At 31.9% G+C, this 69,941-nt stretch overlaps 1 long non-coding RNA gene across 1 annotated transcript; it reads right to left on the bottom strand.

The window, feature by feature from the left end:
• Nucleotides 1-28,721: 28,721 nt before the first annotated feature.
• On the bottom strand, nt 28,722-59,691 carry LOC123664028. Its single transcript, XR_006744741.1, has 2 exons — nt 59,609-59,691; nt 28,722-28,821 (listed from the first exon to the last, which is right to left on the bottom strand). It is a non-coding gene; the product is annotated as an uncharacterized LOC123664028 (long non-coding RNA).
• Nucleotides 59,692-69,941: the final 10,250 nt, after the last annotated feature.

A 69,941-nucleotide genomic window follows, 5' to 3' on the forward strand; every position in this document is an offset into this window, starting at 1 on the left:
TCGTACGAAACCCCCAAATAAATCCCCATTTCGCGATAACACAAAAGGGGAGTTCCCTTCGGAAGTCCTAATCAAATAGTTACTATTGTAAATATATATCTACTAAGATAGCCCCTACACTTTACCACCCTCCTGTCATCATGACCCTTTGAGATGGACTAATAAGAATTTTATAAGTACAGAAAAAGAAAGAAATTTGTAGGTACACTAAATAAGACGTTACTTCGTCTAAAAGTAATCTATAGATACACAGGTACATTCAAATGTATGTACATTTTTTTAGTATGTTTTATCGAACACCGAAATGAAATAATTAGTAATAGCAGGTGCAAAGGCAAAAAATTGTATCTTTCAAAACTCAATAAAAACATGTTGTAAATGTAAAATATTCACAGTTGTCCTAATAAATGGCTATATTTGGACAGCTATGAATATTTTACAGTGAAAATAATGATTCTCAAAAGAAGAAATAAAAGTCAAAGTAAATATGGCGTCCAATGTGACGGATACGGTCCAACGAATAGAATACATACATCAATAAAAAATGATAAGCGACAATTACGGAGTCAAAACAACTATGGCTGTAAAACTCACGGGAACAACACTGCCGCTATTTTAAAATTTATTTAACAAGAATCAATTTCAAAATTCGAACAATAACAACAACGTTGCCAATATATTGCAAGTACGATCACGTAGATCCATAACGGTAGACGAGTAAACTCCGTGAAACCACGTCGTCACTTCTGAGATTGCTCCATCTAGTCGACACGTTCGAAATTTAAAATGCGCCGCATCCAAGAAATGCAGTTTTGAAATTTTTCAATTTTATAAGGTAACTCTAACGATTCAATCTTCACGGTCAATTACTAAGTGATTCAAAAGTGTATTGATTAATACTTATTGTTTGGTAATGATCACAATTATTGTAATAATTCTTATATTAGCTTTTGTTAGAAACTACTAGAACTCACGGTTTCAGTAAGTAATTTCTGAACCCGTAGGAATGTCAGGGTTAAAATTATGTATGGTAGTCTAAATTTCCATTTTTATCTAATCTTTTTGCGTTATAGAGTAACAAATATCCATCAGTCCTCACAAGCTTTCTTATTATATATAATAATAAGAAAGCTTGTGAGGACTGATTTATAATAAGTAGAATTGGTTATAAAAAAGGGTTGAAATCATTTATTTTCATCGTCATTAAAATTCAAATGACCCCCCTTAAACTCGACAGTACATCTCCGAGGCTCTATTCGTTATATGCCTGACGTTTTCCATTAATTTAACGCTGAATTTATTTAAAATACAACCATTCGATTTATCTACAGCCATCTCTATATTTTCGTATGCAGTGAAAAATAAATATAAACGTTGATAATGGAATGGATAAGCAATAAGTTCGGGGGCAGATACAGGGTAGTGCCCCTGCGGTGAGCTGGCCCCTCATTAATCAGCCCCCTCGTGTCAGGGTTGACGTATTATGTAATTTTTATCATGCATTACATGAAACACGCAATCTGCCCCGTGGAGCAACGTTGTGGGGCATCAACCATGACCTTATCCAAGGGTTTTGTCTTCTAGCTTAATTAAGTACATTTGAGACATAGCAACAGTTAAATAATAATTTTTTGTATATATTTAATTTTTTCGTAATTTAATAAGAATAATTATAGCGAAAAGTACATTTTGAAATTATATCGTAAAACGGATAGAAATTGTTGTAGAGACTTTCCATTATCCTGCGGCAGCGTAGTTATTTAAGATATCGATTTTCATAATACTGCAGTCATACGTCATCATATGCATTAGAACCGAAAGATTTGAACGGCGTTCAAAAGTAGACTTCGTATTATAGAAAAAAAAATATTTTGTTATTTTATGTATTGAGGGTACCCTTCGAAACTATTGCCCTTACTCATTCCTTTTATAATTTGATTAGTAAGTTAATATATGAGAAAAATTATAACTAACATTAATAAAATTATAACAACTAAACTGTGTCAGTTAGTAAAATATCGAAACTCAAAGCGTTTATCATCATAAACATCATCAAAGATCACTGCTGGACATACGCCACCATAATGGACTTCCGATTTTTTGTAGGTCTTCGCCGTGAAAATCGCGCGACTTCCAACTCTTCTCGATTTCTAATTACAACAGCATTGTCTACATTTTACTGGTTTTTATACAAATAAATATATATTTTTATTTAATATACCAGAGACACATCTAGCATAATAATGTTAACAATGCTTTACCTATTTTCGAGAATGTTATAACGTTGTATGCTGTCTACTTCGCCAGGATAGCGTGAAAATGATTATTGAGAACAATATCCCTGTCTACGTAAGAATATTGTGTATTTAAATATTATTCGCAATCATTTTATATTTATATTTATATTAAAAACTAGGAGAGGCCTATGTCCAGCAGTGGACTGTTGAAGGCTGATGGATGGATGGAATAGTAACAAAATTAGTTTGACTTTTAACAACTTTAATATCAGCAGTTAAATTATTGAAACATTAATGTATGTAAAAAGTTTCATATTATCGTAAGTTTCCGAGATTAGCGGTTTCAAACAAACACACAACATCCATACTTCTATATAACAGGTATATCAATAATAGCTATTAGTCATGTACATAAATCATTATTAAAAATAATTTCATTAATTAATTAGTCACTCAAAGTTTAATGCAACTATTACTACAACTACAGTAGTAACGTTTTTCAAATGATTTTAAATTACTGAAAATCGTTGACGCCACTTTTCCCCACTATTTAAAGCCTCAAAGGTGTTACTTCAAGTTTGAAGTGCACATGTCAAGTCTAAAAGGTTTAAAGTACCAGGTTACCAGAATTTCATAAGAGTCCTTTGAATTAAACGTTTCTAGTCTTTAGTGTGAAGTGTACGTGAGTGTCGAAATAATGAAGTTTTACATAGTTTTTTATCGTCGTAAATCGGTAATAAGGTATTCAAATGATTCCTTTTGTGTCGGTTTTTAACTGACTTCCAAAAAAGAAGGAGGTTCTCAATTCGATTGTATTTTTTTTATGTATGTTACTTCAGAACTTTTGACTGGGTGGACCGATTTCGATGACAAAAATTTTAATCGAAAGGTGGTGCTTGTCACTTGGTCCCATTTAAACTCATTTGAGATCTAACACCTACTTTTCGAGTTATATCAATAATGCGTTTTTGCTTGACTATTTTTTCGTCGACCTACGTTGTATTATACCGCATAATTTTTACTGGAAGCATCAATTTTGATGATCTTTAATTTAATCGAAAGCTGATGTTTATCATGTGATCGCATTTAAATTTCATCGAGATCTGATAACAACTTTTTGAGTAATCTTTGACAACGCATATTTACTTGACTATTTTTTTGTCTACCTACGTTGTATTACTTATCTGTGTAATTGAAGTCGATTTTTTTTTCTCGTTTGCGAGCAAACACAATTATTGGATACAAGGTCGTCCTCGATAACTATTAAAATAATATTCCTATCAAGAAATAAATAAGAATAAATATACATTATACAACAAAACTAATAAGTAAATGTATATGAACATAGTTTTTGTTGATACAATAATACGTTTTTGTTTTTTATTATGGTTTGTGATATTTTGTTATTTTCACGCATCATATTTATACGAATAAAAGACATATTATTTCATTTATATAATAATAAATATGTATTATCAAATGTCTGTAAACTCGCGTTTATGTTTAGTTTCATAAATTTAATGAAATATATTTATAGTAGTCCATAAAGTCTATTTAAGCTCACGATTCAAAGCCAGGCGTGCGTATCGTATAGTAAATACGAGTATGTATATACTTTGTAATATACAATGTATGAATTTGAAAACAAAGTTACTAAATAACTTAAATTTTACAGGACTTGGTTATTAAGAACCTTGTTATAGGCCGGACATACTACCTACTACGGCTTTAGGAGACAGTTGTGAAGCTCAAATTAACAATTCTTCGTTTATTATACGCTTCAGCCTGTAATATCTCACTACTGGGCATAGGCCTCTTTCCCCATGTAGGAGAAGGATCAGAACTTAATCCACTACGCTGCTCCAATACGGGTTGGCGGATATATTCCCTACTATGATCACACTCGAGTAACGATCACTATCAGGTGTACATGATAACAACTGGGAACGACGGCTTAACGTGCTCTCCGAGGCACAGTGGGGAAACCCACAAGGACTGCACAAACACCCAGACCACGGAAAACACCTGTATGGCCAATACAAATGTTTGTCATGTACGGGGATCGAACCCGCAACCGCCAGCGCAACAGGTACAATCCATGGCTGTGACCGTTGCGCCAACGCGACGTCATTATATGTATAATCAATTTGCCAATAACCTTTACATAACTTTTATGATTTGCATTATAAATATGTACCTACAACATAATACCGCTTCTATGTATATTATAGAGAAAAGAAAGTAATGAAAAACATTAATGAATGAATAAATAATAATTCACCATACGATATAAAAGAAATTACTGAATTTTTTCTGACAAGGGACTAATAAGGAAGACAGACCAGTGACAATTACCAGACGCAACCTTCTACGTCATACTAGCAATAAACACAGCATCGAATGTCATGTAATTTCTGCAAGTCACATCATACCCGCACATTACATTGTCGTATTAATTTTTGGTTATCTCCCTTTCTATTACCCTACGATGACAAATAACAAATGTATAACGTCATATTACGCACTTCTTGAATACCACATTCAGGGCCTCCGCATATTGTTATAACATAGCAGTTTTTTCGTTCCACGTATAGAAATATCAGTAAATAATACGACAATAATGTATAAGTTTTAAGGTACTGGAATAAATTTTTTTATGTGTGTAAAATGGGAGTGTAAACGAATTAGTAAATGCTTCGACAGCCCCCGGAGCTTTGTCTTAGAAGTGTGTCCCTGTTTAGCTAGTTTTTTTTTCTTTTATTTTTTTTTGTTTTTTTTTTTCTAATAGTAACAAAGAAGAGATTAACGCTAGATATTTAAACCCGAATTACTATTGTCTTAAAAAGAACACACACCTATATGGATCTATTGACGACTGACGGTAGTTCAATACCAACGGTAGGTAACACCTAAGTTAGTCACGAAATGTCTTAGGATGCCATAGCATATTTATCGTCAGTACCGGATCCCTGCCGTGCCTCATCGCTGAACGCAGGCCCTAAATCACATTTGTCTCAAATATAAATAGGCTATTAACAATTCGAGCGTATCACATCCCCTTCGATATTATATAAAGCGTGACTCCTAATGGCGAAAGTGACGTCACAACCATATGTCAAAAGTCCACGATAGAGTATAAGGGAATGCTCTTTATAGACTTCAGGCATACCCCTGTTATTGGCAATTCGATCCAAATAATTCACGGGAGAGTAGTTTTGTAATGACATATTTGTGTTATTGACAATTGAAAAAATAAAGCCATCATTTACTACCGCGTGTAGTTTTTTATATTTTTATTTATATAGGTGTATAAAATGCATAAGTATATAAGAAGCACATTCATATAAGTAAGAAATAACAATACTACCGGTGACAGACTGTAGAAATGTCAATTAAGTCATCGATGAATGAGCGATGAAGTTTATTTAGTAAGAACACTTAAACAAAGTTTACGTTCAAACCTTCCACATTAGTTGAAGTAGACACATCATTGCATTACCATTCATTTGAATACTTTACCAACATAATAAAATTTACTTTACGGTATTTGAAAAATAAACTCTTTTTACACAGAAATTTTTGAAAGAAACTTCAGTATAAGGAGAACTTTTATATAAAGCTCAGCATAATGTATTAATTTTTCTCGAGTGTCTAAGCAATGTGCAGTAGGGCGTTAAACGCTGCAGGCGATTTTCAAAATGGCTTGAATACAAATAAATAAATTCAATTTATATGAACGTATGCGTCCTCTGTAAGTTGTCAGTACCGTGCTAATGGCAATCGAGACAAATGCAATTTTGAGAACGAATGCGCCCTAGGCTACATGGCCAGGACAGGGGCGAATTTGGCAAAATTTATATGCATTTCTATTATAAAACTAGCCTTGAGGCATAATAGCAGATAGTATTTATGGTATATTTACTTTTAATGTAGAAAGATTAAAAAATAAACAAGTAATCGACGAACTGTCAAACGATATTTAAAATATAGGATGATTTATTAATGAAATCAACTGATCTAGTTGTTCAAAACAGATGGGCTTGCTAACAGACAGCATTAAGATCAGAGAAATATTAATAACGCCAAAAAATAAAATCTTTACTCTCAATGTATTTTTATTTGTATTTACAACATCCACATGCCAAATATTTTCCAACACCTCATTGTGTAAAGAGAAAAAGTAATTATGTTGCGTGAAATGCCCCTAAGCGTTTCGCAATTGGCATCATTCAGATATAATTGCATTTCGTTACAAATATTATGCCTTCAAGCCCAACTCCCTTGGGGAGTGTTAAGTGAATTTGATTTGAGTAGGTATGTTACTTTGCGAATGACTGCCTTCCATACATCGAGGAGCTTTATTGTCAAATCAATGTATTTGATTACTATGTGTCAAGTGCAGGAATGAACAAATGTTATTTCCTTTTTTTTTTATTTTATGTTTCAATATAGCGCTACTTACTTGTTCTTTTAGGTTATTCTGAGAAATTAATTTTTCATAAATCTATCATCAAATATAACCACATCCACAAACTTTCAAAATCACTTAAATTAAGACCAATTGAGATCAAGAACATAATAATTTCATAAAATACCATACTGATAATATGACACATTTAAATATATATTTTTTTATTGTATCGAAGCATTAAATATTGCTAATGCTTTTACCCACTAAGCTTTTCTTGAGCAAAAATGTATGTTCTATATAATAGTCGCTTATAATCCCCAGTTTCACTGTTGAATTTTTCAAAGGCAATCAACCTGAAATGGCCGAAATGGAATTTCAAAGTCAACATGAAAAGTAAAAAATACCAAAGCCGCTGTCGGAAACGAATCGCTAGTTCCCAATAATACCACTTAAACATTTTTCTGGCCTAAGTACCTTGGTATAAATATTATGAATTTAAACTCCCTCGGGGGGTATTATATTGAATTGCAGCGGCCTCAAGTATGCAACGTTGCGAATGATAGGGTAGCACGCGTTGCTCTCACGCAACCACCTGCTCGTTAACCCATTTAATATATTATACGCTTTTTTTTTATAAATAATAACTCTATTCTCTACACATTTTATATAAATGTTTAGTGCTGATATTATTTAATTGACACTGATTTAATATTACACATTTATATGTTAGGTTGTGCAAATTTTCGTCATAGTTGTGAAATATAAAATAGCTTGAAGCAAAATATTTCGTTTAATTTTAAATTGTAACGAGCAAACTTTAAACAGTAATGAAAAGTGTATTTTGTAGGATTATATTAGTAGAATTGTTTTAGAAAGATAGGATTGTTTAGACTAAATTTATGTCTTACTAATTTTAATATTATGTACACTACCTTAAGCCGCAAATTTAAAATAAATAAATAAACGTTTCACACTCAGTAAGATTCGCCTTCAGTAGGATTAACTCCTGTGTCGGGGGTTCAGAAACACACAAAATACACAAGCACAAACGCCCAGACCATGACAAACATATATATAGCCAATACAAATGATTTTCATGGGCGGGGATCGAACCCGCGACCGCTAGCACAACAACCATGTGACCGCTGCGCCAACGCGTCGTCAAATTAAACAATCGTACCGAACAACTTGTCAATTGTAGCCAACGTTGAAATTACCTGCAACAAAATTAATATAAATCAATATAACGAATTAAAATAAAAACAAAAAACAAACTTCTTAAGCTAGAACCAAAGGTCTAGCAAGCAAAAAACTTTTATAAAGTACAAGAACAAAAAGATTAGTAAATATTACAGCGTCATGCCGACTTGAACAACATAGGTCAAGCTTTAATATAACACACTTTTACAGTTGTAGACAAACAGAAAACAATGATACTATTTAGCAGTTTTCTGTAACAGAGCGAGAAAGTAGTTCATAATGCAGTAGTGTTAATTTTCACAATGCTCTAAAATGCTGTTCTGTAAAATTTCAAACGTTACGTGATGTACTAAAAGCGTGTCGTTGAAGAGTATCAATTTATCTTACAAAAAAGTAGTTTCGCTTATAAATGCAAGACCTGAAAAAATATCGACCGCAGCCTTATTTCAAACAACTGTTACTTTTATAACTCAGACAATGCTTTTTGCGTCATAATTTGGAACAAACGCTGCTGTTCTACCAAGTCTTTGTCTTTGTTTAACGGAAGGCGCAATTTTAGTTCCACAAACGATTAATCTATGAAACAAGCATCCAAAGATATGAGCTAAATAGAAAAATGTTTCACTCGAAAATTTGGCAACGGTATTTACAAGTCCAAAGAGCGCAGAACAAACGCCTGTTCCTGTTATGCACTGATTGTTTGTAGCCAACGATAAGAACCTAACGGTAAAGCCGTGACAAAAGCCGTGTAAATACGATCTCTCTCAAAGGAGTAAAATGGTAGGCGCGACACCCAACAAATTACGCTTTACGGAAGATGATACTACAGTTTTACACAGAGCTTGATGAAACTGGGTAAGGCAGTTTTGATTTCGCTTAAAAGTATTTTTATACTTTCTATATTCTTTTATGAAGCAGTTTCAAAGAAATTAAAATTAAAACGTAGTCCTTGAAAATATTTTTACAACTGGATGATTATGTTATCTTTTGAGGCATATACTCTTAGGTCTTTAATATAACTATACTAATATGCCTCAAACGTTTTGGCTTTGGATACTAGCCCAAAGCCTTAGCCAAACTTTTTGCGTAGATAGTCTGAATGAAAAACTTTCATTTGAATCTGGGGGCACGGTAGTGCCCCCGCCAAGACGAACCAAAAAAAAAAAAAAAAAAACGAAAAGCACTACCTATCTTTTCTCGAAGTGCTTCGTCGTTTTTTTGAACCCTCATAACTTGGGTTTGGATTATACTAGATAAACAAAATTCTGGGAATGTGATGTCAATAGTGAACTTATTAAACATACAAAGTTTCAATTGCATAGCTCTTATACTTTAGATGTTATTGATATCTAAAAAACCCCGATTTCGTCACTCACTGATGATCATCAAAATTCATAGAGTACTTCCTGAAGTCCCAGAAAGCTGAAATTTGGTATGTAAGCTAGTATTAGTACACAAACAACAAAAAAATTCTAAAACTTGGAACTTTTACCCCCCAACCTCTTAAACTAGGGGTTGGGAGTTTGTATGAGACTTCCGCAAATTTTGATGCTAGAGGTCTGAAAATTGATATAGGAACTCCTTGTTACTCCTTGTTATAAATCATAATAATAAAATACATAAAAAATAAAAATCGGTTATTAGTTTATGTCGAAAATTTACATTTTGTAATTTTGGTATTTAAGTTTTGGCGGAGATCACCGTTTGCATATCAGTTCAACATAAAATCAAAAACAGCGTGGTTAAACCGAATATGGTGAAGATTGGATGATATTTATGGTATAAAATGTGTCGGAGGTAAAATGCAGCTATAATATTGTCATAAGCAACTTACAAAAAGAAGTGAAATCCCACCAAAAACATTTTCATGTAAAATGTTGCCAAGACGAGATCATATGGCTCGCCCTGTCAAAAAGTTGTCAGATCTCATGTAGAGCCAAGCTTCTAACTCTACACGCCCTAACTCTACAAGCCCTAACTTCACAAACTCTACACCTTAGTCAAAATATGTGGCTTGGCCGTTTCGTTACTACCGGCTGCTGATGTTGTAGATGACGACTTTCCTGTCTCATTTATATAAATATATTTTCTCTTTTTATTTTTATTTGTATTATATGTATATCAATTCTTCTTCTTCTTTTTATTTTTTGTTTAATAGAACTATTGTATGACAGAAAAGTAAAAAACAGTAAAAAAAAATTCACCTTACGCCCACGTGACGGTAGCGAAACGGCCAAGCCACATATTTTGACTAAGGTGTAGAGTTTGCAAAGTTAGGGCTTGTAGAGTTAGGGCGTGTAGAGTTAGAAGCTTGGCTCTACATGAGATCTGACAACTTTTTGACAGGGCGAGCCATATGATCTCGTCTTGGCAACATTTTACATGAAAATGTTTTTGGTGGGATTTATTATATTCTTGTAAATAAGAAAACATACTAAAGGATCACAAGTGTGTAGTAGGGCGTATACTGTGTTTTTGTAACAAAGAATGTCTTTTAAGGGCAAGGAGTCGGTAACAAAAAAAAAAAAAAACACTTGTAAAGATAAAACTATATTAAGTGAAGAAATTACATATTTTATTTACGTAAATTTAAAATCAAAATTCATATATTAAAAACAACAAGAAATAATAATCATTAATCATGTATAGAAATCTAAACTCAATTTTATTAATACCCTAAGACGTGGCAGATATAAAGTTATTCGTGCAAAAAGAGTTTGATTACTACATTAGCCACGGTTGTAGATCACAAAGAAAGAAAACAAATTATAAAAAAATAATATAAAAAAGCGATATAAGTGTGATTAGTAATTTAACATATTAGAGATAACATACTAAGTACTATTTACATATTACGAGTACAGTTGATTTTTTTGATTTGAGTACTGTAATTTCGCCTAGATATCTATCAAGTTACGTGTCTCATATCGTCACGAAGTCACGGCTTAACGGTACCCAGTCACGATCCGTCAGTGTACCAAAAATAATGACATAATACGAGACAGACATCGTCCATCATCATTGGCGACGTAATGCGATGGTCAATGAATTTGTCTCTGCCTCAAGGTTGTTGGTGCCATTAGCGTTTATTGTTTCATCCATTTTCATAAAAAAGTTATTTCTATAAACGATTTATCAGCAGTGGTAAAAAAGTGCGTATCTATATTTTCCCTTTGGATAAGTATAACTTATTTTGACAAAAATTTAAGTAAACTTAAACAGATATAAAATGTTTTACTACTACTACAATGGTACCTCCTCTATACAAGAGAAGGTTTAGAGCTTAACCACTAAGCGTGGAGACCAGAAGGACAGACTCGACTTAAATTCAAACTAGGTATAAATATCTTATACTCGCTCCTAAAAGGCAACTCACGACACACTTCACATCACAATAGTAACAATCAAACCGGAAAATATGTCTTCCTTGCCTTCTGTATTTCTAGCTTAGACCGGTAGTGTTGTAGCTTTGATCACATTTTAATCGCAAACAGTTATATTTGTTATAAAAGTTTCGTAACCAAAATGTGCCAGCGAAACTAGTTAGGGAGCGTCCATAAACCACTTAGCCTGGTCGAGGTGGGGAGGGGATAAGTTTGAATGCTCGCTGAGCTACGTAACGGGGGGACGAGGCAAGAGCAAAGCTACGTAGTTTTCTTCAGATGATTTTTTTTTTTTGTGCAATAACTAAACTTTGACCAAAAGGATAGTTTTCCTGATCTCTGTCTCAGGCAAACTATTAAATTAAGACCAGGACAAGAAGAGGGCCCATATGACTTTTACTGCCCTTCAGTACGTGATCAAATAGAAGGTACAATGCATATTTTTTACTTTTTTTTTAATGCTGTAAAGTAAAAAGCAGATATTCTCGCGAAAAAAAAAATACGTCCAATCGGGACGGGGGAGAGGGGGGTGAGTTTGACAGGAAAAGCTACGTTTGGCTACATGAGGGGAGTAAGGGGCCTAAAAAGGGCTAAAATATGACCACGTGGTTTATGGACGCTCGCTTAATAAAACTCCAGAATCCGCCCGAATAGTATTATTAGTAGTATCTATAACAAAAAAATTGAAAGGATCTCCACAGATGTCACGTGTCTTTTTGGCGTTTTTAGGTCGACCTTACAAAATATGCTGTTTTAAAAATAGTAGGTACGGAACGGATAGAGAAGGCATTTTGCAAACATTGTAATTTTGCAGTCCCTATTATTCAACATTCTATCGAATTTACAAAGAGAACTGTGTGACACAGAGAAACTATTCAGTATAGTCGGAATAGTTAATACCAGGTCCGACACAAGCAATTGAGCAAGAAATCATTCGGGTATCTGAACCAATCTTCCCCATATATACATGAACGTCCGAATGTTCATCACTCTACATATCGATTTAAATAGTATCACGTAGCAACTATTCGTGTTCAATCACATCTCTATTGAGACGCATTGCTCCAGCTGACAGACTGGTAATAAAACGAAATTGGTAAGAAATTACATTGACATTAATAAAAACGTCCCAATCAAAGATTCATATCGAAATGAACAATTTGTAACATTAATGGAAATGTTTTAAGTTATTAGAATCCAATAAGTTTATTAATTAGCGATAAAATAAACAGAGCAGCCACAACCGCCTTACGTCTCTAGAAATTTGATTTTAAATGAAAATTGTTTTTGTCAGTCTTTTGAAGTCAATCAATTTCGTTATAAACGTTGTCGTTACGTTTTCTCGAGAATTTATTTGTTTCCGTGTTCGAGATCGTTAATTTTAAAGACAAGTATAATATAAATATAACCAATATAATTTTAGGGTTACACGTGACTGACTTTGCGGTTTGAAGGCACTGTTGCATTTCATACGTAGTCTGATGTTTTATTATCTCCCAGCAGTTCCAGTTAGGCACTATAATATTATAAATTTAGAATATATTATAGCCTATAAGTTCATCTGAATCTTGATCTATCTACATATCATCCATCTTCACAAACTTCCTCGTATATAATGTTTATTCGGGTTTCCTTCGCAAATAGGTTTTTTTAATAGAAAAATAATGTTTGTAATCGGACCCCGCAGATCTTGAGATTTGTTTACTTAAACAAATAACTTCTTCATCGTTGATTGAATAGAATAAAGTTTATTGCACACCACTCGGGCAAAAAAATTACATAAAACAGTTATTTACACATAGAGATAGTAAAGTACAAAGGCGGTCTTATCGCTTAGTAGCGATCTCTTCCAAACAACCTTTAGAAATAGGAAAATATGCATTGAAAAGACGTACGTTGATTACTGGTTTTTGGAAATTGAGTTTATATTTGGTTGCAGATGATAAATTTCCGATACGTTTTGTACACAGTTGGAGACAATTAAAATTTTATCTATATAGGTAAGAAAGTCACACTACTAAGATTGGCAGTCAAAGGGGTATAAGTCATCTTGTAGGTATACACATAATCAGTTAACGTTCAGCTTTGACTCGTTTATAAACATTATCATCAATGAAGATAAGAAACAATTTTTCGAATTATAAATTTTATATTCATAAAATTTTCATGAAATTATATGCCGAGCGTGAAATAAGCCGATTAGCGCACTCAGTTAATAACTTCAACGAAAGCCGTCTTCGCGCAATATTACGGAGCAGAACTAAATAATCGACTATGAACCTGTTCCAACTGCCATTAATAATGTAATTGAACATTAATGTGAATATTTAATGTGCCTGGGAAATGTATTAAAGTCACACTCCAGGAAAATTTTCGTACAATTGAAAACTAATTTTCGGCTTTGTTAACGTTATACGAACTTAATGCCTATAGACAAATTTCAATATCAATTTTAACTTTGATCGTAATTCGTGTTTCGCTTTTGTACGTAACGAATAATTTCATTTTGTGTATATTAGTTAATTCGGAAAGGCTCGATGTCAAAACTCATGCGTCACATGTATCTTTGAAATATAATTTTTGTAAGAAGACTACACGATGGTGGAAAACATAAGTCTGCTGTAATAAATCAAATTCTTTTAGTATTACCGTTTCATTATACGTTTCAAGCCTTATTTTCTGAAATTAAACTAATATAAAAAAAAATAGTACATTTGTTTATATTGACGGTATTTTATTGTCTGTGAGAGGGTAGAAGTGTAATTGAGTCACCTAATATGTGGTCACCTTTTGCAAGGCATTGTGAATGCCGTGCCAAGCATTATTTCTTATCATATTAAATTCATTGTTAGATTTTATTCACACACGTGCGATTTATCATTATACTATTCACATTTCAAGCAAAAATAGAATATTTGTTAAAAAATGAAACCTCCTGAAACGATCACATATAGTCTTACGATTACAATAAAAGTCGTACACTCAAAACCTAGATAATACAAAATACCTAAAACCAAAACTTGTACAATGTATTTTTTTTTATTGTATTTCGTATATTATGAAGGTACAAAGACATATATATCTTCCTGGAACTAACACAAATAAATTCAAGGATGGTTCCATCGACATTTCGAGTAAAATCTAACAACAATCTTTTTCACAATTATTGTACATCCGCTACTGAGTAACAGGAAGTAAAAATCCCTTGTCAGAATCATACATTCAACGCAAACATACTTTACACTGATGTATTCAAATGTAGGCAGAAAATAAATCCGATGTTGCGAGGAAGAAGATATAAAATTCAATTGATTTTATATTGGATGCTGTATTATCGGAAATATAAATACTAGGCAGTATTATATTTCACAGGAAAAGTAAGTTACTGGCTACCGCCGTCGATACTTCTAACAATAAACTTAGTAAACTTGATGATCTGTTTAATGCGTATTGTGATGTCTTTGTACGAAAAAAAAAAGAATTATTGTGTGGTTAATATAACGTGTACAAGATAGCACCATTGCAAAACCTTTGTTTTAAATGAGTCTAACCGAATACATAAATTGATAATTAATTTAATCAAGACAATTTTAAAAAGTAAAGAACGAAAACACAATATTTATGAACGTTTCGTTTTAAAATTATTCCAAAGTTTGTGTAAAGAATTTTGTTCATTCAAAAAAAAAATGTTCCTTCAAGAGATTATGTAATTTAAAATAAATACGCAAAATATTTATTACAATGCACTACTTTTTTTTACTAAGCTACCTATAATGATTTAAAGAATGACATTATTAACAATAAATAAGTTTTTACACGTCTAAGATTAATATTTTATTCATTGAATAAGGTTGTAAAAACTTAACGTTTCAGAAATAAAAGTGATCAAAACGAATTGATGGAATGATAACCAAGCCACGATTCGTAAGGAATAAATATTGATGCGCGTATTAAGAAATTACCAGTTTACCGTGAATGTCGAAAGAATTAAACGTGAGAATTGTACCTAACATCCAGTATTTAAATTTTGTTGTGTTGTTAATTAGAACTATGGGTCCGCAAAAAGGATTTGTTTACAATACCTAAAAGAAGGGCACGCTACACCGCCAATAGTTTCATACGACGTACATGTAAATTGTATAATGATAGATTAAGTGGTATAGATATATTTGGTATGAGTAAAAAAATCTTTAAAAGAGATCTAATTAGAGTATTGAATGAATAAAATATTTTCTTCTTTTAAAAATGTAACAATCTAGCTGTACAAGTTTCATATTTTATTTTATTTTTAAATTTGTATGGTAATTCAGGGAACTATAGGTTTAAAATTATTATCATAAATTTATTTTTATTACATTGTAAGCAACTGTTTGTTCCTAAATAAAAGAAGAAAAAAAAACTATGTTAATGGTAATTATATCATGATGTTATACCTAAATATATAATATACTAAGACGATTATTTATAAACAAGTAGCCTATAGTATGAAAGACTAAAATTATAGTAAATATAATAAATAGTATCCGTAGAAGAGGTGTCTAGAATTGTAATCGCAGAAAATAAATAAAACGTCCATTATATCATACCCATTTAAATAAATGATCGTGTTTTGACAATGCCTGGGGACATTTAGCGTGGTGACTGCTATGCAATACCAGAAATGATTTATGAAACTGAAACCTCACAATTGATTGCCTAACTACCACAACCTAAACATTTGATACTAACGATACAGGTCTAATATCTTTCTACTATCTTTAATACGACAAACACATTAAAACATATAAATATGTTCGTTTGATGGGCGTTAAAAGATGAATTATAAACGAGCACAAAAAATGATATCCCAACCTTTTTGCCTGACAAAATACGACCAAGAAAACAAAGGAATATCGGACTATTCTTTCCAGAAATCGATTCATTCGCTCACTTCATTGGTTTCTTTTAGCTAACTTCGTTATACGAATGATTATGTAGATTCCGAGTCGTTGAGTCGTACCCACGGATCGGTACGGTTCGATTACAATGCTAAGTTTGACTTGTGGCTTCCTACTATGGGTACAATAAGATTACATTCTCAATCTCAATCCGAGCAGTGTACAGTATACTGAGATCAAATTGACGTCTGCGTGATATATGACTATGACATTCCGTAATTGATTGACGATATCTGCGTCGTAGAGTCCGATTCTACTGATATGGAGTACAACGAACTCGAAATATGCATTGTGTGGACGTTTTCGATGTCATTTTAGTTGCTTTTGAGAAATTCGTTTCACTTAGTGGCGTGGAAGGATAGGATTTGTAGATTAAATATAAATGCAGTCAGCGGAACTCAAACAGGTTCTTTTCTTAGTTTCGCGGGAGTGCCCGATAGCGTTAGTCAGAGATTTTAACTGTATTTCTAATGATTGCTAGAAATTAAGGTTTGAAAAATTATTGTAATACGTAAAACAGGTTTAAAACAATTTCTTTCAAATAATAGATTTTCGTACTTGATTTTAGTTAGAGAGAGAAATTATTGAATCATGAAAAGAGAATCGACGTTTATAGTTCACAGCGCTGTCGAATTGTTGCAACAACTAACTGAATGATAAGTTCGAAAGCTAACAAAGTTTGAAGCCACGAATTAGACTTGCTTCTAAGCATTGAACGCTCGCTTCATATCGAGATACATTTGTAAATGATGTGATTTCCAAAAGTTAAAACATTTGTTAAATAAAAGTGTACAAGGTTTTAAAAGGTCAACAAACGCATATTTCTTAAAGTAAATTTATCGCCACATTAATATAATTTACGCCACGGGATTACTCTAGCATAAAATGATATCTCACATCATCTCGCTTTTCTAAATCATTGTCAGAACGCATTCTGTCTCCAATTAAGTAAAATATTCACGAGTGAGGGAGACAGCAGATGAATTGAGGTCAAGTTAATAAGGGATAGAAAATAAATGAAGCGTTGAATGACCTCGCATGTAGTCGGAGTCCTCCGGACGTATTCGAAGTGACTCGCGCGTGTAGACCTTATCTCTCGATCTTAGGCGCAGGCGCAACCCTTGTTCCAGTCATTTTTGTTTATTTGGATCATTGAGGAATGCTATGCAAAATATGAAAGGCTTAAAATATTTTATACGCCGCGAAATGAATAAGGACTTCTCTTGGTAACGATGACATCTACAAGTGATTCTAGTTTATTGTTAAATGTTATCTTTTTGCTACTATCATAAACTAACTAAACGAAAGTAACTAAGTTACAATAACAAAATGTATAGAAATGATAAAAACACTGCTTTAAAAAGACTAATGGTCGCCTAGGGTAAAATACAACCACAATTAATTTAAATTATAAATTTGAAGATTATTAAGGTTCTATTGTCGAAGACTATGCTTTTATTATTATAAAAAAGAACATTATTATAAACAAAAGAGTATATATGCATATGTGTGTGAAATACACGGTAGTTTAATATTTATTTTAATCAGTTTAATGTAGTTTTTAAAGAATAATTAAAAAAAAAATATTAGCATTCTGCACTCCTCATCTATATAAATTATAAGTGTGCGAAATTTCATACTCGTCCATCCACGCAATTTTCGTAAAAAGGGGTACAAAGTTTTCGCTACATATATAGGGTCATTGCGCCTGTTCGCGTCCACTTAGTGCAGTTGGCAAGTTTGAAGAAGAAAATAAAAATGTCCCCGCACTAATTTCTATGAAAAATTTATTTACTGTGTTCATTATATAGTCTATTTCAAGATTAATTTTCAGTTTTGTTCGAAACATCTTGTTATTATTTTATTTAAATACAAACGTCAGAATTAGGCGATTTACCCAGTTTGCGTCCATAAAATCCAATTTGCGTCCACCCGCTGGACCACTTCGCGTCCACTCGCTTAGAAAAGGCATAAAAAGGTGATATTTTTATGATAATGTAAAGAGAGATTGGATTTTAATAATTTATTTATTGAAGAATTATAGTTATTTCAAAATCAACATATTAACATTAATAAATCACTATAAAGAAAATAAAACACCTATTTATTCTTCTAAACATTGATAGAACTTAAAATTAAAAAACAAATTAGGTACCTATGTAGTAAGTAAATAGTAATTTCACCTTTAAAATTCAACAATTATCTGTTCTGTGAATTTTAAAGGAATGTAAGCAAGCTAAAGATCAGCCTGCAATTACAATCACAGCAGTCTTTCGCAGTCCACTACTGGACATAGGCCTCGACAAGTTCACTCCTGTGTTTTGCCCATAGTCACCACGCTGGGCAGACGGGTTGGTGACCGCAGGGCTGGCATTGTCATACCGAAGACGCTGCTGCCCGTCTTCGGTTTGTGTATTTCAAAGCCAGCAGTTAGATGGTTATCCCGCCATCGGTCGGCTTTTTAAGTTCCGAGGTAGTAGTGGAACTGTGTTATCCCTTAGTCGCCTCTTACGACACCCATGGGAAGAGAGGGGGTGGCCATATTCTTTGATGCCGTGAGCACACAGCACCACAAAGATCAGCCTTGATTAATAATAATTATGGAAACAAAATACGAGGTTGGACACATATCTCTATTCGCATTAAATATTAATATTACCGTTATGTTTTCTTCTTCGTTACTTGGTTTTATTTGATACTAGCTGTGCTCGTGACTTCATCCGCGTGGAATTAAAAAAAAATATTGTTCTGTTCGTAGAATTACAAAATAAATAAATTTCTTAAATAAAAGTAGGCTAAGTTACTCCGTATTACATTAGGTATCTGCCAGTGAAAATCAGTCCAGTCGTTTCAGTGATTAGCCGGAGTAAACAGACAGACAGACAGACAAAAATTCTAAAAAATGTTATTTTGGTATATGTACCGTGTATAAATCAATATGCATTTAGTAAAAAGCTGTTACTTTAATATTACAAACAGACACTCCAATTTTTTTTATTTGTGTAGATAAGTTTTGTACCTCTTGGTCTGCACCCACTGATTTTGTCCAATATCGGAATAGCATATTTTTTGCATAGGTGCTTGTCTTACCGATTTCTTCTTCTCTTGAATGTCATGCAAAACTTCCCTTAAATCTTCCTCTGCGTATGTTCTTTTTTCCTTCTTCTTTCTTATCTGCAAAGAACTCATCTTAAACAGAAAAAAAAAATAAGAAAGAAATAACTTGTTTCATTCAAAGTAGAATAGGTATTAAACTTTTAGTTTTATGTATTAAACTTATAGAATTAATTTAAAAAATGGACGCGATTTAGTTTTATTATTAATCCCTTTAGGTATAGTTTGCGTCCATTGCGGACGCAAAGTGGAAGTTTTATAAATTCGGTGTAGTAGTTCGCGTCCACCTTATTTTAACTGTTAACTATAAAAAAATGAACAAATTCATAATTATTATAATTCCTTTTATCATAAACCAACGCCTAGAAACAGCTATGTATCCAAAATAGACATAAAACAATAAAAGACTTACCTTCAAACGAACCGCTGCCCACTATTTTCTTCTCATTATTCCGTGCCTTCGCGCTCTCTTGTTGAACAGCCCTCACTAATTATTTTTTTTACCCAGGATTGCTTGGACGCCCGGAACTTTTGTCTATGCGTGCGTGCCTCTTATACATTGAGGTATTGCCGGTAATTACTTTTCGACTTATTGGTGTCTTAGTATTCTTAATTTCGAGACTTTTCAAAGTGAGATCCGTAAAATGGACGCGAATTGGGCGGTGGACGCGAACAGGCGCAATGACCCTATAGATAATGAGTTTTGTCGAACAGTAAAAAGTAGCTGAAAAAGTTATTGCACGATTGCTGTAATCGTGCTTCGTTAAATAGTTAAGAACACAAAAAATGCGGTATTGTAATTGTAGCTTTACTTCGTTTATAGGTCAATTGTATAAAATGAACAAAGATAACTCTGTTGTATGGCAAAATTTGTTTCCAGACAGATCTAAAGAATGTAACGACATCTTCAAAGATGAAAGATCGTCATTAAAACGTTTACAAAATTGCATATTTTAACAATAAACACGAATGTAAAGATGCAATGATACAAATACATCGGTACAAAAACTGCATTTCCGTAAAGTGGGTTCCGTTCCACTCGTTAAGGAAACTACAAACGTTTGCTCTTGTAGGTTAAATGCAAATGTCTTCATCTCGCTACATCTTTTGTAACGTTTGAACAGAAAGACAACACACACAAATACATTTTGAGATATCCGAAACAAGACAGAAACTAAAATGGATATACAAAAAACATATTTCGTTTCAATTCCAGAGGGTGTAATTTTATTTAACAATTATAGGTATTATTATCCTTAAGAGACATTTTATGAATTAAGTACATATTTAATATATCTTAACATTATATTGTAGTGTATTAGCTACAATTTTTTATATATTATAACTAACGACCGTTTTGGTGTAGTGGTGCGTGTAGTTGACACGTCCACGGTTTGCAGGTTCGATTCCCGCTCGGGATGGATATTTGTATAATCTAATACTTTTCCCCCTCTACATACAGAAAGATGTCTATGCCCAGCAGAGAAATGTTATAGAAGATAGGATTTATAGTAGATGAAATTATAAACTTTTGACAAGTAAACTTAAAAAAAATAATTTTTTGCTCGCAAACGAAAAAAAACCGACTTCAATTACATCGACGAATAATACAACGTAGATCGACGAAAAAATAGTCAAGTAACTACGCGTTATCAAAGATTACTCAAAAAGTAGTTATCAGATCTCAATAAAATTTATATGTGACCACATGACAAACATCAGCTTTCGATTAAATTAAAAATAACAAAATCGGTACACCCAGTAAAAAGTTATTGCGGATTTTCAAGAGTTTCCCTCGATTTCTCTGGGATCCCATCATAAGATCCTGGTTTCCTTATCATGGTACTAAACTAGGGATATCTCCTTTCCAACAAAAGAAAAAGTATCAAAATCGGTACATCCAGTTGAAAGTTATGCGGTATAATACAACGTAGGTCGACAAAAAAAGCGTCAAGTAAAAACCATTATTAGATATAACTCGAAAAGTAGTAGTTAGATCTCAAATAAATTTAAATGGGACCAATTGACACACACCACCTTTCGATTAAAAGAAAATTTGTCGAAATCGGTCCACTCGGGTAAAAGTTCTGATGTAACATACATTTTAAAAAAAATACAGTCGAATTGAGAGCCTCCTCTTTTTTTGGAAGTCGGTTAAAAAAACATAGACCTAACTTAACTGAAATTAAATTTAAAATGTAATTGAGCAAAAACAGATCATCTAACAGGCATAGTTCACGGGTCATAATGACTGCTGTCGTGTCGATGACCTCATTACTGAATGATGAATGCTGTGAGCCATTAAACCTGCCCATTAACGTGTTGCTGCCATTAACCTAAGTACGATGCTATTTTAAGATTTATCTTGCAACTAGTTGCGTCAACGCGTCTTTGCGTGGACAGTGCGGAGACAGATTATTACGGTACGTTGGAGAGATACTTATTAAGCATTTATGTTTATGACTTTTATTTATACTTTGAATTGACGCCGCGTTGGCGCAACGGTCACAGCCATGGATTGTACCTGTTGCGCTGGCGGATGCGGGTTCGATCCCCGCACATGACAAACGTTTGTATTGGCCATACAGGTGTTTGCCGTGGCCTGGGTGTTTGTGCAGTCCTCGTGGGTCTCCCCACCGTGCCTCGGAGAGCACGTTAAGCCGTCGGTCCCGGTTGTTATCGTGTACACCTGCTAGCGATCTTTACTCATAGTAGGGAATATATCCGCCAACCCGCATTGGAGCAGCGTGGTGGATTAAGCTCTGATACTTCTCCTACATGGGGAAAGAGACCTATGCCCAGTAGTGGGATATTACAGGCTGAAGCGTGATTTATACTTTATTAACGTATTTTATTTTGCTTTATGGAGCAACCTGCAATTCGTGATCACCGCGACTAAGATCGCAACTCAAGTTATCTATTATTAACGCTATAGTAACGCGGATTTTACGGGAATGCGTATTAATGGTTTAAAATTCATCGTGCGTAAAAGGATCAAGCCGTTAATCACGCGTGCCGATAGTACGAACAATACTATCCTGTATTTGGAAATAGATGTCCAATGCTGCGTCAGTAGAGGGAACGCCATTAACAGTAAAACAGGCACAGACTTTTTTATACATTGACGAAATATGCTGTTTGGTAAACTTTACTTATGAAACGTCGTTGAAGAAACTCCAAAATTTTTACACAAAGGTGATCAACTCTGTGATAATCTGTGCTATACGGGATCATAAGTCTCGCGACTAAAAAGGTTGAGGTACAGCTAGTATTATATAAAGCGGACAGTACTGTAATCGATAAACTTTTAACATTTTCAACTGCTTTTAATAACTGCATTACCATTAGAAACTTATACCATATATAAATAAAGTAGTGCACATGAAAATCCGCAGTTTCTAGTTGCTCGGTAAATAAATATAATTTAGTTATACCTTAAGACTATGTTCTTTAAAAACGTTATTTTAAGATAAGCGAAATTAAATAAAATCGAAGTATACTCTCTAAAATACGTGTTTTGCTATACATTTTAAATTAAATTTGAATAATTCACAATATTTTAATATCAAAATAGTCTACATTTCACTGGCTCTCAGACGACTTATTTGCAAGAAGAATGACATTTCATAATTCAACATTCAACGCTTTTACGTGAAATGACATCCCCGAATGCTTACTTTTAGCTATTTTCGTACTTAAAAATTTCAATTTGATGGCTAAAATAACCGCCGGAAATGAACACTCGTAAATCGCTAAAGATCTAAATCGATGTAATAAATCGCAATGTCTGTTCAAATATTAAAGCAATTAATTAAAAGGCAACGGTAAGCCTACTTAGTATAATTAATTTTGCCAGAATTAAACGTAAGGCGCTGGATTGCGATACTGAAGCCATCTTATGAGGCCCTTCACGTAGAAGGGTATAAATCGAGTGTTTTAAATAAAGCTACGCACACATGCTCTGATATATAGCAGGAGTTAAGTATTTCATTGCTATTGAATTAAACAATAATTATGTTGCGACATAGTGTATGTCTTAGTAGTAAAATAATTATAAATAATTTTCTACCGCTATTAAAATTTCTACTTTGTTTTTACTTTGTAAAATCTTTATGAATGAGGCTTTTAATAAACGAATTTAAATTATTTGTTTATTAAAATAGTTACTACGAATATATTTTGGTCGTCTACTTTGTATTAGACGCTCACTTTTAGGAAAATGAACTTCCAACACACGCTTTGGTAACTTATTGATCGTGACAATGATGCACTATCGTGGCAGAGTTTCATTAGCTTAAATAATTCTGGTAAATTTACACAAAAGTGCAAGCATACGCTCTACTTGTATAGAGTGTGTTTTGATTTCTAATATACAATTTTATCCTTAACAATCTTGCAGAAAAAAAAGTTCTGATAACGTGGTCTAAGTTTCAACTCCTCTCGTTCCATTTCCAAGGGCTGTTTTATTTTTACTCTTCAGTATTTTTTAAAATTTTTATTCGACAAAAATATTTAAGGACTAGCTGCTCGGACAGACTTTGTTCTGTCAAAAGTTAATAGTCAATTTTTTTATCTTTTTCTATTTTTAAAACCTTCCGTGGGCCTTACTTAAGGGACTTACAAAAAATATATTAGCCGAATTGGTCGAGCCATTCTCGATTTATGCCCTTAGCAACATTCATTTTTATTCATATATAATTTATAATAAATAATAATAGATAAGAAGTAATACTAGTAAGAAAAGCAGATGTCAAACATTATTCCTATGACATAATAGTCATACGAAACAATCTTTTACAAAACTTTTGTTGCAATTTTATAAGTTCGTAACATTGTAACTGACGTCTGTTTTCGTTTCAATTCGACAGAAGTTGTGGAGTAACGCAAAAGTTTACATGCATATTCTCGAAATGGGACATGGCAGGATACTGTTTACATAAAAGTAAAAACAAACCGAACTATTTTAAACAATAGATGAGATATGTTGCACGTTATAATAAGTTCACGATTCTAATGTGAATGAACGAGTTACCTAGACGCTTGCATTATCAGAAACTGGTTTAACAGGAGAGAATTTACCTGGCAGGTCGGCCGTGAATCTCGAATATACAAATGGACGGTGTGCGAGCACGTACGCCGTATTTCACTCGAATACGCGCGAATCACACGATGCCAGACTTTTACTGATTAAAACGGTGTGAGCTTGCCCTAATGAGACTCCTAATTCTGCTAGTTGTTCCATAAAACAGACTATATTAAACGTTACAATGAAATCATGTTAAGCTAAATAGAATACAAATGTATTATTTCAGCGATGTTTAAGTGTAACGATATTGCATCGTTAGGTGTTATGATTATTAAAAAATATAACTTTATATTTAATATTAGTTTTTATTATAGTTACACTTGTTTAATTAAATTTGTTTGATTGGTAAACGTTGTGAAATGGAATTGGTTAATTGTTTGAAAGCCTCGCTATCACTAAAAATTCTGTCTATATAGAGTAAATTGACATATGTAACTCTGTATAACTTAATTAAAGATTTTGTCAGCGTGTAAGCGTATTTTAAAAATGTTTTCACAACACACTTAATGAAAGCTTCAATATAAAAATAGATTTTTTGCGTCTCGCAATTCCTTACTTATATTATGTATTCAAATTGTTAAAATGTTACCTAATATGTTATATTTTAAGTTGCTTTTCATAATCTTTTACTTAAAGCATTGAAAGAGATAGTTGGATCCCGTGGCGCCCCGCTATGACGATGAGGGCACCGCTTGGTTTTAGTAGGTAGTCTGAATTGTCCACCAGGCCAAGAGCCCCACACACGCACCGGCCTCGTCGGTGGGGTGCGTAAAAGTATAATAGGTATTTCCCAGCGAAAAAAAATTGTAAGAGATCGTTATTCATTTGAAAAAAATAATACTCTGTCTAGACCTTCGTACTAAATGTAGTCGATCTTCGATATCCATACGCGAAATGACGTTCGAACTCTAGTAATCCCCAATATATTTAACTCGAAGTACGCCTTGAAACTTAGGGGAGAATATATTGCATTTCAGTCCACAAAATAAAGATGCTGAGAACAAACACCGGCCGGGGATTCAATCATAGGGGAGGGATCCGGTTTAGATCCAGAAATATAAAATATACGGGATAAAGTTTGTTACGTAGGTGTTAGTGTACGGTTTCTTAGCGAAATGAGCTTTTATTATTACTTTATATAAATTTCTTTGAGCTCCCACATATCAATTAGCATTATTAAAATTGTGAAAGATTTTAATTTGTCAAACGCGGCTAATACTTACGTAATAATAGGTAATTTTCCTTGTTCATAATTTTTTTTTCGTTATTTTTAGAATTTTATCCTTTATACTGTCCTTATTTTTAATATACATAGGTAGGTTGATATATTTATTCAAATTTTAGTTAAGCTAAGTTTGATTATTAATATTATCTCAACTTTACACTTTATATAAATTTGATTGATGACATTTTTAAATTAATTTTATTATTAACAAGTAGTATCTTTACTGTTAATTTTTTATGCGAAGTAATTTTAATTATACTTGCTACACGGCATTAATATATTGTGGAATGTTGTGTACCCCGTGATGGGATACATATTAGATAATAATGTAATAGTGAATTATATATAATGTTCCATATGTATTTTGTGGATGTACCTATAAAATAAAATAAAAAAATAGATAAATAAATAATTATGTAGTGAAATTTAAGTAAATAACAGAAATAGATAACTTATACATAGATAAACAAATAATAACTATATAAAAAAATAATATATATATATATATATATATATATATATATATATACAATATATATAAGAAAAAAAAAATTCCTTACCAACAGTAACATAGGTTAAGTGTACATTGTAAGTAGAACATAAGTGTACATATATGGTAACTAGGAAATAAGTGTACATATATGATAACTAGGCAAATAAGTGTAAATATAGACATAGATAAGAAAAATAATAATGTTAGAAATTAGAAAGCAATTATGTGTATACTTCTGCATAAACAGTATTTAGTAAGGAAAAAAAAAAAAAAAAACCGTCGGCGTCGGACCACGTCCTAGTTTTACTAGGCAGTCACAGGACTGTCGATCTGTAGTATAATAAGTAGAAAAATCGCCTGTAGTATTATAATGCATGCATGATAAACAAAGGCACGGGCATTTTGAGCCCGTGGATCAAAATTTATAAATAAAAAAAAATATACATAGGTAATGTATATAATTTAATAAATATTTTTTTAACTCGAGTTTTACCTACTTTTACTATCTACCTGACATAATATAGAAAAAAAAACAGTTTACTGACACTCTAAATTCAAATGAACAAAATAATAAGCCAACAAAATAAAAAATAAAATCCAATAAACAATTGTTGAATGAATGCGTTGGCCAGCACTTTGTAACGGACGGTCTCGGGGAACAACACATGCTATTTATTTAAGTCCGAGAGAAGCGCAGACAATAAATATTTTACTTTTGAATTTTGCTCTATAGAACGTTTCGATCTTGATGTTTGCTTTTGCCCCGCACGATAGATTTCAATTTGTTGTATTTGATTTTCGTTATATGTTTTGTAAGCGGAAACAGGCTATCTCGCTACGAGTGCCGCGTTCAGTGCAAATTTAATAGAAACATGTACATATTTTTAATACATACGATAGTTATTATTTACACTAACCTTGAAATATAATACACGTTTTCCCTTTCTACTGTATCAACTGTCCACTTCCGTATGTTTTATTTATTTTTACAGTTATTTACTTTGGAGTATTTTATTGTTTTATTATGCTACTGTTTGTATTACAACGAACTAGTTTTATTTCCTTATGTAAACTCGTTGTAATATTTATTTATTTTTTCATTTTTATATAACTAGGTCAGCAAACAAGCGTACGGCTCACCTGATGGTAAGCGATCGCCGATTACCGTAGTTTGTAAACGTCTGCAACACTAAAAACATCACGAGTGCGTTGCCCACCCTATCCCTACTCCCCCAAGTGTTTTGGTCGTCTTACTCACCAACAGGAACACTGCTTAAAAACATTATTATTTAGCCGCGATCTTCAGTAACGTCGAGGCACTACCCCAGTCTGGCTGCTCCATATTTTAAACAGGAAATTTCCTGCTGTGCCATACCTCAGTTATATATTATCAAGAAATGGAATAGAATTATGGACTTATTATTATTTTTAATCATTCTAGAATACTTTTAGTTTTCTAGATAACTACTATGTCTAGTGTAATTTGTATAAGGGTTTGTCTATAACATTTATCATAAATATCCTCGTTGTCGGTCAGTTACGGGTCTCTGTAAAGAACTCACTATAGACGGCGCCACGGTTCGCTTAAACCGAAAGTAAAAATCATCATATCAAAAGTTTCGCTCTAGCGGGTATATCGTTCCATAGCTTAATTGGCTAGAGCGTCGACACGGTATGTCGAAGACGCGGGTTCGAATCCCGCTGGAGCGGTCAATTTTTGATATGATATTCAAAAATGTTTATAAATATCCTCATTATTCCTTCCTCATTATTCTACAATGGAAGACTAATTTGAACTCGTCTTAATTAATATTAAATCATATAATATTCGACTTTAAATATAAAATGTTGGTTAATACAAATTCTGTTACCGCAGTTTACAACAACATAAATATAAGCTTGTAATAAAAATTTAACAGTATCAAAACATCGCATTGAAAATATAAATCAAGCAATTACCAAGAAAGCTGATATTTTGACATGAACCAACCGATTATTATTAAGTTACAGAAATTTTCGTTTCTTATACAAATGACTCTTACGAGAGAAATTTCTAGATCTATTTCATAAAGGATATGAAATTCCACTTTCAAGTATTTCTCGTGATATATGAATATCAGAAACCGTATCGTGTTTTATTCTATCCTAAAACCTATCTGTCTGTTACTGCATGTTAACTTTCCACAGTTAGGCTCAGCTTGAACTTCTTATTGCAGAGTGAAGCAATGTGACGGATTAAGTTGTAAATTTTCTCCTACGTAAAAGAGGCTTCTGCTCAGCAGTGGGATATTAATGTTGTTTCAGAGCCGTATGTCATATTCGAAATTTAATTTGTCACCGTTCCCAATCAAAACTATCTATTAGCAAACTTATGCTAAGTTATACACCTATAAGTGTTATAACACATTACTTGAGACAGAGAAACAGAAAAGACAAGTAAACTTTAAAGCGAAGTGGGACGTGTAATGAATTTCAATTCTTGAAATGTCACTAAGGATGAGCAGTCTCTTTACCCTGGCACGGTTACTGCCAGTAACTTACTGCTTGTATCTACAGCGCGTAGTACTATACCTCGACCAACCAATGCTAAATTTGGTCTTGAAAATGTTTTTATTTTAATAACAAAAACAATACGAATAAGGCAAGTATGTATTTTAAAAACAAGTAACGAATATGTGTTGTTGAGTGGTTATAACTTCTCTTATTCCTTGACTGCTGACTCTTTTGATTTATACCTGTAACAAAAAAAAATTATGGGTAAATATCATTTCATATTTGTATACCTGTAACACATTTATAATGACAACAAAAAAGTGCAAAAATATACTATTTTCATACAAACGAATTATTTTGAAACATTGTTGGTAAAAGCACAGTTAATTGATTACTTTTATCACAATATCATGGAATATAAACATTTTGTATATTAACAAAAATCTGACATACGACTGTATCGTATTTTAAAAATATTTCGAATTCTCTTCGTCTGATTTAATTTCCGCTGCAGTCATGAGGCCAAAAACGTTCAGAATATTATTACGTAACTCGATATTTCAATACCAAAAATAATTAAAGTATTAAAACTCCTAATAACTTTTCGAGTAGGAGATTGGAGGTAAGTATCTTCCAAAAAGTCAATGGCCGCCTTCAAAAGGCTATCAGTAATCAAACATAAGGGGAGTAAATTTGATATTAATTGACGAAGCGACGATAAACGATTCAATGAAGACGGGCAGCAATAAAATTAAACCTCAACTTTCCCGTCTCAAATTGAATCGGAAATAACAGATTTTTTTCGGAGTGAAGAGAATTTGATTTATCCAGTTTAACTACCGTTGATTAATTACAAGACCTTATTTAGATTTTATGAACATTTGTGAATTGCATAAAAAGTAACACTATATAACTACTTTGTAAGAATTATTTTTTGCACACTTTTCTTTTATAACCTTAAATAAGAGCTTACTTGCTTTTATAGGCTATATAGGATAGGTATATTAGCCTCAAATTTTCGACTAAAATATAGATAACGAAAAAAAATAATCTAAATGAACGTTTCTACCAGTAAGCACACTTTTCATACTAAAAACAACCCGATATGTCAAAGTTAGTTGATAATAACAACGCGTAAATCTATTCAATTGACTGCTATCGTACAAGAGGCCGAAGTAATGAGTAGCAACGACGTGAAAAGGTATGGGGTGCTAAATGAAATTACAGTGATTTACACCGGCGTTCATCGACCCAGAATATAATATTTGCAATCGCTATTTGAATCGCATTTCTGTTTTGAAGAATTTACTTAAGAGAAAATAAGTAATAAATATGCTTAACTCTCTGTATATTACGTCGTCTGTTCCTAAGGTAAGTAACCCAATGTGTATTTAGGTAACAGCTAGTTGATGTAGGTACTTTCTTTTCATATCAAATGTACATTTTTAAATGAGATAATCGATATAAACATAATCGATATAATCGTAACGTATTACACCCGCAGCAACACACACACACGCACAGAGAGGAAATCGGACCCACTTCCCCCGAAGAAGAAAGCAGGATCAACAGACAACGTCAACGGGCTAGTCTTATCTTCTTTAAGATTTGATATTAAAGAAGATTTGGGAGTCGTTATAGCGAAGTAGGTCATTGTATATCAGTAAACTAGACTTAGCAATCCATTTAAAAAGTTCGAAGTCCCTCATCGACGTTTAACTCTACCCGCTCATTAAAGTTTACGAAATCTGTCGCAACGCTCTTGATGGCTTACGCAGAACGGAACATCAAAGCCGCTTAAAGTGGTTGGAACTTTATTTTCAAGGTTTAGTAAGTTCCACTTCGTGTATGTTTCGTAGTCTCACAATTAAATATTTAAATAACCCTGCCACTTAAAATAATTTAAATTTAACAGAAATATACTTTTTACTTTAAGTTTTAATATATGAAAGTGGATGTTTACAGCAGCCTAAATAAACTTTTTTTTTGGAGTGGCACTAGATGCTTCTATGAGGAGCATTGGAAGCGTTTGCATAATACGAGGCAAATGTGGAATACGAAATTTAGCGTAACTTTCCGAGGACCCTTTATTGAAAGCGTTCCGGCGATGTTTGACGGGATTCAAAATTGGTTACATGAGGTCTCACGTCTTCGCAATTTACCACCAAAAGTAGAAATATGATTACGCGCAGTGATTTATCCTTATTAGAATTCATGGAAGATAGAACGATCTAAATGCAAATAGGTGTAAACAAACGTTGCATAATTCTGGCGTATGCTGTTTATAATGAAACGTGGACTATTGTTATTTGTATTGAATTAATTCTAGTAAATTACATTCAGCTAGTAGAAATTCCGGCACAGAAAGGTCTCGAAAAATATTTGCAATTAAAATACTTCCAGTACTAAATGAACAGAATTCTTCGGATTTAACTGAACTTTGTAATATGAAGGCATTGTTTTGAATATAAAATTAGCAATATATATCAATAGTATTTACATTTGGATTTAGTACACTAAAATAATACGTACATTAATTTTAGTTTTTTAACAATGTGCTTTTTATTCAAATACGTACATCAGTGCGTAAACTATTTAGAAAATGTTAAAACATATTTTAATTAGAAACGAAGAGTTTAAAACAAACATTTACATTATCAAAAATTTTATTCCAAATTAAACTGACCGTCAGAAGATGACAACTTTTATAAGAGAACCAATTATTTTTTTGCACGAATGCATTTACTCTACAGTTGGTTGGACGTGACGGCCATTTGTTTTTGTCAGATATTAAATTTTTATGTTATGATTCTGTTTACTCTTATACGACTCTTTTTTTTATTTAGTATTAAGCTTTATTGCACACACAAAAAAGAAGATACATTTTAGAACGATTAGACAAAAACAAACAATGTATGCAAAGGCGGGCTTATCGCTTATAGCGATCTCTTCCAGGCAAACTTTACTCTTAGTTATACTTGGACGAGATGAGACGAGATGCGTTGAATATTTTGAACTGTCAATAGTTTTCTGGTTATCGACATAAAGCGGTTGTTTTTAAGTTGTATTAGAACCCAATATACTATAAAAAAAAATTAAGTGCGTACAAAGTACATATCAGAAGAAGAAGTCAGAAGTGAAACTTCTTTGATAAACTAATAAAAAAATACTAATTGAGAAAAAACAAAAAGTCAACGTCATGTGTTCCAGGCGGTCCCATCCAAGTACTGACCGCGGCCGACTTAACCGACGTTGCTTAACTTCGGTGATCGGACGAGAATATACGCGTCTATAGACGTTTAAAATTCGTGACGCCGTGACTCGTTTGATCCGTAAAAATTTTACCTTCCATGCGCATAACACTTCAATAATACGCATTTGTTTGTCATCAATGAATTTGAATGAACCATTTCTGTAACACATATAACAAAACTTATCACGTCAGTATCGTGTCAGTTGGTTTATTGAAGCACGTGTGAAGCGTTAGTTCAAAAAATTTGAGTCGACGTCACCACGGGAGGTCACTAGAGCGTTCATTGGAACTGACGTTGTTTTATTTTTTAATAATTTTTACTTTAAATACAATACTATTTTTATACATATTTCAAAGTATTATTTCCATGAAGAATGTGTTGCGGGAAAATTTTTATAACTTTGTTGATAGTTGCGAATTCCCTGTGAAACAGTTTTGATATATACAGAATAAATCAAAGTTGCAACAAAAATTTTAAAATAAGGTATACTTACTGAATTGATATTAAAATACGCTCTTAATATTTAGTATCCTATAATTATTTATATTTAATATTTAGCGTCATATACAAAAATTATGATAACATTACAATAGCAAATTAGGAGTATTCAAAATTCTTTATTCAAATAATAAAAAAGGACGATATGAAACAAGATTTTCTTCGTATAAAAAAAAGTAATTAAAATACATTATGTTCTTTCTTAATAAGAATTTTCCTATGTTTTACTAATTAACAAGTGATAAAGATTTACTAAGGACAGGGAACCAAGCTACGCCGGAAAGAAAGCCTCCACGGTTGACACGCTAAGCGTAGAAAATGCATTAGCTGTTATTCCTTTTCTTTCTTTAAAGAAACGAAAATTTTCTTTTTATTGGCCATTGTTTGCTTTAAAAATACGAGTACATAACCTAAATTGTTTTTAACGCTATACATCCGTATAATAAACTTGTGTTTCATGAAACCTTTTGTAGTTTCTTTTTTTGAACTCGATACGCAGTTATACATTTGCATAGGAAAACAGGAGTTGAAATAATTATTGACATATATTTGTTTAAGAACGAAATTTTGATGTGATTTGATTTTTTGTCAATATTCACATGTTTAGAAGCTAATCAAAATATTTTATTAAACAGTAAGTACTTACATTTGAAACTACAATCTTCTAAATAGATTGTTGTACTTACAGTACTTTAATCTTAAATTAATATAAAAATTAAAGATAACGCGATTGGTGTGTGAACATTTGGTTTTATTAATTTTACAGGCATTTATAAATCAGTCGTTTTGTCTATCACGCTTGCGATTTGCAAAAAAGTTATAGTTATAAAAGTTTTAATGAATAGTAAAATTTGATGAAAGCTGTAACGCAATAAATTTCAAAATGTAAGCTTATGTCTTACTTATTGGCAAAATTAACCGCATTGCGTCGTTAAACTTTTAATAGACCATTATCGCTGAAAACTAAATAACAAAACTTGAACTAACCTAAAATAATGCGTCCATTGAAAAAATAAAGCAAAAATACATATTAGATAATTCTTCCCTAACTTAACAGTTGCATAATTGTGAAGCTTAATTTAAAAAACATGGCCAAATGTCGACCAAAAAATATAGGGCTACTTATAATAAATTAGCTAACAATGTAACCGTCAAAAATCGGATTTAGTGGGGTGCTCGACACAATCATGGTTCATTAAACTATAACGAAATCCGTGAACCGTTCGATTGAGTGACATATTTTTTCGGACCCCCCGATAAATTGGCAACTAGACTTCCCCTAATTCATCCGTTGATGCTTCCCGGGGTGTAGGCTAATAAATGGAGAATAAAAATGCAAACGATTCAAATAAACAGTAGAATGACTTTGAATAGTAAGTAAATTCGAAACAGGTGCATCCGAGGGGTTCTAACCGGTTCGAGGGAGACAATAAAACATTGACGGAAGAGTACGTCATGAATTTGTAATAAAGTAAATAATACAAAGACGGATACTATCTATACTGATACTTTAGCTTTACTACGCATATTGTAGTGTACATAAACTTGATGCGTTTGGTATTTCTGTATCTGTTAAATTTATATTTAGGTTTTATATGCGAAGAAGCACAGCTATATATACTGGCTGTGCTCGCAACTTCATCCGCATGGAATCGTGACTTTATCATGTGATGCTTTAAATTTGCATAACTTTTTTATTTAAGAACCGATTGACATGAAACAAATCAACAATAACACTTAATGTTAAATAATAACAGACACTAAATAGTTAATAAGCTAATCTTGCCACAATATATTAGTAAAAACCACATCTAAAGCGGATAAGCCGTTTCTGAGATTAGCGTTCACAAACGCACATGCAAACAAAAAAAACAGACTAAAATTCTGACAATCATTGTTTTGTGTGCTATTTGCGTTGATAAAGGTAAATAATATTTTTTCTCAAATATGTTAAATGTAGACAGCGACCCGTTACATTTTTATTATATGAATTGATATACCTATACGAGTATATATATAAACGTATGTGAGTTCCTGTTTAGTTTGTTATCGATAAAAGCCACAAGCCGTGATTCCCCTCATTAAATTTTAAAAACAATCGATTAATTTAGACCAATATTAAATTTATGAATTCATTGTGCGCAACTAGTTTCAAAGTGTTTCTCTGCTAGTTCAGAATTTCGTATGAACCAACTAAGTCTATGCAGCTCGGTTTAAGTTAATCAGTCTCTAGTTTCGGAGTTAAAACCAGCGGGAATTTAACACGGGACCGCGCGATAGGGTTCAATTTAACAACCGCCAGTTTCTGGTGGACGGCGACAAAATGTTAATTGCAGCCATTGAAAGTGGAAACTTTAATAAAACGCTCGATGTGTTCAATCCGCGAATGCCAATTTAACACCTACTGTAAAACAATAGAGCGTATTCTGGCGTGTCGAAAATTGTTTACTGCAAGGTCCTGTTCAACACGACAAAATCTCTAAAGCAAATACTGAAAATCTGTTTCAGACATTTGAAACGATTGCAAATGAATGCCGTACAAGCGATATTATTAAAGCTGATCGTTTTATTTATATAACTTCTGTTTGTGCTGTAGACGCCTAGGGGTTTATTTTAAATAATATAATATGTGTCATTCATAAAACAGTAATAGCAAAGTCGCTTACTTAAACGGAAATGTGTGTCACGAGCTATTATTTGCACACTAATATGCACGAGTGGGCATTTCGTACGTGATGTTTAAAAGTAAGTGATGAAGAGGTTTATTTAACATCGATATGAGTACGTAGATCGATTGTATTTATAGAGATTGTTTTTATAAGAGCATCTGCGAAAGATTGCTAAAGTCACGAACGAGACAGTCAATGAGTAAATATTGCAAATTTCCATTTAATTTATCGAACAAAGACGCTACTTGCTATAGTTACAATTGTGTTCATTCTCAAACAAAACCAAAAAAAACGATTTCAGTTTACATAGACAAGTAGTAAAAGGAGAACATATAATCGTAGTCGATTAAATAAGCACTATTAGAGTTAAGTCAAGAATAGCTGGTGAGATCCAGCTTGATTTTAAATAGGACCGCATGAGAGCCAAATTTCGAATACAAAAAGTATAATCAAAATATGTACACCCCAGTATGTTCTGAAGTAGCACATGTAGGAAATACAGTCGAATCAAAAACCTCCTCCATTTTTTGAAGTCAGTTAAAAAGTATCATAAGTAAATTTAAGAGTATGAAAATAGAATTTTATTTATCCTGCTTGATGTTACGTTTAATGAACTAGATATACCCTATTTACGTGTACATATGTTTAGTATTGGGGTCATGGAGAAGTAAATTAGGCGTGAAAACAATCTCAACGATGAAATTCTAAACTGGGATCTATAAAATAGAGATTTTATAGTCGACAAAAACCGTTTAAAAACTTCACTTTCAACGCGCTTCCTTTATGCCTTATCCTTGATTATACGAAGTTTAATTTATGAAGTGATCAGTGAACTGTTTCAACCGATTCGATTCCCGGTCGTAATAAAAACTCTATATCTTTTCAAAGAAGACTCGAGATCCCGCGCGGCTTCGCCCATTTATATGATTTTTATTTGGTTAAAATTTTTTTTTTTTTTTTTTAATTTTTTTATTTCAGTACCAAAGAGTTATTTCTACACATAGTGATTTATATCCCCCTCAAATATTTTTTTTAGTTGTAAACGGATACCGAGTTCATGACGTATTAATATTATCAACATAAAAGCATAATCAAATAAATTTTGGACTTACTTCGCTTCTATGTATCGGTACACATACAGTTTCATATTTTAAAGAAACCGGCTTCTGTTGTAAGAACTAATTGGATAGCACATTATAAACAATTATCATTAACAAATACTCTAAAGTAATGAACCAATTTTAGCATCAAATTATGAGTAAATAGATAATAATTAGTCTAGCAAAGATTTAAGAGAAGATTGACAATTAAGAGATGATTGATGTGATAACGAGTGAATGGATGAGGTATTGACAATCATATCATATATATTATTCTACATTTTATAATATAGAAACTTTAACGATTTTTCTTCAAATTATTTTAAATTAGACTATGGCAATTTTCATACTAATATATCTACCGATATGTTACAGTTTGTTTATGTTTGATATATTAATATATCTATTCGAGCTAAGATTACTACTAATTCATTTTAACAAACGAATCGTATTTATTAGTCGATGAAAAGCTTGCCATTGATACTAGACAAAGATTGTCTGATAATATAATTTTTGAGCAAATTTTATTTGCGGTTGCAAAGGGTTACGTACTACAGTTATAGTAACTGTACGTAGTCTTCTGGGTGTCTTTTCACCAAGTGAGTATGCTAATGTCAAGGGAGTATGCTAACTCTGACTCAACCGTCTGTCTTTTATCTTTTTGACCAAAACATATTTGTCTCATGTAAAGCCACAACTTCAACAACACGGCTCGTGTAGCCGTTTATAATAATTATTAAAATCAGATTTTTCTTTTAAGATGCAATGAAATTAAACTACGAATATAATCGATAACACACAATACACAAATAATTGTGTTTGCAGACAAACGAAAAAAAAACCGACTTCAATTACATCGACAAGTAATACAACGTATATCGACGATAAAATAGTCAAGTAACTACGCGTTATCAAAGATTACTCAAAAAGTAGTAATCAGATCTCGATGAAATTTATATGTGACCACATGATAAACATCAGCTTTCGATTAAATTAAAAATTATCAAATTCGGTATACCCAGTAAAAAGTTATTGCGGATTTTCGAGAGTTTCCCTCGATTTATCTGGGTTTCCATCATCAGATCCTGGTTTTTTTATCATGATACCAAACTAGGGATATCCCCTTTCCAACAAAAAAAGAATTATCAAAATCGGTACATCCAGTATAAAGTTATGCGGTATAATACAACGTAGATCGACGAAAAAAGCGTCAAGTAAAAACGCATTATTAGATATAACTCAAAAAGTAGTTGTTAGATCTCAAATAAATTTAAATGGGACCAATTGACACACACCACCTTTAGATTAAAAAAAATATCGAAATATTCAACCCAGTCAAAAGCTCTAAATTAACATATTATTGTTATTTGTCTAAATCGGTCCACCCGGTCAAAAGTTCTGATGTAACATACATAAAAAAAAAATACAGTCGAATTGAGAACCTCCTCCTTTTTTGGAAGTCGGTTAATAAAACGCGCAAAACCTGACAAACATCTGTAGTCAATTCAAATGTGTACCAGTATAATATGCTGGGATCGAGCCCGCAACCCAGCGCAATCGCCATAAACCAGGGATGAGACCGTTGAGCCAACATCATAACCAACAACAATTCTAAGGCGTACTAAAATGTAAAGCGGATGACGTAACGCAACTCGTTAACAATATCAAAGCAAAAATCATAATTCATCATTGACTTCAATCACTTTGATTCGTTTAAACGCAATTTCACTCGGCTCCGTAATGTACGTTGAGGGAGTACTCGTGTATTTTAGCCGGGTTTACACTAAGCCTAATTAGCTTTAACAAACGCAGCCTGTTTGCACAGCGTCGTGTTAACGCGCTGCGATCATTCGCGAAACGGCCCGATTACAGTTTGCATGACAACGTCGAATATTCCGTTGCGGGGCGAGATTTCGCTCGTGATATCTTGTATTTATGAAAGAGTACGTTTAAAGTCATAAATGGATTAAAATTTACATGCATTGTAAAATTACAAAGTATTAGAATCATTATAGGATCGAATTACGTATATTGTCACGGTTCATATATGTATAAATATAAATTTTTCAAAACTTATTAAAACTTAGGGATGAGATTTAAATTTAATACATATTTTTTTATGTTTATTGATTTCTATCATTGTCAGTTGCTCCCTTTTTGAAGCTATGGATACTTAGAAAAAGTCTAAAGATTACTAACGTAACGGGCATAGCATGGAAGATATTTTACATAGATACCCTACGATGCTAAGGTGATGAATATATTACACGCATACAATAAAGTACTGAAGACTTAATAAAAAATCATTTAAATAAGGCTAAACTCGTAACGGGCCGCAAATTAAATATTCTTAAAATGTATTCTTCAGAAAACACAAACACCTTACGTTTTAAGCAGCAAACAGTAAAGATATTCACTGCACCCGACCCATAAGCACGTACCTTATCCATAATATTTATTTATATGCTAAACTTTTGCATCTCACGTTTCACCCGCGGATAGAGCTTGGGAAGCTTCAATGAATATCTTACACGTAGCAGGTTGATAGTTAGCTTGAAAACGCGTTTAGAATTCACGCTGCATCCTCAACTAATCAGGTTACCCACTCGATAAAAAGATACATTTGTCTAGACAAGGAAACAAATGAAAATAATTTATTTTGTTTCTTTCATTCAAAAGATGTTTTCTACAAGCTTTAAGATCTATGGTAACTTTAAAAGTGACGAACTTTCATACTAACTTTTATTCTTATTTAACTCTCTTAGGAAATGAATATTCAAAAATCTCATCTACGCTGTATAATAAACTTTTGTATAATTTTACGCTTAAAGACTGTGCAATTTCAACTTTATATTGTGTATCATTCAGCACTTGAAGTTTTGTTACGTATCCTTGAGTATAAATAATTATTCATAACTATAATAAATTATATAACTATAATTTTTTACATACAATAAAAATTTAAATGGTAAAAACATATACTTACTAATAGGTAATTCCGGTGAGTATATGTCAGGTCGACACAGATTCTTAGCAATCTCATATAGTAAGTATTATAAAAATTAGGTATAACTAAAAACCAAATAAAGCTACTGCCATACTGCGACTTCTTATTAATGAAGGCTAGATCCTTGAAACGCGAGACGTAAGATAATAAAAATATTAAGATTAATGTAGACTTCCAAATTACATACCCAAGGGATGACAACGTAGCCTTATTACTAAATTCCATTGTCCACCACATAAGGACTCTCTTTGTAACAATTCTTTAATAGACTAATACGACAAAATTTCTCATAAATCAGACAGGGACATCTTCCATATCAGTAGGTACTTTCAGGCATTTTATTAGACTTTATAGGCTTAGTTAAAGAAAATATTAGGCGCGTTTATAAATAATATCAAGTAACAAAGTTTTTCTAGTTAAATAAGTAACAACAAGAAAGTTTATAGAATATAAATAACTCAATATAAGAAAAGATCATATATGTGCAAAACAATTGTAAGTATATAACAGAGAAAGAAGTTTCTTAGAAACCTACGTTTAGAGCAAAACTAAGAACTTAAGCAGATCAAAGTGCTTCCATGCGATAATTTCCTGTACTTATAACGACTGTCGATAAACAACATAATAATTTTTATTTTCATTTCTTAAAATTTGTATTTGGACTGAATTTTTTTATAACAATGAAGTGAAATTAAATAGAGCAATCGCTATTATTCGATAACATAATAATAACATATATAAACGTCTACTTAAAATATTGATCACAAGTTTGGAACTAAATATGGAAGATTTTAATAAAGATCTACATAAAAGTCATACATTATAATGTATATCACCACCAGTTAAAATCTGAGCTGACAACATTGACTTTTTTATGTATAGATTCGAAGCGCTCTTCTTTGTCTATAAAGGAAAAACACATCGACATTTTCAGGTTTCGGAAGAAATTCTGACATGAACATTAATTGGGTTGTCTGTCACTTACAGTGGATTAGTGTGGCAAATTTATTTTCAAACCTTTGCACAAGGAAGGAACATTTACAGGTTTTTTAAAATACAGTACTAGGATATATTTATTTTATTTATAGTGAAGCGTGAATATTTTTAGCTTTATCTCCCTGTCACGTCGATGATTTGTAGCACACGGGTTTAGAAGTTTGATATTCTAAAACGATACGCTGTCGGCGGAGCAAAATGGATCACGCGTTGAATTACTTCCACACCTGACAGATAAGTTACGATCTCGAAGTTATATTACACATTAAGCAGCCTTCGACACGAGAAGCAAAGGAATCTTAGTTTCTGAATAATTAATATTCTAAGCGAAGCCTGACTAAATTTGTAGTAGGTAGATCAGATTTCAATCCTCATTCAAAGGCAATCATAAAACTAGAACTAACAAATGATTCATTCGAACAACTCAAACAAAATTCAGCGTTTGGTTACATATAACGAAAACCGATAATTCTCACTTTCATTCTGTTCCAAAGTGAATGGGAACCGTTCAAAGATTACCATTAAACCCGTCAGGATTGCATCCGAATGCAAACACGTCGCAGATTGCGTTAGAGCGAGCGCATGTGGCAGGATCGCGGAATCGCGAATGGAGCCCAATCCGGGACTCAATACAGACTCCATTGAGCAATTCATTCCAATCGAGTCGGCTTTCGATGTGACAAATTCCACGATTGGCAACCTTAATTCTAATTTAGTAAAAGCTAAATATTTTTAGGAACGTTACACGTTTCGGGAATCTTGAAGAAGCGAATGTTGATTATGTAAATTTTACAATCTTTTTTGTTTTACCTCAAATGTTCTTGGTTTTTATTATTATCTTATATGTACAAGATTAATTATGATACGCCGTAACCACGCTTAAATTCTATCATTGTGTTGGTACGTTGTGAGAAGACAGTGATATTATTTTATCATTTGCATTACTTTGTTGATTGTTATCTGTAAGTGTAATAGGATTACAATTCTGAATTTACGATGTAGATGAAGCAAACTACTTGAATAAACACAAACACGTATAAAACCAACATAGATTTAAATCTCAGTTCCAATATACAGTTAATAAACAACCGAAGAAAAAGTACTCTCACAAACGTATAAAATTGTGCAACATACGATGTCGTGAAACTTGAATAAGGCGGACATACGATTCAATCGAGATGTGCAAGCCGAACAAAACGCGTTCGAACGCTTATTGGATTGTTCTCAGATCGTGTTCACTGCAATTTGCAATCGCATCGCAAGCCAGAATCATCATTTTCAATACCAGCCCGGTTTTCGATGTTTGCATAGTTATCCAAAGTAGAGTCTTTACTAATGGAGACTTTATAATTAACAAACTTATGTTCGACTTCATTCCTTTCCGAGACGTGTTTATGTGTTTAACGCTGATTGTCAGTGAGTTGAATTGAGTCGTAAAAAATAATTACCACACTTAATCACGAGTTGCTTCCTTTAATATTTTGCCTACAAATGTTAGTCTTTTGTCTTCTTAATGGCCCATTTTCCAGTAATCTCTGCTTTATTACCCCATTAGCATCTTTTCTAAAGCTTACTTTAAAATATATACTGGTGGACACTCAAGAAGGTATTAAATTGGAATTAAAGAAGTAAGGTATAATGAACTTAGTACTAATTATCGAACACAAATCGATCAAAACTCGTAAACATTAGAAACGTTAGCTAGTTTTTTCAAGCATGTGATTAGTGTAATCGACCATTATTAATCAATAAAAGTAACATTTTTTGTTAAATTCTGAATTATATAAATGAAAAGACCAACTGTTTATGTATTTTCTAAGTTCATTTATATCTATTTCTATTTACAAAACGGAACACAATTTACATTTAACCTCAAAACGGTCCAGCAAACATGTAAAACAATCGATGACAAAGTTCACAAACTGAGCATCGTGTACGTTTCTCACTTGGAAATAGCCCGAAGTGTTTGGCAAATATCGAACTTGTTTGCCAAGATTGGCAAGTTCGCTAACTTATCCAAATTCGTCATTGGACACGCTAACTTTCTGACCCGGCAAGTCAACGATTTAATTATCTCGGTACCCGCTCTGAATCGCAAATTACCACAAAATATTGTGCCAGTTTCTGCCCGCTAAAAGTTCTTAAATTATTTAATGTATTTCGTTATTTCGCATATATCGTGTTTAATTTGCATCAGTGATTTTTGAAGAAAGCGTAATTTTATATTTTCGACATCAATGAACACATTATAATTTCCTTTTGATTTCATATGTAGGTTACACCTATTAACAAAAACTATACGCCCCATATTGTTTTACCTTTATTAAAAACTGTTAGATCAATTAAATGCTTATTGTAATAATAATAATAATAATAATAAATAATAATAAATGCTTATTGCTATAAATCCAAAACCTAAACTTTCTTTAATAAAAGAAGTAACTAAATGAAGGTGAAAATTAATTCATATAAGATAAAATACCTTGATAACAAAATTTGAACAAACTTTTTAACAACATTAGTATAAAATATTGTAGGTATAAATTTTTACTTTTTATTGTATACAAGTTACATAAAGGGTAATGGCGGTGAACATTAAAATCATGGGTTATTTCCTACTAATATTCTTGATGTTATCAAGCATTAATATCTAAAAGCTAATATTGAAATTTGGTCAAAGTAAGGAAGCATATTTAAAAATTTATTGACAAAATCATACTTAAAACTAGGGACCCGCCGCGGCGTCGCACGGGTGCATGTCTGGTACTAAATATAAAATATAAAATAAATATTTGCAATGTAAGCGCAAAAAAATGTGTTTAATTACAACATCACATTAGAAACCTCTAAAACTATCAGTGTTCCTCTACTATGTTATGCATGTATTATACATATACACCTTCTTTTGGAATTTCTCTATTTACTAAAGAAAACCTCATCAAAATCCGTTGCGTAGTTTTAAAGACCTAAGCATACAGACAGCGGGAAGCGACTTTGTTTTATGCTATGTAATGATATGAATTGTCACAAAAAAGATATTCTCTAAATGAAATCCATCTACGGTTAAAAATAAAGAAAAATTCTCTCCCCATCTATTTCTCTAACAAACAAAAATAACTAAAGATTTATCAAGACTCCTATTTTGGAAATTTAGAAAAGGATGAGAAGTTTATAATCACAACTAAAACCTAATAAAGTAATATCCTAAACTAAAATGTGCCAAATGGAGTTAAAACAAGTAAAATGTCTATATTCAAAAGATTAAGACGCTAAAAGGATATTCAAGACATTTTATCGTATTTACTCAAAATATTGCTAATCTAAAAAAGGTTACATTTAAAATATAAACAACTAAATATCTGAGTATCTAATACGATTGCGAATATCTAACCTCTTTCTTACAAAATAAATAATCATAACGTTTTCTAATAGATAATTACTTTTTATAATTGGTTCGGATTCTGACATCAAACGCGATCAGACACAATCCACATTTACAAATGTACCTAGTGTAGATTTAGTCTGGCAAGTTCCCACAATTTATGACCAAAAAATAATGAAACGGTAAAAGAAAGTCGAACTTGAAAAAGACATAATTCTCTTCGATATGGTTAAGGTGATAAGATAACAAGAATTTTTTTGTAAAAATGTTTTGGCCGAAAGTTTTTAAAAGAGGAAAGCAACCGACAGGGCTCAAACATACATAAATTACTATGAGTGTTCCATTCAAGGATACGATAAGGTGCCCTCCGAACACGGAATTGACACCAAACTTAATAAAGAATTGGTTTTATTGGATATCTTTGATTATTGTCTAACGTAGACGTCGAAACGTCTTTGTTATGAAGGTTAGGGTAACTTATATTCAGTACAGTACAATGTTTTTTATCAACTTACTAAGAAATAGAATGATCTATGTTCGGTCGCAAATAAAATTATGTGTTTTTTTACACCGTTGTCTTCACCAGTAGTGATTTCTGTGAATTAATAATCTCTTTTGTCCAAGAGTTCAGAGGTTAGGTACTTCAGAGGCAGTCCTATGGTTATAACAAATTAGTGTGTAGGTAGTGAAATTACAATTTTTAACTATTTTCATCTACTACTTTTCTACTTTCTCTGTTAAATTAAATACTTACAAAGCGAGAGAACTGTAGAATATCTACAAATAGATTAAACTGTGGAATATCACGATAGTAAACATTCATACATCTAAATATTAAATGCATACACAATAATATATTCTGGCCAACAGGCCAAAGGATTATATATTTATACTATTTACACAGACCAATTTCTTTCAGGTTTAAAAAAAAAAATTACAATACACAAGTGTGTGAAATAATAAAAAAATATTGTTTTATAAAAGCGACGGGGTAAAGATATAATCTATATTCTTGCGGCGACTTAAGAAATTATAGTAATTGTAAGTAAAACTCGCGAGGCAAATTACACTTGGCAAGAAGTATGGAGCCGTCATAGCGGTGAAATTATTTCTATACAAATCGCAGGGCGCAGGAACACGAGGGTACAAAGAAACAAATGTTATGGAATGGATATGAAATAAACTTACCGGAGATTTTAATAAATTTAACGCAAAATAAATAATGATATGATAACGATTAAGTGGTAATTGGTAAATATATGAACGGATATAATACAATTCCATGTCAGTTGTAATGAAAATAATTAACTGACTATTTATTATAAATTGTGGTTTTGCTGGAGAATTGTTAATGTACATTTATTTAAATGTGGTTTAATTAAAATAAGCCTACGGATGCAAAAAAATATATAAAATAGTTGACGTACATATAGCATATTATATAACATACTTTCAATTTTGACGTTTAATCACATATTACCAAGAGTTAATCAAAAGTTATTATTAATATTTTAAAGAATTTTTTCTTCAAAGAATGTTGAAATCAGATACATATATTTGAATACTATATAAGCTGTAATAGCAATTGTTGGAAACGACTAAGAATATTTTTATTTCTCTAGACTACGCTCAGGTACATCTAGCGATTCTGTTTCCGTTCCGCGGCCTAGTAGCATTTGTTACCCGCACACTACATATTGTATGTGGTTGAATAATAGCCCACAACACACTTGGGGATGAATTTCATTATGCCTTTATGTTTGAGAGTGGGGAATTTCTTTCGACGCTCCTGTTTTTATTGCCATTCTTCTGATTCGTTTTGAATTAGGAAGGCCGCTTTTGTTATGTTTGACTATTAATAGAAATCACTAAATAGATCGTGGTCGATTATTTAGTATTCATGAGGTATTCGTATTTTTTTTCTTTATCTTGAGGAAGTACTTAATGTTCCAAAGGGCCTCTATGTATGTAGGCAAAAGCAGGTATATTGAAATCTTTAAATTTCATCGCGTGTCTTACAGTAGTGGTCAGCTGCAGGAAATTAACATGTTTTGATATTGTACGATAAATGTAACGTATGAATAACTTTACCAACTCGTAAATCCTAAAATTATTATTAAATAAAATGAATAAAAAAGTAAATGAAACATTTTGTAATGGAACGTTCCTTAGTAACATTTACTAAGCTCCTGACGTTTATATTTTTATAAGTTAAGAAATAAGTTAACAAAAAGTTACTTTAATAGGCTGATGAATTAATACATGAAAGTAAGGATGACTATCATAAAAAATATTTATTAAACAATATACTTTTATGATCTAACTGAACAACAATAGGTCACTGCGGAATGTTATCAAAGTTGAAGTGTACATCATAAATTACCTGTAAGCGTTAGGATGGAACGCTTCTCTTGAATGAAACAGCACAAAAGACGACGCAAGTCACGGATGGGAACATTAGTCATTCGAAGGTAACACGTCATATTTTCGTAAGGGTCAATGTGCAAACTTGCATGGAACTCATGAACCCTTAAGCGTTTCTGGATTCTATAAGTTATTATTAACTTTTATAATGCTAATTTGTCGTATAAGCTTATTGTGTATCACACAGGAATAGTTTAATTACATAACACTTTTGCTAATGATTTGCAATAAATTTAAAAATTATAGCTTGTATATTAAGATAAATTATACAATTTAATGATTAATTGTATTAAACATTAAAATGATAAGTATGACATATTTAGCTTAATATCTAAGATTTTTATTTTTGTGTTACCCACATTAGGAATTCTAAACATTTTTGAATATCATATCAAAAATTGACCGCTCCTTTTGACCTTTCGCTTAAACCGAAATTAAAAATTATCATATCGAAAATTTCGCTCGAGCGGGTGCATCGTTCCATAGCTTAATTGGCTAGAGCGCCGACACGGCAAGTCGGAGACGCGGGTTCGAACCCCGCTGGAGCGGTCAATTTTTGTAATGATATTCAAAAATGTTTATATTTAGCTTAAGTTTAAAGTCTAAAAGATATCCGCAATAAATGTTTTTGTAACAAGATAACAAGAATTGTATTTTAAACCGAGCTAATACGCATTTGTAACAACATATAATTAAAGTTTAATAATTTATTCTTTACATCGTGTCTTGCTTGTATTCTAATTTCTTCGAAGCGTTTTTGGACAGTCGACATAACTTTTTTAATAAAGAAAGAAATGAAACCTAATGCCGTACAATAGCAATGAATAAGTAAATTTAGATTAAAAATTAGTGAGCAGTAAAAACAAATTTATGAATAACTTTATGCGCTGAAAATTTTCAAGCTTTTGACTAAAATATTCCAAGCCAGATTTGCCTATAGGCGTTCCTGGCGCCTCAAGAAAATCCTAACAAAATAGTCTTGAGATACTCGGCTTGCACATTCATCGCACATAAATTAGACTCGAAGCTGGCTTTTTGGTTTATTTTGTCGAGTTCGTTGTGACACTTCTGACAAAGGAGTTTTGAATAAAACGTAACTTGTACGGACTACAGACGAGAGTGGCAATGAGTAATACAAACCTGTTTAAATACACTAATTCACAGCGACCGGCTACATCGTTGCGCGCGAAATTGTTTCTTTGTTGCGAATAGGGAAACTCCAATAAGTTGTTACTATTCAAATTAATTAAAACCTGTACAATATTTTTATATGTACCTAGTGCATTTTAAATATTAATATATTTCTTAAATGTAAGCAGTCTAAGTAATTATTGTAAAGCTCCTACGACGCTAAACTTAACACAGTAAGAGAATGTAATAAGTCGGAAGCCAAGGTTTTAATTAGTTCGAAATTTTCACAACGCCCGTCACATAAAATACGTTTAATCAAAGGTTTGAACCCGTATAATAGGTATGCTTAAATTAAATATTTTACTTGTAACGTACTGGTAGAAAAATCGTGAGAACAACCCCCTCTAATTTTCAAATATAAAGATAGCAAAGTAAAAACGAGTCATAATTAGCGAGCTCATATGGTTTTTCAAAAACATGCAATTTTTACGACTTCAGTATACTTACAAAAATTAGGGGTTTTAAGCGAAGCAGTGTAACAAAGTGAAAGCTATCGTAATAAAGAGGCCCGATAGTTTATTTTTATAAGCAACATTACAACCGACCATAATTTTCATGGATCAGTGAACCCTTCATATTGCATACTTTAGCTCATCGACTGTATTTCTCATAAACCACACAATGTCTAGTATCTGTGACCGTACGATCATAAAGTGGAAGTTATGCAAAAAAAATGTAAATTGTAAGCTATTATCAAACTAAACCAGAGCCTTCGTTATTTTTACCAATATATTTGAATAAAATATATGGAGATTAAAACAGAAATTAACATTTACCTCTGAAAGTTATCATGAAAAATATCAGCGTCTTATACTCTGTTCGTTCAGACAAGGAACAGATTTCCATATTTATAAAAACAGTAAGGATAACGTTTAAACTGAAAGACTAGCTCAAGTAAAGCCCCATTTAAATGAAGATTGCGCCGCTGAAATATTACGAGCGGTAAATTTAAGAATAGAGAAAATAAATTTATGGATCAAAGGCAATATTTCTTAGTTACGTTTAGTGAATTTGCATAAAAACTATATTTAAAACATGTTGTTTTATAATTAAAAACTCGTTTTATATTATGACAGAAGCTTGAGGTTTATAAAGCCAAAAATGTACTAATATCTACTTGTGTAAGAGCAGGTGTTCAAACAACAAATTTTCACATCTAAATAAAAAAACCAAGAAAGTATAAAGCGTTACCGAATTCGATTCATTTTCGTGACATACCTAATACAAGTCATTTAAAACTCTTGGGATAAGTTCTTATGTAATATACTAAAATATTAGTTTACAAAAGTCACAAACCCAAAACAAAATACCAGCCATAAAAACATAAAAAACGAAAGAAATAAAATAAACAAGCCATATAGTCGCAAATAAATGATAAGGTCCAAATATGATGTCAAAATGTGAATAGTTTGGATAGGCTAAGCGGAATCCAGATTCCCTTACAAAATCACACTAACATTATCATATAGAGTAGGACATCACGAAATTCGCAAACTAAGTGCATAAACTGCGAATACTTATCGATTACGACCGTACGCCAAAAGTGGAAGTAAGTTTCCATGTCGACAATTTAGACGCTATTAACTCCTATAAAACCAAGAAAGCACTCAGAGGTAGGCCTCTTGTTCTAATGCTTTTTCCTTCAACTAAAGTGATATAAGAAATAAAGGCATTAAGGTGATGTGGAACCCTTTTATTGTGTTTTATATTCATTGGGTTAGACTGATTTCATTTTGGTTAAAGACTGCCTACTTCGAGAAATTTATAAGTAAATTTGTGATATATAAACCACTATTATTTTTGTGATATTCGATAGCATAATATTCGCGTTAGAAACAATAAAAACACAATATTCACCATCAAGGAAAAAAATATTATAAATTGGAACTGAACTTAAAACATTCTGTAAACTACTGTTTTATTTGGTTGAAGTTCGATCCGCCAAGCTTTTCCAATGTGGATTGACAAAAAAATTACCTAGAAAATGTTACTAATGATTGGTATCGTGCTTTTGGAAATAAGCGGGACCGATGACTTTACGTGCTCTCTGACATGTACTCGAATACAATCGGAATACACACAAGGATAACCCAGACCAGAATATTTATATAAACTTATCATCTTAAAATATTAATTTCGCAAAACTAATATAAAAAAAAATGAAAAACATTCGTGATATTAGGAAGGGCTTCATTTTTTAAAATAAGTTTATGTTTTTTTATTGATTTTTTTAAATAAATTTAATTCACGATTAAATTTAAAAAATATGTTAATATCAAGTGTCATCAACTACAAGATGAATAAATAAACATTTTGTGTAGTAATCGAAATTTTTAACAAGATATACCTATACTTATGTACACACAATAAATAATTACAGGGAGAGCGTGAACTAATAGTAGAACTAAAAGTAGTAATTGGTAAAGTATTATCAAGGCATAAAATGATATTTTAGTAAGCTTTAGTGCCAATGTAATATGCGGTCTTGAGAATAACTTCTTCGCATTTGGCGATAATAAAATAATGTAACGTAGCGTAATAAACTACAATGTAGTTATTTCGCACATCTGTAGCGATTTTATGGCCACAATAGCCTACTTGGCAATCTAATATTACACTATAATCTAAGAAAACGTGGTACATATACGAGTATGTCTGCGGTTCACCGGCTTATATTATACCTACAGTCGTAAATGCAATTTCATTTTTTCTACCTATGAATTTTTACGTTTAGTTCTGTAAATCACTCTTAGAAATATAAAGTAGTCAGTTTAAAAATCACGTTAATTTTAAGAAATTTTTGAAAAAACTAACAACCTTCTGGTTCATTTTGTAGAATTTGTTTTATTTTCATAGATGTTTATTTAAAAAAAAAATTGAACAAAGAAAGCGTGGGATAACTTTTGGGGAAACGTACACGTCTATATGGACAATACAAACATATCTCTTGTGTGGTGAGCTCAAATCCGCGACCGCTAGCGGAACAGACGACTGATATGACGACCACTGCGCCTATACGTTAAGAACATACTTAATATCTCTTATTTATTTATGTAACACTAGCGATCATAAGTGGATATAACAAATTGTATTAATATTTGAATTATTTCTATTTATGTGTGTTAAATTACATAGGAAAGTCTTGGTTTTGGTTAGAAAGCCTGCACATTGCAGGTCATAGGTTACAACGATTCCGGGGCGTGGCATTAACCATCTCATCTGTCTTGTATTAATAAAGGTTACTAACGTTTATATGAACGGTGAAAGCACTCAACCTTATTAGGTCTGAATGAGTTATTTATTTATGTACTACACGGCTGGCTACGGTACTCAAGAATATAGCCAACCCCTCTCTTCCCGTGGGTGTCGTAAGAGGCGACTAAGGGATAACACAGTTCCGCTACCGCCTTGGAACTTAAAAAGCCGACCGGTGGCGGGATAACCATCCAACTGCTGGTTTTGAAATACACAGGCCGAAGATGGCCAGCAGCGTCTTCGGTGGGACAAAGCCAAAGCGGTCATCAACCCGCCTGCCCAGCGTGGTGACTTTGGGCAAAGCACATGAGTTCACGTTATTTTTGGCGTAAACTTGTGGAGGCCTATGTCCAGCAGTGGACTGTATAGGCTGTAATGATGTAATGATGAGTTATTTTGTTGCTTATGATATAAAATAATTACAACAATGCCTTAAACTTAGAGCTCTAGCCGGATGTGAATCGTGTGTCAGAGATCTGGACAGCACAATACGCAAGCACCAAAAAGTCCAAACTACGACGAATATTTATATGTTCTGTAATAATATATCATATGGAGGATCGAACTCGAGAACGCTACCACAGCATCCACTAACGTAATCACTACACAAACGCGTCCTCTAATATTTAAATTATTCATACTAAAGTACTTTGTCATGTTTTAACAAATGACTCAAACAGTTGTCATGTTTTCCTTGTGTCATTGAGCATCGTTATGAAAATTATCAATTAGTTGTTAGCTAAGCTATATACAACCACACACATAGATACATATAATCGCTGACGATAATTACAGTGAATCAAAGTATAAGGAAAATGAAGTAGTATTTACATATTCATAGACGCGTTCCTGTTGTTATATTGTTATATTTCTGTAGTACTTGATATGTTGTATATTGTAGACTTATAATGTACCTATTTTTATTTTATATTTTTATAATATAAAATTATAATAAAGTTATAGGTATTTAAATTCTTATTAATATTCTTTTTTTTATCATCATCATCACTGTCTTAATCCGTCTATTGCAGACGATTTAAACAGTGTCAGAAAGACACTGTGTTGCCTAGAAAACTCTTCAGGAAAACGCAGAGTTGCCTAACCTCTGCGCCACCCTCTCGACCTCATTGGCTAGGCCCACAGGAACGACGAGTCGATACGTGTGGAGCCAGTTCGGCTACAGGAGTCTTTCACATTTTAGAGCTATGCCACGAATGCTTGACGGAGACCCCATTCCGGGTTTCAAATGAAGTTTCTTTCTCCAGGACCCTGACAATTTTGAGCCAGGTTTATCCCTCGATCGCCTTTTACGACACCCACGGAAAGAAAGGGGGTGGTGCTATTCTACTCGGCCGACACCACACGGCATTTTTAGTAGTCACTAGTCAAAATAATGTATCTAATAGTTTACCTAAAAGACTATTATTAGTACTTTTTTTAAAGTAAATAAAAACACTCAAATAGTACATACGTATATAAACTTCAAATGAGTTATTTTGATGACTTTTTCCTTTTTTTTATTTAGGAAAATAGATATAAGTAAGGTTTGAAAAATTTCCGTTTCTTAATGATCAGTTAACGTTTTTATAACGCATCATTATAGATCCTGAAGAATGTCGTGACTTATGTCACTGGACATTCGCTTAACGAGAGGTTGCCGCGCGGCCTCAGGTCATTGCCCCGTCTGACCAGCGCCCGCGCACCTCATAATCGCGCTTTACTATCAAGCGTGTAATGTTACTATAGGTGATTTACATGTAGGTCAATATTACTATACGAAATTGTTTAATATGTTTTTTAATTTACCATGTACTTATAATTCATAATAATGAATGTTGCGTCTATTTCGAAAATAAATACTATCTTAATTACTAACTTAATTGTTTACTCATACTCACTTAATTGTTTTAAGATTTCCGTAATTTTTAAATATCATATCAAAAATTGACCGCTCCAGCGGGATTCGAACCCGCGTCTCCGACTGACCGTGTCGGCGCTCTAGCCAATTAAGCTATGGAACGATGTACCCGCTAGAGCGAAATTTTTGATATGATGATTTTTACTTTCGGTTTAATTCCGTAATTGTTTCGTAATTGTTTTTAGTTTATTTACTTTGTTATTTAATTAATAAATAAGACACACTGGTTTAAGATTAATAAATAAAATCATAAATTTACTAAAGATCTTTTACATAAAAGTTGTATAAATAGTAAAGTTATTCATTTGTGTTGTTAATTTAGTTTTACCACCTGTTAAAACCTGTATTTTTAAATAATGTACATCAAAATATACATTTAAATTCGACTAAATAACCAGTATTTGATATTAATACTATTAAATTAACAATTTATAAGTAGTGTTATTAATCGCTCTACACAGTTCTGTAATTCGTTCAGATATTCGGTTGGCTCTATTAAATTTTATGAATGGTAAAATATTGAAAAAGATCACAATAAAATAAACGCCTTTTTAGAAGCAACAGAACGAAATTAAACGTTGGTTTGTATTTTATGTTTTTACTTTCTCTTAACCTAGTAACAATTGAAAATTTGAAATCGTATTGTGCTTTGTATTCAAAAATTAATAAAATAAAAAAATGGTATGTCATCGCTATCACTTAGCCACGCCCCTTGACCAATAAAATCATAGTAAATTGGAACGCGTCCCGTGTCAAAATTGACGTAACCTGTAGTTGAAGTAACCTATTCAGGCAGACGTTCTATTTTACTATTACTTAATTGGTCAAAGGACGTAAAAGCAATACTAAATAACAGCGATGAGTTACAAAATTTTTAAAGCGAATAGACTATAACTCCATTATAAAAGTAGATAAACGTTTACGGAAAAGTATTCAATGTCAAGATTCAATTTTTTCTGAACTTAAATTCGTAAATTTAAAAGGTTCGAAACCGTAACGACCGTTAACCTTTGTCGTTTTATTTCACTGGCATTGAATGGAGCATTAAAAAAATCGTTATGGGTCTTTTTTATTTTTTAAAGATATAAACTACACGAAAATAATTATAATATTGTAAAATTAAATGTTTGTAACTAATGTGTATTTATTTGTTTCCATAAGGCGTAAATTGATGTTGTCTAAAAGTTTATCTAATACATAAGTTACTCTAAGGATTTAAAGACTGGATGTAAAATAGATTTTTTAGTATTACAACTTTGAAAATGCACAGCTTGTGAATAAAAAATATCTTATCGATGAAGTCGTTTGATGATGACAAAGTAAATATATCAATAACTTTCATCTGTTATCGTTATGCGTCAGACAGCCTTATCAACAACCAGTGAACTTAGCAATCAGAGTAATAAATTATTTAATAGTCAATATTTTATAAAGACACATAAACAGTCATACAAATATTTTTGCATATATGTCAGTAAATAGAAAAAACCGAAGCGATGACGTATACAATGAATCATAAATGATTTCTACTTCTTTCGAAATCTGAAATTGAGATCGAATACAATTATCAAATCTGATTCATGTAACCCTTCACTTTTAAAAACAGATTTCGCTCAGTTTTGAAATAGTTGTAATGAATCATTTTGTAGACGGAACAAACTACTTGTTTTTTTGGTCGGTTAACATAAATTCTAAAATAGTAACCATTTGTCATCAAGTCGTAAACTCGCAAAAACTGACTAGACTAGAGGTCGACAGCGCGTTTTGTTACAAACTTTTTTCATTCACAACTAAACTAATATAGCACGTTTTACTTTTATAAACTAAAGACAAAAATAGACACTAAACTAAATATTAAATAAGTACCCAAACGCATGCTTAATGCAATGAAAAATGTTCTCCAAAGGTTTAAGTTTAAGGTTTTTAATGGGTTTTGAAGCATTAATTTACTTAGGTAGGACTCATCAAATGGAGTCTCAATAAAACTGAACAATCTGTTTCATTAGAAAAATGTAATACATTTTTACGAATTGTTTATTACAAACCAAAAAATAATAAATCTCCTCCATTATATCATGTTATTTAGATGGATTTTGTAGAACTTATTAAAATTTATTAATATAACTCATCAAATAAATGTATCATTATGGCTCTTGCCATTTATAAAAAAAAAAAAACGAGTGTACTTTAGACCACGCGACTGAAGTAAAACTTACGAAACGTAACTCTCTCTCTCTCTCTCTCTTTCTGTCTTCACTAACTTATATCTCCCTCTCAACTTCCGTTCGCCTCACCCGATCACATTTTTTGTAACACCCTCGTCACGCATTTACCAGTTTACTCCCCAAGCCGACCTCGCGTAAAGAACTTTTACTTCAAAAATGTACTGTATGTGTATGTGTGTAATTTATTTTTTTAAAAATAATGAAAATCAAGGATAACGATATCTATCGTTCTCGAAGTATTGGAAAAAGAAATCGGAAATTGTATCCATAAGTATCGTTTGAGAAACGCCAAGAAACATTTTGAAAGTGAACTTTTGAAGCGATAGCTTTAAATAAATAACGAGAAAGCTGAAACAGCGATCTGTGTTACAAACTTATGAACGTTCAACAAATGCACTTAGATCGTTCAATGTTGGTTGGTGTCGGTTACGTAAAAAGTTACTTCTGATTTTAAAGGATCTTGTACTAGAGAAAAAAAAATTAATTATTTATTTTTTCTTATTAAATATTGATTTTTATAACATGCTTTATTGCAGATTTCAAAAGTTCATGAAAGAAATGTACTATTGAACAGAGTGGGACGGCAATCTTATAACTTCTTGTGATTTCTTACGACCTCACTCTAAAGAAAACATTCGTTAAATGAGATAACTTCTATATATTAACTTACTAAAAACAACCTCGGCTTATAAATTGTAAATTAGTCTTAAAATAGCTTAAGGAAATTAAACAGCACGGGAGTATATGACCTCCTTAGTGATTATAATAACAGTATTTAAGTGATCTTTTCAAAATTATATAAAACAGATTTCGCTAAAATTTAGTCTTTTAAATGTCAAATTATATTCATTGAAAGGGTAATAACTAAACAAGAAATACATTTACAACATCAACATGTGATCAACATGAAGTATTTATCATCAACATATCCAAATTAAGATATGTATGTAGTTTCAAAGCGCAAAACTTTACCGATTTAATTTTATTTGTTCTCAAATCGTTATACTTTATTTTATAGTTTTAATTATCCTAATGACAGTCTGGAATTTCTTACAGACGTTTAAACGTAACGCTTCAGAACTAAAAACTCGTTCACAGTTGATTTGTTTTCGGAGACAATCGTGAAAAGAAACTTAAGACAGTTAGTAGTCTCGAACTTTTACGCTTATTAAGAAAGTCTCAATATATCGCTGAGAATTATTTAAAATAGATATATATTCTAGGAAAGAATATGAATATTCAACGTAATTTCATCGATAGGCACTTCGTGACTGACACGTTGGGGCACTTCGCATTGACCTTTGATTTTTATACTATATTTATTACCTTACCTACTATTGCCTAAAACACAGACATTAAGTTGCACGTATTTGTACTCGTATTATGATTTGGATAGCCACATATATAAAGACCATACAGAAAAATATACATACTTTGATGTTTTTTAATGTTTATCTTTGGCTTGTTGCTGAGGTAACACACATAAAAAATACAGTCGGATTGAGATCTTCCTCCTTTTTTGATAGCGGTTAAAAATGTGAACGCTTCGATAGTTAGAGCGTCGATAGTTATTATTCAACAAAAATATTTAATAAAAACTTTTAACTTAAATCGTAGTAAGCCTTAGAGCGTGCACGGGCGAAACCCTGTTTAATTATTATAATCGCTAAAACAGCTTAATGGCTTATCATTATTGTCTAAATGAGTCTCAATGTAAAGGTAGATGAACTCAGAATCCTGTCTGGTGAATTCGAGACGGTCCAAACGTGATGAATAAAACGGCTTCAATAGTGCCGTGACGGCTAAGATAACTAATCCTTTAATAAGCACACCTATAACTAATATTATGAAGCTGAAGTCTGTTTGTAATTTTTAATCGCTTAAGTGCTAGTTGGATTAAGATATTTTTCATCTTAGATTTATTAGCGCAATTTTTTGTTGAGATGATTAGTAAAAAGCAAGTTTGCAAGCGAGCAAGTTTTTTAAAGTTTTTTTTTTACTTTAATTTATTTTTTTACTTTTTAATTATCACTGAACTGGTTTCTCAATCCGGTATTCTAAGTAAATACTTTCATTTGATACTCATAATGTAGGAAAACTTAAAAATATAGTCTGCCATCATTGGAAGTCTGTCCTTTCATTTGGTACCAATATTGTAAGAGTACATTAAAAAGCAGCAGCGTCTTCGGTGCGACAAAGCCAGCTCTGTGGTCACCAACCCGCTTGTCTAGCGTGGTTACTATGGGCAAAACACATGAGTTCATGCCATTTTTGGCGCGAACTCGTGGGCGAGGTCCAGCAGTGGACTGCGATAGGCTGATGTGTAACATTAGAAATAACTATTATCTATCTACATTAATCATTGTATCTTTAAAATTCTGCCAAAAAGAGATTTAGAGGGACGTCGCTTTTAAAAATTTATTTGCAATCGATAAAGTTTAAAAGTAGGTACAGAACCAAAGAGCTTTATTCTGATGTAATATTATAAGGCTATAAAACATACTATAACTTGTAATAAATAGAACCATGCATAAATATATGAATGTAAATTAAATACGCGTAAATTAAACAAATATGAGAAAGTAAAAAAATATATTTAATCAACAATAAATAATTTAATAAATGTTGTTTATATATAGTCCTCGTTATTTTCTAAAAGACTTATTTACTGTTTAACCATGTGGTGGTTGATAATATATCTTTACTGTTGACCACGGGCTTGGCCGGGGACCAATATTTGTAGACCATATACTTAATAATTTTATGGAATATGAACTTAAATATATATACGATTTTATTACAATTTTTAAGTTATCGACTGCAAACGAGGTTGATACCGGTCGGGTAAAAGGTCAAGCGTGAAAAGGCTTACCAAAATAAAATTATCAACTTTCGAATTTTAGATCAGAATATTTTTTTTTTTTTGTTATTATTATCTTTTCTTGCGTTGGATATAAAAGTTTTTTAAGATAGAAATGGTATCTGATTCTAAAAAAAATAAAGAAAACTAAAGTGCTAAATAATGACTACTCTATGCGATAATGCCCCTTTTTGACTAGTGTAGGTACAAGGTAATAAAACCAAACAAGCCAATGATAATACGGATCATTTTCATAAACACGTCTAAATAAAAATATCGTTATAATAGTTATTGCAAGTATATTCTTAAAGCGAAGGAAGTGTGATCCTTATCCACGAAAGCGTCTCAAACGTCTGTTGAAAGGGTGTATTATGAAACAAGTTTCGGTCGGGGTCAGTATCGCAAGACTTTGCTATTGTTGTATTAAAATATATATTTTAGTTAGAACAGTGATCGATAAGCGAAATAGAAATATTATGCTGAATTTATGAGGTACTGACTGTGTCCGTTATTTACCTGCTAAGTTACTTCGTAATAATTTATGGCTAAAACTAGTACACTATAGTCAATGTTGATTCGATTTTCGACTCAAATCGTTTAGTAGATTTAATGTAAGGGAGTAGAAGATAAACTCAATAATTTTCGTGTGTTCAATATGTATATATTAATAAAAATAATATTTAATACAAGATATCTTTAACGTAAAACAAAAGTTTCAATAGAAAATAATTTTATATATTCAACAATCTATACATTTTTAAGTTTATCTTAAAGGATAACACGGATTTATTCATTTTAATCCAAATAATTGTTTTTAATCTGTAGTTATATTCCTACTAGCCTCTGTTAAACAATAGAGCATGTCTACCACATGTACACCGTAATTTTAGATCCGTTTATTTGCGAAACTTAACTAATAAAAGTAACCTGCCATAAAGGTTTTTTTTTCAAAACTGCTATTACGAATAAGTAAAAGCATGATTTTACCTATATAACTAAATGGTATCCCTAATTAACAAACTTTCTGCTGTATAAATATATACTTTTTAATTAAATTTGTAACTTCGTAACTTTCTTACGAAGTAATTCAGAAATCAAACCTAAGCGAATTTTTTTACTTTTCTTTAAAATTTACCTGAAACCTATCAGTTTATAAATAAAGTACTATATACATATGGTAAGCAATTAAAGGTTGATTAGGTAATATGATACTAATCCAAAGTCAAGCTTTAGTTATATAATGCTTAAGTTAGACGTTCGCTTTATAGATAATCCAATATTTATTTTTTTAACTCTCTTGTTATGTTATGTTTGATTACTTATTCAGTGTAATTTTTAAAACAACAATTACTACAAATACACTAAAAATACTACCGTCTCATAGTGGTAAGTAGGTGTAGTCAATTGCGTACTTTTTTATGGATTAGTCGATAGCGGCTAAACTACATTCGCCTAAAATTAGCCAAAGATGCGTATCTTCAGCCTGTAATATCCCACTGCTGGGTATAGGCATGTTTCCCCGTGTAGGAGAAGGTTCAGAAATTAACGCACCACGCTGCTCCAACACGGGTTGGCGGATATATTCCCTACTATGAGTAACGATCGCTATCAGGTGTACATGATAACAAACGGGACCGACGGCTTAACGTGCTCTCCGAGGTACAGTGGATAGACCCACAAGGTCTGCACAACCACCCAGACCACGACAAACATCAGTATGTCCAATACAAATGTTCGTAATGTGCGGGGATCGAACCCGCAACCGCCAGCACAATAGCCACAAACCAGTGCTCTATGCGCCAACACGCGACGGCCAAAAATAATCAGTCAAATTCTCCATTTCTATTACTCTTTCATTATCATGACCCTATTCCTCTGATACTAGAAATGTGTCAACATGACTTGATGTGGGATGACTTGGCATCAGGTATTTGTCCTGCTATTTAGTATTTACCTTGTTCTTTTATTACCTACTGTTTTTATTTAATATATAATATACTCGTGTCGCGGTGTTTGTAATTAAACTCCTTCGAAACGGCTTGACCGATTCTCATCAAATTTGGCGTTGAAAAATACATACAATCCTAAATTTTCATCCTTCTACCACCAACCCCTATTTTTAAATAGCGTTTAGCGGCAAGACAACGTTTGCCGAGTCAGCTATATAGTAGTAGTATAAATGGTATTAATTTACGTACGCACACATTAGGTATAAGAAATTCCAGTGCAAAATATTACGTCTATATTTACCGTTTGATGCTTTATGTTGCTAAAATACGTTAAATACAAATCCTCGTTTGTAGTAGGTGCGCAGGAAAGTTATTAGAACTTAGGTTTACCTGTAACAAAAAAAAATACAATAAGATTCGATTGACAATATCAAAATGGTATTTTAATTTAAACAGATACCTATGTAAACTGAGGTAGGGCACAGCAGGAATTTCCTGCTCAAAATATGGAGCAGCCTCACTGGGGTAGTACCTCGACCTTACAGAAGATCATAGCAAAACAATACTGTTTTCAAGCAGTATTGTGTTCCTGTTGGTGAGTAAGGTGACCAGAGCTCCTAGGGGGACTGGGGATTGGGTCGGCAACGCGCTTGCGATGCTTCTGGTGTTGCAGGTATCTATAAGCTACGGTAATCGCTTACCATCAGGTGAGCCGTACGCTTGTTTGCCGACCTAGTGACATAAAAAAAAAATATATTAATTGTATTACAACACATTTTTATCGATATTATTAATAGACTAAGTTTAGTTTGAATATGCTTGTTAAAAATAAAAATAATTGATCAGATAGGAGTTCAATATAATGAATATTACGGTTAATAGTAAAGACTATAAATAATAACAATATCACATATGTTTACTACAACGTAATTATTACAAAAACATTTTTTTCACGGTAGGTATCTCAAACTCATAAAACGCGCCCAGATAGTCGCTTGTGTCATTAATTATATACTCGGGTGTATTAATTTGATACTTCTAATAAAAGTAAATTTAATAAAAAATCTCGTCATATTTTTTTCATACGATAAAAGGCTAATTGTTAAGTATTTAGTTCTATTTTAATAAATACTGTGATTGTGATATATTTCGTCATGTTTAAATATTAAACATATATACTCTTATGACGAATGTAACTTTTAGCCTACAAATCTTGTTAAGATGTGTTTGCGTACATTCATTCAAATGTTTATAAAATACTGCGCTCTTAGTTACTATTCTTACGATGGGAAAACCACTTCGCTACCAATACAAATACAATAATCATATAACTTGAATAAGAATATAAGACTAATAAATAAATTTATTTTTATACACATTTGTATGTTCCTATTGTGTTTAATCAGGTCGGTAAGTAAATATAAAAACTTATAATTTTGTAATGCAGGAAATCGAACTAAAATTAACGAAAATCCGCGGAAATGCTAACCATAACAACGCCAACGAAACTCACGTAACCTCCAGTTCTTACGAAAACTCCATGAGAGTAAACAGAAGTCTTGTATTAACATACACCATGCCCCATGATGACGGCGTCATATCAAAACCCACGCTACATTACCCCTTATTGTGTGTACATAAACACCAAAATCACTCGAACATACTGACACGTTGTTAACTTGATGGTAATTCGATTATGAGTTTAGTTGTGCCCCCAATAACGATAACGGGATTGTGTTAAGCCGCCTTGAATGAGGCTATTATACATAAATCTCTTGTACACCATAGCCCTTTCTTTAAATATATGGATATTCGAAGGATATCTCAATAAGGATTTACGACGCCCATAAACTTTATATTTACTTACGAGAAATTTTCAATTAAATACACAAATGAGTTTTTTGAGATCTGCAAGTCTTACATGGATTACAAAACTATACGATATATTTAAATTAGGAAAGAGAAATGACATGTTTTAGCGTAATACTCGAGGTCTCGTGTGAACCACATTTTCGTGTTGTTGCCTGTGGGTTGCAAACATACAAGCAATAAACAGGCCCACAGGGAGGCGTTGTGTTCTAGTGCAGAGAAATAGCAAGGAATAAAACGTCCATAGTCCTGTACAACGCCACCTATTTCGACCATTATTGCTGTAGGTAATATTGAGATACCCGTCAGAACTTTATCATAAGCTACACTGGTTTATTGTATCACGTTGACACTTGTCAATTGACACTTTTATTTTTTTAGCCGACTCCAAAAAAAGGAGGAGGTTACTCAATTCGACCATATAATTTAAATATATATGTTATTATTTTTATGTACCGTATGCGTCTGGGGATAACATTGTCGTTTACGAACCGATTTGTAATAACTATTTTTTTGTTGGAAAGGAAATATCCATTTGATGGAATCCCTTAGAAATCGAGGGGAACCCTCTAAAAGTGTAGTGACGACTAGCCCGTTTGTTCATTTTTTTCGTCTACTTACGTTGTATTACTTGTCGGTGTAATTTTGAAGTCGGTTTTATTTTCGGTTGTTAGCAAACACAATAATACAAGAAAAACTCGTAACAGTACATTGATAAAACTACATAAACTGAACATCGTTTTTAAAGATGAAACCCACACACACGACACTGGCGTGGGTTTAAGTCCTCATATAAAAATCAAACATTAAATAAATTTAAGACTTCGGTGTTAAATAATACATTATAGAATAAAATACAACAGTAAGCAACAGTGTTGTTGTCATTGTACCTTGAACAAGAATGTCTTCATGTACTTAATAAAAGACAACTCCGATGAGCAATGCTGTTGATCAAATGAATCATTGACCACGGGATTATGACTCAAGTTTGAGACATTGACTCAACGATATCCCCATCTCCTTCTATCCTCATCACATGTAGTCTGCTGGACAAGGACGGAAATATCAGCGAGACTAATAATTGCATGGCCTGATGTTTCTTAGAAGTAGGTTAAGATTAATCTGAATTCTAATTCCAAATGAGTTTCTTTTTTAATAGGTACTCGGAAAGATACTTGAAATAGGTGTTAAAAGTTGCTTTGATGTAACATGTATGTAGGTCATCGCGATGAATATTAAAAACATTTTAGCTATAAGAGGAAAGCTAAATATAGCATACTACAACGATTATAGATAAAAACCAATCGCTTATTAGAAGAGTACTGATCCATAATAAGTAATTTAATTCTAATAGGCGTATATACTGATATATATATCAGTTATCATGATGATGATGATGATGATAACTTCAATAACACGTATATGTTATAAATACGTAACAGATTTAAGATATACTATATAAAATATATTTCTCTTTAGAGCGGGGCCTATTTTTATCTCAACACTGATTGATTACATTAATAACACTCCTAACATTTCTCCCAAAAAAAGTCTGGCAATACTTCCATTACTTCATTTCTAAACGATTCGTGCAATAACTTCATTCCCTTTAAACAAGCTAAAAATTATTTGACCCCCAGATCCCGATCCGATACCATTATTAGGATGTTATGGTCACGCATTACAAGGGTCCAACAACTGAATTGCTTTCATGCGATGACCGACACGTGATGGTCGAAAAAATATCTTAAATTGAGTCACGATTATCTCGTAATTTATGTACTATTTTATATATAAAAAATTTTCTTCGATTCATGCTGTGATGTTTTATGAATTCATATACATTACTTTATTCCTAAATTATTCACATAATTTTATTTTTAAATTAGAAATAAATAAATAAATATAACATATCCTTTTGGATTCGAAATTTGAAACAAAAAAAAAAATAAACTTGAAATAGTTAAAGAACACCCATACCAATAAGCTTGTGATGAATAGACTCAAGTTCATGTAAATATTTAAAGTAATTTAATAGTAGATGTGCGTTTGATATTTTTTTTTTTTGTACAACAGTATAATACCTACAACGAAAGATAAATTACAACATAGATGATAGAATTTAACAAATGAAATCAAATATTTTTTCCTAATTCCGAATACTCTAAAAACATAACTTTTGTTTTTTCTAAAAGTGTTATTAAGTCTATATTTGAAGCCCGGCTTTATGAAAAAGCTGATTTTTCATTATACAAAAGATAAAACAATTTTCATAAAAATTATAACGTGAAAAAAGAAATAATCTTCAAATTATTAAGGGATCTGAAATAAAGAGCAGTGTTTATTTTTCGTCGTTGCTTTTATTCAAAATTTCTATTGAAGATTAAGTAGACAAAATTTATTGAAAACTGAGCAAGAATTTGTTTCAACGTTAATTTCCTTTTTCGCTAATATCGTGTTAGTTGTAAAAAAATAAAAATTTGGATGGAGAAATTTCTATTAAAATTTTAATTTAAAAAAGCGGTTACAATATTCGCGAATGTCCTGCTTTTGTCGTAGTTGAATTGACAATGAAAATCCATTTTATTCGGTAAAAATCTGAACACGTAGTTTACCGCTTAATATGTTTAGCCAGGTTATTTACACACTCCGACACCTCCACTCAACGCGAGTTATGAGAAAATATTGGAAGCCAAAACTAGTTCGTTTTATAGTCAGCCAATTGCCAAAGTATGTTTGAAAATTCATAGCCGATATAAATTTTATTGCATTCGAGTCAATTGATCGCAGAGCTGTAGTATTATTTTTATGGACATCGAGGTTTTTCACAACTGTTTTGCCGAATATATTTTTTTTGTTGCGGCGATTTATTTCGTCACGTTTCAAAATGTTTAGAAAAGTCGTTAATGGAACTCCTATTTAGTATATAAAGTTTTTACTCGTTTTTATGAGTTACAAAAGTAACGAAACCTTTCAATTCGAATTGACGAGATATATTTTTATTACATCATCTCAAGGGAATGGCAAACATTTCTTTATTATAACTGAAGAGGTCGTCCGTTCGTTTATTTTATATAGAATGGGCACGTTTTATTAATAAACACAATAAAAAATAAAATATCTTATTCTAGTTTAGTAGTATGGATGTACTGAACATTATAAGGTACTATAATTACCAGAAAATTTTGTAACAAAATATAAAATCAATAAAAACAATTTATATGAAGATTTAGTCTTAAGTAGGGTAGACTTACAAACAGCAGTTGCCCCAAGAACGAAGATGAGGGAAATTTAAAACAAACAAACGAAACAATGAGAGTTGTTTCTTATTTCACACAAAAACAAAGTTTCCCCTCGACCTTTATATAATAAGGCGCCTTGTTGAGTTAATTGTATAATTACTCATCCGACAAGTGAGAAGGTGAAGACGGTAATGGAATTAAAATTAAATGAACGAAATTAAAAGCCTGAAACAATAACCATATCAGCCGAGAAAACAATTTACAAATTAGCTTAGTTATAATCGCAAATCACAAAATAATTAAGACGTCGTAAAGAATTTTTTTATGTACCTACACTTATAAACCGTTAATCCGTTACTTTAATAGAAATTTTCACGTAACAAAAATCCATTAATTATTTAGAAAAACATAAAACTATCAAAAAGATTTAAAATATGTACAAAACTCCATTCTAATATTTCAATAAAAAATGAAACCAATTATAATTCGTAACGCACTCGACGTTGTAAAAAGAAATTTATGAACTGCCATAAATAATGTACGTTTGTGTGAGTCGCAACGAATATCGACTTTGTATCGTATCGACCCTTGATGGCGCTTAAGCAGTTAAGTACTCCGTAGAATGGAAAAGTATAAAAAAATATAGTACAAATATAGAAAAGATTACAACAGTTTGTGTGCATATTTGACGATAACATTTGTGACATTAAAAAGAAATATGAACATATTTTAAGTATCAAACAAGAAAGTTTTTAAAACGAAGAACTTGTAAATAGCAAATGTTGATATATTTAACGCGAAATGGCAATAGATTAATGTCTTCAGATTAAATGTCGGATAATATATGTGGTTCTTATTTTCCCACACATAGTTCATTCCCAATCCAGTCCTTGAATCACAACTTTGGAATGTGGCTAAGACATGTAGGAATACCTCTACTTCACCCTTCAGCTAACCTAGATTTAATATAAAAATGCAATTGAATATTTAATTATAAATATCTATGTACATACATGTGTATGCGTATTCAGATATAATATATGAATTTACTTCGTCGTCGATTGTTTCTCATGTAACATAGTACTCGTCTTGATATGAGGAAGTTCATTTCTTGATTTAATTTGTTTCCAAAAACAAATAATTTCCCAAATCTGATAGAATCATTTACTCTGAATTGATATAAATCGTAATATCTGGCTAACTTCAATAACATCATCTATTCATATCGAAGTTTAGTGTTTTAGGGATTTTTAAATCATCCAAATCAAAATTTATGTTGTAACTTAAATGAGCTCTATCCATTGAATTGCGATTGTTTGAAACAATTCGACTCACCAGGTCATTCCACATCAAGAGTTTATAAAGACAAATAGCTCAATTTATTTCTTAGCACATTAAAAGTTTTTCCAGCTCCTGATCCGAGTTTCGCTTCAATAACAGATGTTTGTACGAAAGAATGTTCGTTGGAAGTGAAAACCTAAATTAAAAATATGTCTAATAAAAATGTAACGGATCACTGTCTGTACATGGAAGATATATAAGGAAAAAATATTATTGGCACCTTTATCAACGCAAACAACACCCAAAACAATGATTGAATTTTTGTCTGTTTGTCTGTGCGTTTATGCACGCTAATCTCAAAAGCGGTTTATTCGATTTAGATGTGTTTCCTAATATATTGTAGTAAACTTAACATTTAGTGTTTATTTCATGTAAATCGGTTCATAAATAAAAAAGTTCTGACAACTTAAAAATGACCTTGAACATGTTAATACCCAAACGACGGTGTTTATAACCAAAACATATAATAAATCCAAAATAAACCAAAAGATATATCTAAAAAATGCTGTCCAAAGACACTATTCCACGCGAACGAAGTCGTGGGCACAGCTAGTGTTTAATATTTTTGATGTTGTCAATATTTTTATCGAAATGCCAAATTTTAAAATGAAGTTTTCATTCACGAGAAAATCTTTTCATTCAACTCTCAAAAATAAAGTGTTTGTTAGCTGTTACGTTTTATATCTTACATGAAATCCAATTAAGTCTACGAACTGTATGGCCTATAGTGAACGAGAACGCCGAAATTAAACCGGCGTTCATAAATAAAAACTGTATTATGCTGAGGTTTTATCTTAACAACTAAGAGTACCTATTGTGTTCTAGAATTACACGTAAAATATACATCGTACGTACATTATGCCTGTGGTAGTAAACTGGACCGAATTCTCCAGAATAAACAACCCCTCAAAAATAGTAGGTATCAAAAAATTCTTTTTCTCTTATCTTTTACAACTCCTTTCACTTATCGTACTTCACAATTTACTACCAATCGTGTATAATATTTTACAAAATTCAGTTTTGGGTACAATTGAGGTAACGCTTAATAAAATCTTGCGTGTTTAGGAACTGTTTCACGCAAAGAAATTTCATCTACGGTCCCATAATTTTAACCTCAAGATAGCATGATAAACATTTTCAAATTGTTCTAAGGCTTGAAACGAAGGTACTTCGTTTATAAAATTTTAAGCGTTGTTTGTTATTTGTTTTAGAAATGAAATTTGGAAAAAATAATTACAACCTTCTTTCAAGACGCTAAAGTTTTATAATAAAGGCAAATTTGAAATGAAAGTAAAAGCGAATTGCGTAATTATATTCTTATAATAGTTTTACTTTGATACAAAAACACTGTTATGTATTTCATTTCGTCTGCATTCATTGTTCTGTATTATAAAAAAAGTACTCAAAAATAAAACAGACGTTGATAACCAGCTATAAATTAAGTTTCACGTATAAACAATACATGCAATACTTCGCACGTAATCTAATTACTAAGTGGTTTTTCAAATAGTTACTGTTATAAAATTAAAATAAAGCTACGGCGTCGGATGAAATACAATGTAGTAAACACTTTAAATCACGCTAGCGCTACTTTAATTTCTAAACGCCATTAATATCGGCAACGCCTTTGCAAATATACCATCAATTTGGTATACGAAACGGTACCCTGTCATCGCTTACCACTAATGGTATTGGGAACACGGTAGCTAATTAAGTCGTTCCTGTTAATTTATAGCTTGTTTTCTCCTTCTTTAGGTATAATCAAAACAAATCGTTATCAGTGAAACACGCAATAGGATGCGATCAAATGGATTAGATATTACAATTCTGAGCTCGATAAAACACAATTGTGGAAACATTAATCTTCTTGCTTTATGTTAACATTGTACAAACACAAATATTTATTTGTGCAGATAAAGTATTTTAAATACGCTTATAAATCAAATTTGAAAAAAAATTAATAACGAATTTAATAATATTGCAAAATATCTTCTTAGTCATTAATAGCGTAAAATAAACTACAGTATTTTGCAGAATTTTCAAGGTGTTGAAACTAAAAATGTTGAAAAAAAAAAATCATTGGTAGTACTCACTAATCAAGGTCAAGTACCTACTAAGATTTTAAAAATGTAGTATATGGTAAAATATCGGACTTCCAAATCATAGCTTATTAAAAAATTTATAAAATGCCCTAAATCGATGTAACTCAAAAATGCAATTATTTTAAATATAATTTAAGAGTCTGGTTCGAAGCGAGTACAGTTATAAAATAGTTAGGTATAAGAGCACTTCCCTATGTCTTAAGCAAGAGCTAGCGATGGGCTATCTAAGGTATCGTGCCTTCAGGCGATTGAGTTACCGCCTCTAATAAGTGGTCGATAATTTTAGAACATCCTCTCGGTATCTATACATCACGGGCTCTGTTACAAGTGGCGAAGTTAAGTTCGTATTTCCTATCAAGCTATACAAGATCATATTCACGTCAAAATATATAAAATAAAACCACATTTTGAAATATATTTCAAAGTAATACCGATTTTATTTAACACAAGAAACTAATTGTAAAACATATATCTGATCTTAATTAAAATTCCATTAGTGGTTAGATTTATGAAGCAATTGCTGAATGTAAAATTATTTCGGTTTCTATAATAAAACGTTAGACATAATGTTGAGCTTAGTAACAGGAATTTTCCGAGAGTGAAAGCAATTTATCATAACTTGTGACCTCGCACGTGTAAGGCATAGACAATTTATTTATGACCATAAATTAGAAATAGCCAGAAATGGCTAACGTTTCTCTCTAAGATGCAATCTTAACTCACTCTGTATTGTACATTTTGATACATTTATTTAAATGTTGACAATATTGTGTTTTATTTTTAATCATTAATAATTTTAATAATATTATTAATTATTATTAATTTCACATTTGTTTTATCGAAGAACATACTGTAATATGACGTTACATTTCCAAGAAGTCTTCTTGTAGAACGCTCATGTTAACGCAGATTGAAGCCTGCATTTCCTCTAGTATATATAACCTAGGATATTATCTCGTAATAAAATACTTCTTACATATTTTTCAGTTTTTGCCGTAATTAATTTCAAGCCTTTCTTTTCAAAAGAGAGATTAAATACCATTGACAACCAACGCAAAAGTTTGCTACAAGTATCTAGAAAATCATCACGCTTTTATAGCCAGACCCATTACCAGTGCAAATAGCTATGTATAAGAGATACTATAGCATTGAAGCAAACTAAACTAGTTGAGTGGTAGCCATGACTGAGATTGTGCAAAGATCAAACGAGTGCAGTTCTGATTGGATCACGCTGCTTTATTTAAATGGCTTTTGATTTGGATGCGCTTTCGAACGTTAATTATTATTTAAGTAAGATAAACATAGCTATTACTTACATAATAAAATTTTACTATAAAATAAATTCAATTCGAGTTACGTTGCTATGAGTGAGAATATTGTTTTGTCGAACTGTTTCAATTTCAATAGCATTACACTAGAGTTAAGTAGATTATTTTGTTTATCGAGTACTTTTTGTTCGCTTTATTTTTCTAATATTTTTCTTATAATAAAAATTCTGTTATTTTTAAATAGTACTTCAAGAACAAAGTAAAAACCGGAGATATTCAAAACACTACAATAAACATGTCATATAACAATGTCTTTGTCTCAATTTTTGACGCATATTATAAAATTGCATATCAATGACGCATTATAAATCATCCTGATGTTGATTTTAATGTAACTTAATAAATCAGAATATATCTAGAGTACAAAAATTCCTTTACCGCCACAAAATCATTGACCTGTAATTTAAATTATAGCTGTGAATACTACGTCAGCTGACAGAATGTCAATACGTAATACGAAAAAACCTCGATTTATATGAACTCATCTTCCCATCTTCATAGGCAACAATGGTAATAGTTAAAAAAAATAGCTCAAAGCAGGTAACGATTAAAGTACCTATTGTCATTGAATTACTTACAAAGGTTAGAGCTGTAAATGTGGAAGTGAACGCAAAACTTACTAACCCATTGTTCATTTAAAGGAAAGGGATTCAAAAGAAACTTACAAAAAAGGGTCGAAAGCTAAACATTAAAATTTATTGTTATGGTTTTAAATAAATTTTAATAATTTAATCCGCGAACAATAAATTCAT

The sequence above is a fragment of the Melitaea cinxia genome, chromosome 21, assembly GCF_905220565.1.
Source record: "Melitaea cinxia chromosome 21, ilMelCinx1.1, whole genome shotgun sequence".
Lineage (NCBI taxonomy): Eukaryota > Metazoa > Arthropoda > Insecta > Lepidoptera > Nymphalidae > Melitaea > Melitaea cinxia.